The sequence below is a fragment of the Cryptomeria japonica genome, chromosome 6 (assembly GCF_030272615.1).
Source record: "Cryptomeria japonica chromosome 6, Sugi_1.0, whole genome shotgun sequence".
Taxonomy (NCBI): Eukaryota; Viridiplantae; Streptophyta; class Pinopsida; order Cupressales; family Cupressaceae; genus Cryptomeria; species Cryptomeria japonica.
Window position 1 is genome coordinate 658,437,429 of NC_081410.1, and position 72,089 is coordinate 658,509,517.

Here is a 72,089-nt window from a genome sequence, read left to right on the forward strand (position 1 = left end):
CAAGTTAAAAGTTTTTTTTTAAAACTTATTTTATTTAAATAAAGTTTATCCTTTCTTTAAATTCTTACCTATTTTAGTTTATTTTAATAAAATTTAAAATAAAGTTTAGTTTAATATTAAATTCTATTAAACTTTTGTTATTTCTTTAAAAAAGTTTTTTATAAATAGTTTTATTATAGTTATTAAAGATTGAAAGTTTTTTTAAATATAAAGTTTGTTTCACTACAATTTAAGTTAATTTTAAATTTAAATTTGTTATTTTTTTTTTAAATCAGAATTTTTGATAAATATATATTTAAAAGTTATTATTGCAATTTGATTCCATTTTAATCAAGGAAGTAATTTCTTTTTTTCAAAGGGGTGATTTTTTTTCCCTAATCATTATTTTGCTATCATGTCTACTTTAATTCCAGAAATTAAATTAAATAGCAGTAATTATCATTCATGGAAAACACATATCTCTTTTATTTTTCGTTTCAGACACCTTTTGGATGTTGCAACTGATAAAACCTTTGAGCCCGCTACAACTGCTCCTCAAGCTGACCAAGATAGATGGAAGGCTCAAAATGAGGAAGCACTTGGTTTAATTGGTATTTCAATGGTTCCTAATTTGTATGTTTTAATTGAAAATTGTACAAAAGCGTATGAAGCTTGGGAAATTTTAAAAACAACTTATGATAGTTCAAATGAATCCCGAAAAATTCAACTTCAAGATCAACTTCAAGATCTCAGGTATACAGATTTTAAAACCATGGATGAATTCTTATTAAAGTTTGATTCTGTTAATAGTCAATTAACTGGTTTAGGAGTTACTCTAGCTGATTTACGTTTAATTCATCTTATTCTTAAAAAATGTCTTCCTCGTCAATTTCAACAATTTATTATGAATATTCATGCTCAACTTGCTATTCCTAGTTTAGCCACTCAATTAACTTATGATATTTTTCGTAATTTATTACGTCAAGAGGAAGCTAAATTAATTCAATTTGGTACTCTTAAAAATAGTGAACATGTTTTTATGTCTAAAAACCAAAATCATAATAATAATTTTAGATCCAATAATAATAATCATAATCATAATAATAATCACAAATCTTCTAATTATCAATCTCATTCTAAATCCTATCATAACAATTCTCATAATAATAATCATAATAATTCGTATAATAATCCAAGGAATAATTCTCAAACAAGACCCCATTGCACATATTGTGGAAAAGATGGACATATTACTAATAATTGTTTTAAGAAACAAAATGGTAAAAAATCCATGAACCAAAATAATCAAAATAATCAACAACATAAACCTCATTATAAGAAAGGCCATAATAATGGCAATTCATCTCGTCATGCATTTACATGTACTTATAATGTTTCTCAACCACTTGAGTGGATTATTGATTCTGGTGCATCTCAACATGTTACTTCTCATAAAGAATGTTTTGAATCTTTGCATCCTGATACTTCTAATATTCCTGTTCAATTAGCTAATAATCATAGTTGCAAAGTTGAAGCTATTGGTGATGTGAATGTTCCTAATGAGAAATTATATGACGTTCTTTATGTTCCTGAATTAAAATCAAATTTGATTTCAGTTCCTAAACTTTGTCAAGATTATAAGATTAACTTTTATAGGGGCATATGTTATATCATTGATCCAAAAACTAATCATGTTATTGCTACTGCTAAAATGGATAGTGATAACTTATTCAAGTTCTATGAATTTGCTCCTCCAAAGTATTCTTTGCTTACTACTGTTGATTTTACTATATGGCATGAAAGACTTGGCCATCTCAATTCTGATTATATTTCATTGATGCAAAAAGCAAATATGGTTGATGGATTGCCTAGTATTGTTCCTTCTCAAATTGTTTGCAATGGTTGCATGAGTGGTAAGATGCATAGGGAACCCTTTCCTCATGGTCAATCTTGGAGGGCATAGACTAAATTGCATCTAGTTCATAGTGATCTCTTGGGTCCTATAGAGAATCCCTCCATCCAAGGTTCAAGGTATGCTCTTAACTTTGTTGATGATTTTTCAAGGAGAACATGGATATATTTCCTTCATAGTAAGGATCAAGTGCTTGATGTGTTTACTGAATTTCATATGTTGATAGAAAGACAATCTGGTTCTAAAATTAAGATTCTTCGTACTGACAATGGAAGAGAATATGTCAATAATGCATTTAATGCTTATTTGAAATCTTTTGGAATTAAACATGAACTTATTGTTCCTTATACACCACAACAAAATGGTGTGGCGGAACGGAAGCATAGGACAATTGTTGAAATGGCTAGATGTCTATTGCATGCAAAAAATATGGATTACAAGTTTTGGGCTGAAGCTATGGCTTCTGCAACTTATTTAATTAATAGAACACCTACCAAAGCCTTAAAGGATAAAACTCCTGAAGAAGTTTGGTCTGGTAGAAAGCCCAATTTGCAGAATTTAAGAATTTTTGGTTCCATAGCTTAAGTTCACAAACCTAAGGAGAAGAGAAAAAAAATAGATGCTAAATCTTCTCCTTTTATTTTTGTTGGTTATGATGAAAATACTAAAGGTTATAGAGTTTACAATCCTATTACTAACAAGGTAAAAGTTGCAAGAGATGTTTTTATTGTAGAAAAAGGCATTCATGATTGTTCTAAAGTGGAGGATGATGAACTTGCTCAAAGCAAAGTTGTTCTTGTGGAGGACCAACCTCCTTCTCTTAACCCTACTCCTAATGCATCTCTTTCTATTCCTTCTAGTGATAGTGATGATGATAATAATAACTCTACTCCTCATGACTCTTCTTCTAGTGATGAATCCATTACTTTTAAAAGAAGACCTAAATGGTTTAAATCTTTAATTCAAGATCGTGATGAATACTTAGCTATAATGGATAGAATTCAAGCTAGAAGAGTTAATTATTGTAATTATGCTTTAATGACTACTATTATGAATTCTAATGATCCTAAAACATTCGATCAAGCTAAAAATCAACCACATTGGCAAAAAGCAATGAAGGAAGAATATGACACTTTATCTACTAACCAAACTTGGGATTTAGTTCCCTTGTCTCATGGTAAAAATCTTGTTTCTTGCAAGTGGCTTTATAAAACCAAATTGAATGCTAATAATCAAGTTGGTAAATTTAAAGCTAGATTAGTTGCTAGAAGTTTTTCTCAAATTGAAGGCTTAGATTATACTGAAACTTTTGCTCATGTTGCTAAAATGCCTACAATTAAACGTGTACTTGCTTTAGCTTGTAGAATGAATTGGCCTATTCACCAAATGGATGTTAAAAGTGCTTTCTTAATGGTGATTTACATGAGGAAATTTATATGTCTCAACCTCCTGGTTTTATTAAAGAAGGTAATGCACACTTAGTTTGTAAATTAAAAAAATCAATTTACGGATTAAAGCAATCTCCTAGGGAGTGGTATTCAAAGATTAATGCATTCTTTCTTTCTCAAGGCTTTATTAGAAGTAAAAATGATCCTAACTTGTATATTAAACATAGTGAAGATGATATTATCATTATTATCTTGTATATAGATGATTTGATTCTTACTTCAAGTTCCAATACTTTGATTTCTGATATTAAGTTTAAACTTAATCAAAAATTTCAAATGACTGATTTAAGTCTTTTACATTATTTCTTAGGAATGCAAATTTGGCAAACCTCTAAAGGAATTTTCTAATCTCAAAGTAAATATGCTCAAGATCTCATAGATAAGTTTAAAATGAATGATGTTCACCATGTTTCAATTCCTATTGAATTAGGCACTAAGTTAATGCTTGATATGCAAACTCCTCTTGTTGATCCTACTTTGTATAAACAATTAGTTGGAAGTTTGAATTATTTAACTCTTACTAGGCCGGATATTGCTTATAGTGTTGGTTTGGTTTCAAGATTCATGTCTAAACCTCAACAAACACACTTTAAAGTTGCTAAAAGAATTTTAAGATATATTAAAGGAACAATTAATGTAGGTTTGTTTTATGATGCAAACTCTGATTTTACTTTAAAAGGTTTTACTGATTCCGATCTAGGTGGAGATACCAATGATGGGAAATCTACTTGTGGTTATTGTTTTTTTGTTGGTTTAGGAGCAATTTCTTGGAATAGTAAAAAGCAACAATCTACCTCTCTTGGATCTACTGAAGCTGAGTACAAAGGATGCACTAATGCTTCCAAAGAAGTCTTGTGGCTTAGAAGACTACTTGAAGATTTGGGTCTACCTCAACACGAACCAACTCAATTGCAATGTGACAACCAAAGTGCCATTGCATTGGCTAAAAATCCAGTTTTCCATGCAAAGACAAAACACATTTCTCTCCAACACCACTTTATTAGAGAACAAATTGAAGAGAAGAAAGTTTCACTCCTCTATTGCAAGGGGGAAGAACAAGTTGCAGATATTTTGACCAAGCCACTTTGTAAAGAAAAGTTCCAATTTCATTGTAAAAAACTTGGATTGCAACCCATTGAAGGGTTTGATGTAAACTCCCCAAGTAAAGCTTAAGGGGGGGTGTTAGAATATTTAATCTTTACTTGGCTTAGGTTTATTTGTATTTAGTTTAAGATATTCTTTTGGAATTCCTACATTTAATTTGTCCTCTAGTACATGTGTGAGGACAAGTCATTTCTTTTATTTTCCTTTATTAAGGAATATTATATTTCCTCCATAAGAGGATGTGGACACATGGCACACACATTTTATGAATGGTGGCATTCATAGATTTGGGAGTTACTTTGTAATTCCTCTCCTCATCTCTATTTAAGAGATGTCTCCTCTCTCATTTCTTCCTAATGACAATATTGTAAAGAGCCTCTCTCTCTCTCTCTCTCTCTCTCTCTCTCTCTCTCTCTCTCACATTTTAGGCATTGCCTCATTCATAATATCACAAGGAGTTTTTCTTTGTTTTTCCCCTTTCAAAAGTTCTCGTGCCTCCTCCTTCACATTTGGGTGATTGCTCCAAGGTTTTTGCATTTCTCTTGGTAACATTTACTTCATCAATAAACTTATTTGGATTTTATTATTATTTCCTTGTTTTTGTATTTCCTTTCATTATATATATACATCTTGACTATAAAGCTACTTGTGCATTAATGAAGAACTACAAGAAAGTCGTTGGCTCCTCATGCCCAATAGTTTAAAAAACTACCGTCTCAAAAGTCTCCAAGAGATGTGACTCTAGATCCATATGCTTGACTTGAGCATATTAAAATATTTGTAATTCCTTTATAATTTCATGTTGAATAACTGGGTATTTTTGTTAATGGAGGAAATTGGGGGCAATATTGCTCCTGCTTCAGCTAGTTTGATTTACCCCTCTTCAATGCAAAATTGTTACTCCCTTATGCCATTAATAATCAGGTCAAGGACCCTAAGACTGTTAGAGGAGTGAAAAGCTTTAAGTTGTTTTTTCAATCTTCGGTCACTGTTTTCTAAAATTCCTTACTGGTTTACAACTGAGTTCTCCACTAGGGTCAGTATAATTCTTACTTGGCATAATGCAAGTGGCATCCATAATTTTAATTTCCCGTTTTCCATGGCTTACACTTACTGTATTTCATAAGTATGGAATTCTGAAGCTAACTAAACGCATTTGATTTTTGCTCTCTTTGTGGAAAATTTAGGATCGTCGAGTAACTCGGTCAATATGATTAAACTATTATATTGCTTAAATAATGTTATATAATTCACCTGAGTTGAGGTCTTTTCAGTTGATTGAATCACTTTTGACATGTTTGATTGCTATGTTTGAGTTTTCAATATGACTTTTCATCTCCTTAAAGATATCAGATAGGTGCCTTGACTACAGAGACATGGTACCAAGTTCTGGAACTATGAACACAGGCAAATCATTGTGCTTGCAAATTAGTACACAAAATATAACAAAAGCTGAAGGGTTTTCCCAGCACTGATGAAGAAAGTTGTAGGGCTTAGTCAAGAACTTCGAAGCAATAACTGTCTTTTTTAGACTACTGAGCATATCATGACATTGATTTCTCAATTAATTGGTTAACCACAACGTGCCTGATGATAATACCCTCACTGCGATGGTGTTGCGCTGTAATGACCTACCTGACTATGAATTTTCCCCTCAAGTTTTCCATGAACTGAATCTAACATATACTTGTTGGAAGTCCACAAAGCAGATTGAAAGCATAATTTACTACCCCTTTAGAGAATGGAAAAAGTTGAAGAGCTTTTGCATGGTGATGTGATAAGATAACGTGCCAATTGAGTGTACCATACTGTGGCTTAACTTCTTAACAATGCAACCTCAAGTTGTGCCACCTCCATTCAAATTAAATATAACTTTATTCTCTTTCTCACTTTATAATTCAAGAAATTGAAAATAATTGAAACTAAATGAAGGCAAACAGTGCTAACTATCTACCTATTTTTGGACTTCATAATTCACAATTAGCCTTGGCCTTCCCTTGCCCTCTGCCCACTATGACTAAATAGTACAGGCCTAGTAGGTGAGAATACAAGAGTCACTAAAAAGATTCTTGGCATGTAGCATTTTAGGAGGGAATTGGAGTCCTATTCTTTTTCTTTGGTGTTTTTAATAGAGTTGAAGTCCTCTTGGAACTTGTTTCCGATCCAAACACACTGAGACAAGATTTCCTGGGGATTCTTTACTTATAAAATGCAAAACTTGGTTTTCTTACTTGGTCAAATAACCAATTTCATCATTATGGGCAAGCTACTTTTGAGGCCTTGCAGAATGGAACCAAAGAAGATTCCAAACCAGAAATGTTGTACAAAAAAGAGCTTCAAAGGAAATTTTCCTTTTCATCAAATAGTTATTGGAGAATAATGTAAACGATCTTGACCATCCTGTTTGGCACCTCTAAAAGAGGATGATAAAAATTATTTTCACGTCCATTGCTATAAAGCTTTTTTATTTACTTCCTAAGCTCGTTTCTTGCAATAAGGTTTTTAGAAATTTCAGGTAGTCTTCTTTCCAGGACATATTGCACTTGGCATATAGAGGAATAAATGATTAGACTTGCCCATGCACAAGAGGCTGATTATTTGTCTAGAAAAAAGAAATAGCTTATAGATGGTATAAAGGCAAGCACATTGTATTGGCATCATAAATCTCACCAAATTTGTTCCGTGTCTATCCTGATGAGAGTATAATTTTCCCTAGCAGCATGGCACAAACAAGTTTCCATATATGGATGAACCATTAAAGGTGAATCAAAAGACAGAGCGGGGAAGTGGGGTAAATAAAAAGAAAAAGAAAATCAAAAGACAATAAGGGCATTGAAACTTGGAGTAATGCGGAGTATGTTAAATATAGGAAGTTTTCACTAGAGAGGAATGTATTGAAGAGGAGAAAGGAAACAGAAAAGGGAAAGCAGATGCAATGTCAGATAAAGCATTGAAAATAAAGCAAACATATTATTTGATTGAAATATATAAAATTCTATGTTGGAATATGTTATATATGAAACCACAATGGACATGGTCAACATTAGTCGATAATTTTTAGCGGACTTGAAAAACCTGCAAAATTTTATTTTGTCAAATAGAATGATATGGAGATTTCAAACATTGAGGAGCATATTTGAAATTTGTAAAATCCATTTTTCCTCTAGCAATTTTAAAAGAAAGTCCCTTAAAAAGGAAACTAAAACTTATTTAGAAGATTAAAATATTTTTTCGAGCAACAAGTAGAAGATAAAAGAGTTTCAAATAAAGAAAATGAGGCACCAATTGTTCAAGTAACATAGAAAAGATGCCAAAATGGGCCACACAAAAATTGAAAGATGTTATACAGGATGAAATTGGAAAAACATGCAATAGACATGCATACAAAGCCAAAAAAGAATGAAAGCCCTTGGAAGATATTCAAGATAAGTTAACAAATCTTACCTTGAAAGGCATTAAAAAGGAGAAACCAATATTTCTTTTGATTTAAAACCAATTTTATTTGACCAAATTGAAAATATTGATTGATGCCCTTATTAGGAATTCAAGAAATGCAGCTTTTAATCTCAATTTCATTGTATATAAATCCTAAAATGGCCAGCAAAGGGTCTGATAATGTTCATGTTGGAATGTCCAAGGCTGAGCGCAAGTTGACTGTTGGATAATTACTTATAGGAAGAAGACCATAGAAAATAAATAAGGTTAACAAAGCGTCCACTTGAATGAATTAACAAGGTCTACTCTTTGCTAGGCAACAAAACATTCTAAACTCACTTTAACCTCTACTTGAATTTATCACATTATCATACTTAGGCACAACTACTGTCAATATATGTTTTTTTAAGCCCCTGCCCAAGCAAAAATGGAATCTGGTGAAGTTTTCAACTCTTTTCCAAAATCAAATATGCAAAATGTGTGAATCAAAACCCTGCCCTTCTAGGTGAAAAACTCACAAGCCTCCATATGTTATATTGTACGGCTACTCTACTGGTTTAATACCAAAACTAGGCATAACTCACAATCTTGGTTCACATAAAACGGTTCTGGAAACCAGTAAAACATTCAAAAGGCTACTCAACATTAATCAATGGTTTGGATGGCCAAAGCTTTTATTGCTTATCAAGCCAAATAATTAGGTATGTCCACACAAGAATTAAGGGTTCATTCAACATAACGATACAAATTGCCATAGATAAAAGCTACAATGTTTTCTCAACTTGTAGGATCACGGACTTCATGTAATCTCAACTGTCAAAACCTTCAGATTACATATTAATGCCTTAGAACAATGCTTTCTTAGCATGCAATTCAACAGAATGAATTAAGTTCAAAAAACATTCTTAACCTTTCTATTAAAAAAGCATTGTTGCAATAGTAGTTATAAGGAAAGAAGAGTAACTAAATTTGAGCATTTTCTGTGAATTTACAAAAGAAATTATTGACGAGAAAAAATGATTGACATGGATATATTCTAGCATATCGTGTTAAGTCCATTTTCTTGATCAATCGAAAGCAAAATATATTAAAGCCAAAGAAACAACAATGGTTTGACTTATACAGGCCATATTGCTTACAGATTTTACATAACATAATCCCACTAAAATGTAAAGTATTGAACTCTATAAAACGTAATCAATTTCTTGTTATCTATTCTAAAATTTGTTTACAAAATAATAATTTGAAAATATAAAGAAAACCGAACCAACAAAGTTGGATTCAAATGCAGGCTCAATTACAACTTACATAAGCATAAGGCCGGCCTCCGTCAAGTATACAAATACTTCCTACTCCAAAAACAAAGTTACGGAAATGACTTAAAAGTTAAAAATAAATTTCCAATGACAAAAATTAATTAAGCAAAATGTATGCCAGCCTTGTTAAAGAGGGATAAGAGATGCAAGAAATCATCTTGAGTAAGCTTTGAAGATCTTTTATCTTCAAAATTGCCTTCTTGCAAGATATTGAGTATTTTATCCTTAAATTGAGAAGCCCCTTCCTGCATATCAGCATCATCAACATCCATTTCTTGATCTTCCCCAGCATTAATTTCCATACTAGAGTCATTGGCTGGGTCACCCAAAATTGACACATCCCCAACTGTTGATTCATTAGGCTTTGAACATGCTTCTTGCAAAGCTTGAAATGTCTTATAGTTCTTCTCCAACAGTGTCAAGATATTTTTGGTTCTAAAGATTGCCCCCAAAGTTTTATTTTTGCGATTAAAACAGAGACGAACCATCCCATCCCACTCCTTGAAACTAATTGGAGGGAGAGGATTCCGGGGCTCAATTCGAACAACAGAGGAGTCAACTTTTGGTGGTGGCCTGAAATTATTTTTTCCGACTTTCAATAGATGTGAAACACGAGCCAGCAACTGAGTATTCACAGAAAGGCGGCAATACAAATTCTCTCCTGGTTTTGCAACAAGTCGCATGGCAAACTCTCTCTGGAACATGATAATGGCACATCTAAAAATTGGTCTGTGTGACAAGAGCTTGAATGTAAGAGGAGATGATATCTGATATGGGATATTTGCTACACACACATCAAAATAGGGTAGTTCAGTTTTGAGAACGTCTCCTTGAATGACCTGCCAATTTAAATTCAAGTAATCCACAACTTAGTGATAGCATTATGCAAGTTCAGATCAACATGATATGGGCAAATATCATTTTTATAATCACTAAATCCATAATACTACAACATATTGGCAATGATATTGAAATTCTTTTAGAAGATCATGTGATTTTGAATGCAAACCTGCAACCGAATGGCATTGCTAGTTCCCTGTACCCTGCGCTGCAATTCCAACACCATGCGAGGATCCAACTCCACTGCTATTACCTTTTTTGCTACATCCAGCAACTTCATTGTCAAGTTCCCAGTCCCTGGCCCTATTTCCAGCACAATATCTGTACTCTTAATGCCTGCCTTTTGCACAATGGTCTGTACTAGCATTGGATTCTTAAGGATGTGTTGACCTTTTGATTTGTAAAATTGAATTCCTCCCTGCTGACGCTGTGCTGCTGAGGGCTTGGTTTTGCGCTCTTTCCCACCTGCCATTTTTGTGCCTGGAGAATAATAAAACAGATCATAAGTATAATTCAGAAAACAATGTCATAATTATGAATTAATTTAGCAGCTTGTACTAAAAAGATGTTGATTTTGATTATGTTGGGTATAGAATATCAAACATCAGTAATAACCCAATTTATCAAACTGGAATCAGGTACAGGTACCAGTACAAGGAGATGCTATGCTGGTAGAGTGAAATAAAAACAGGGTGTTTGTACTGTCCCCAGTAGAGACTCCCTTTCTTGACTGATTAATGATAGATAAATTGTAATGTCCCCTAGTTAGCTATACCTTTAAAGTTAGCCCGATTTACCCAAGTCTAATTTAAGTTTAGGGGAGTACCTCTGTTTACTGTTTTCCTGCATAAAAACCAGAGAATATATATGTAATGATACTTATAAAACTGAAACACACACTAAAAAGTATGTCCAATGACGTATGTCTTAATGCATTAATTACCATTAGTATGAGATTTATTAAATAAATTCAAATTGTTATATCTGTCAGATACAGTCAGATTTGTTAGATAAAATCAGATTTATAGGCTAGGTACTTTTCTTAGCTATCCAATTCCTCATTACACTAGGGTAGGCTAGTTGGATAGGGTGTCCAAGGAATCCTCCCTCCTAGGCCCAAGAGCAGATACCATATCCCCCTTGGCTCCATATGGCAGGTATTAAGCATCCATCATGGAGTGGCATACCTAGCGAGGTATCCTATCACCGTTCCCCCTCATCACAACCACCCCCTCTCTTAAGCCCAAGAGCAGATGCTTCATCCCTCTTGGCTCCATGTGGCAGGGGTTAGGCATCCACTATAGAGTGGCGTACCTAAGAGAGGGTCCCTCATACGCAATGAACCAATTATGATATTCCCACTGAAATCATATTTGTTATTCAGCTCAACTAATTATGATAATCAATTGTATTTGACATAGTTATTATACTTCCATTATATCATATTGCTTAGTGTCTTATATCAGATTGTTAACAGTTCTTTCTGTTAGTATTACTTTAAATCAGAATTATTCATCAAGTGTCATTGATGCATCTTATATTATTAGCATTTTACAGTATTATAGCAATTTATTACAAACTGCATTTGATTGCCTTATTCCTTCTGAATTCATTAACAGATGTATATCTATATTTATTATGTTTAACAAACAGTACTGTTATGTATAATCATTTCAATATTGTTTGAATAATTATATATTATTTGCTTCTCAACTTAATATCATATAAATGCCACCCATTTGATTAAGATTACACACAGCAGTTATATATAATTACATACCAATATGATTTTAATATATATAAATTGCTGACTGGTTATATTCTAATATTAAATCAAAAGTCAGACTTATACATACCTGTCACTGTTGACTTTCCCTTATCCCTGTTGGCAACCCTGGAGATTCCTTTCTTTTATTTCCTTTCCAGCAGACCCCTGATTTTCCCTTCTTTCTCCTTTTTTGATTTGCACAGGGAGGAGGGGTATTTAACCTCTCCAACCATCGTGGTGGAAAGTCACGATACTTCTCTTGGTAGCTAGTATGAAGGGACACCACTTTTACCTAGCGGGGCCCTCCACAATCTGACGTGGGTAATACTTAGTCTTCCCACCGATTCACCAAAGGTTATCGGGTCTTAGGAAATAGAATTAGTAAGTTGCTTTCTATTGCTTATAATGTATTTTTGAACATTGCTAATTAAAATAATCATTAATCAATATAAAGTGTAAATTAATAATATGATATAATAATTTCATTATGAATTTACATATGTTATGGTAAAAATATATATCAATTATATTTTCTACAAATGTGGGGACATGACAGTCCTCCCTTCCCAAGATTGCTTGTCCTCGAGCAATTTCAAATTTGGATGATCAAATATCTCAGGTCCTTCCCAAGTCGCATCCTCCATCGGTAGACCTTTCCATTTGACTAGGTATTCTTCAATAGTTTTGTTTCTTAACCTCTTTTCTCGCACTTTGAGGATAGTTTCTGGTTCCAAGATCAACTTCCCTTCATCATCCAAGGGTGGCAATTCAGAGCATGGGATGGTGTGCTGCCCCAAAACCTTTTTGAGGCGGGATACATGAAATATATTGTGAATTCTGCTATTGGGAGGGAGTTCCAATTCATAAGCTACTTCTCCTATCTTCCTCAATACCTTGTATGGCCCATAAAATCGAGGTTTAAGTTTTTCAGCTCCACTAACCTTGATGGATGATTGCTTATATGGTTGTAATCTCAAAAAGACCATATCCCCAATCTCAAATGTGCGCTCAGTCCTCTTCCTATCAGCGTATACCTTCTGCTGATTTTGGGCGTGATGAAGGTTGTCTTTGAGTGAGTTCATGATGTCCACATTCTGCTGTATGAAGTCCTTGGCTCCCAGGGCACGACTCTCTATCCGAACCAAATCTCCAAAGGATGTGGCCTCATATCCATATAATGCTCGAAAGGGGCTCATCCCTATGGACATGTGGTGGGTAGTATTATAGCAATACTCTCCCAAGTGCAACCATTTAAGCCAACCATTCTGCTGCCTTGTGACATAATTCCTCAAATACCCCTCCAACCATTTGTTCACAATCTCCGTCTGCCCGTCTGTTTGGGGGTGATAACTAGTACTTGGGGTTAATTCTACCCCTACTAATTTGAACAATTCTTGCCAAAAATTGCTAAGGAAGCGGCTGTCCCGATCACTAACAATATTTCGAGGGAGACCAAGTAGCCTAAACACCTCCTTGAAGAATATCTCAGCCACCTAAGGAGCTCTAAAATTTGTCGATATGGCCATAAAGTGTGCATACTTAGTGAGACGGTCTACTACTACGTAAATGCAATCCTTACCCTACACCTTGGGCAATCCCGTGATAAAATCCATAGAGATGCTCTCCCATTTTTGATCTGGTATGGGCAAAGGTTGGAGTAGACCTGTTGGGAAAGTGTGCTCTTCTTTGTTCTTCTGACATACAAGACACTCATTAGTGTGTTTTAGCACATCTCCCTTGAGTCCTTTCCATGTGAATCTTTCCCTGATCTGCTTGTAAGTTTTAAAGTACCCCTGATGCCCAGATAATGGATTGTCATGGTAGATTTTCAAAATTTCCTGCTTTAATCGAGACCCTTGGGTGATGTAAATTCTTCCCTTGTAGAGGATGAGGCCTTCAACAATTTGATATTTATCATCCTGAATTTTCCCTTCTATCAAATCACTTGAGAATTGATCCTTGGCATATTCAGTGATCAGAGATGTTTTCCATTCTATGGATATTGCTGACATGGAACCAAGATGTGGTCTTCGTGATAATGCATCAGCTACTACATTGTTCTTGCCCTTCATGTATTCAATGTCGAAATCATACGCTTGCAACTTGCTCACCCACTTTTGTTGTTTGTCATTCAAATCCTTTTGACTTAAGAAAAATCTAAGGCTGTTGTGATCTGTCTTTACAATGAACCTCCCACAGATTAGATATTGCCTAAATTTTTCCAAAGCATGCATTATAGGCTTATAGCTAACATTTCCTTGTCATAGACTGAATATGTCCTTTCTACATCCTTGAGCTTCCTGCTTTCGAATGCTATGGGATGTCTATTTTGCATCAATACTGCTCCGATACCTTCTCCCGAGGCATCGCAATATAGTTCAAAGGGTGAGTTAAAATCAGGGATTGCCAATACAGGGCACGAGCTCATCACTTCCTTCAACCTTTCAAAGGCTGCTTGTGCCTTTTCATTCCAAGAGAAAGCTCCCTTTTTGGTTAGATCAGTGAGTGGTGAGGTCAGTTTTGAGAATCCCTTCACAAACCTCCTGTAATAGCTGCATAGTCCCAAGAATCCTCCAAGCTGAGTGAGGGTTTTGGGTTTTGGCCAACTTCGGATAGCCTCAATCTTCTCCTCATCAACTTTTACCCCTTGAGCATTGATCTTATGGCCTAAGTACAAAATTTCCTCCATGCCAAATTCGCACTTAGATTGCTTAGCAAATAAGGAATGCTGCTCTAGTATGTTTAGTATCTCATCTATATGCTTCAAGTGTTCTTCCCATGTCCTGCTGTAGATCAGTATATCATCAAAAAATACCAATAAGAATTTTCTCAACTTCCCTCTAAAAATGTGATTCATACAGGATTGGAAAGTAGCTGGGGCATTAGTTAGCCCGAAAGGTAAGACAAGGAACTCAAAATGTCCATAGTGACACCGGAAAGCTGTTTTTGGTATGTCCTCTTCTCTTAGCCTGATCTGATGGTAACCTGATCTTAGATCAATTTTGGAGAAGTAGACAGCCCCATGTAGTTCATCAATAAGTTCATCCACTTGAGGAATGGGATATCTATTCTTAATTGTTTTTTTATTTAATGCCCTGTAATCAATACACATCCTCATAGTGCCATCCTTCTTTTTTGAGAGTACAACTGATGATGCAAAGGGGCTAGAACTGGGTTGAATGTGCCCCATTCTTAACAGCTCTTTTATGGTTTTCAAAAATTTCTTCCTTATATCCACGGGGATGACGATAAGGAGTGGTAACAACTGGCTTTGTTCCTTCTTCTAGTTCAATGGAATGCTCAAAGCCCCTTTTTGGAGGGAGTCCGGGTGGGATATCACTGAAGACCTTTTTGTGTTTTCTTAATATTGGTTGTATGTCAATGTGAGCTGCTTTCCCCTTGGGAGTTGTTCTATCTAAAATCAGACACTGAGCTACCCATTCAATTTGATCATGTCTAAAGGCTTTCTCCATTTTTTTTGATGAAATTACTCTAGGTGATCCATCAGATATTCCATGTAAAGTAACCTTCTCTCCTTTATGTACAAAGCATATTTCTAATTTTGGGTGATCAAAAATAAAACGCCCCAAGGAATGTATCCATGGAGTTCCTAGTATTACATCTGTGTCACCCATATCTACAATGTAAAACTTGTCTTCAACCGAGTGCCTTCCTAGAGTAATCTTGAGTAGGGGAATCTTCTTCCTGCTAGAAATGGCGGATCCATCAGCCAATGTCACATTAAATCCCTTGAAAACTTCAGTTCCAAGACCCAATTTTGCAACTAAGTTTTGATCAATAAAATTACGAGTTGCCCCACTGTCGATTAAGGCCGTTGCCTTTTGTCCTTTAATCGTTCCTCGGATTCGAAAAGGATAGTGTTTGGATGCTTTTGAAATGCAAGCTTCCTTTTCATCATCGTCATCATCATTATCATCCCCCCTTGTCCTTTTGCATGGATTCACTCCTCCTCCCATTTCTTGGAGCATGGCCTCAATATTATGAACTTGACTTCTTTTCCCACACCTGTGCCCTGGTTCCCATTTTTCCTTGCATCTGAAGCATAGGTTTTTCTTCCTAAAATCCTTTTGGTTACAGACATGTCCTGGGCCCCATGATTCTTTACATTTGAAACATTTCTCCCTTTCCTGTCCTTTCTTCTGCTTACACAAATGACCTGGTTCCCACTTTTCTTTGCAGTCAAAACATAGTCCTTTCCTTCGTAGTTCCTCTCGATCTTTTATGGGAAGGTACTGCTTTTTGTGTTTGTCCTTCTCATGGAAGTGTTTGTTTTTTGTTGATGTTTTACTTGAGTAAGATTTTCCCTTTGCTTGGGCAACATCTAGGTGAGTGGCTTTTCGGATTGCCCCTTGTAGGGTAGAAGGATCAAAGGCACTAACTAAGCCACGAATGCTATCGGACAGCCCTTCTACGAAAAGGTAGGTAAGCCTCTCTTCGGATATTCCCGAAACCATGATTGCTAGATTTTGAAATTCAGAGATATATTCTTCAAGGGACCCTCGTTGCCTTATTTTGGCTAACTCCCTAAAGTGTTTTTGGGGGTGCGTTCAATCAAACCTCTCAATAAGTCTTTTTTTGAAGGACTCGTAGGTTTTTATGTTCTTATGATCTTGTGTGACCAACCCATGATGCCACCAATCATGGGCAATCCCATCTAAGTGCAATATGGCAAATGTTATAGCATCGTTTTCTGTCATGGGACTAAGGGTTAAATAGGTTTCCAATTTTTGGGTCCATGCATGTGCTGTAGTTTTTCCCGTCCCATCAAAATTTGGAATGCTCAATTTCCCTATCTTGTTTTGGATACTGCGGTTTGGGCGGTTGTCCCTATCTCTTTGGGATGTCTTCATTTTTGCCTCACAATAGGCTAGGAAGGGGATGCTCCTTTTGATTTCTGGTTCAAGCCTAGCATATTCCATGGCAAGTGCTTCTACATTTGGGTTATTAATCTCTTCATATCCTCTTGAGGATCTTTCCCCAGGTATGAAGGGTGGCAGTGTGGTTGCGGGACTGGTCCCACTGTCACTTACTGATTGGCTGAAATTTTCCTCCCTATTGTTTCCCTGGTTTGGTCTTAAGTCACACATGGTATTATTTATGTTTTGCAAGGCTAGGAGCATGGCTTGATTTGTCTGTTCATTTTTCTCCATAAATGTTCTTAATTCCTGCTCCATAATCCTCTTTCTTTCTCTTTCAAGAGCCCTTAAGTTTCTTTGACTTGGTTGCATCAACTATTGATCCCTAGGCTGGCAGGATGTTGGCTCTGATACCACTGTAATGTCCCCTAGTTAGCTATACCTTTAAAGTTAGCCCGATTTACCCAAGTCTAATTTAAGTTTAGGGGAGTACCTCTGTTTACTGTTTTCCTGCATAAAAACCAGAGAATATATATGTAATGATACTTATAAAACTGAAACACACACTAAAAAGTATGTCCAATGACGTATGTCTTAATGCATTAATTACCATTAGTATGAGATTTATTAAATAAATTCAGATTGTTATATCTGTCAGATACAGTCAGATTTGTTAGATAAAATCAGATTTATAGGCTAGGTACTTTTCTTAGCTATCCAATTCCTCATTACACTAGGGTAGGCTAGTTGGATAGGGTGTCCAAGGAATCCTCCCTCCTAAGCCCAAGAGCAGATACCATATCCCCCTTGGCTCCATATGGCAGGTATTAAGCATCCATCATGGAGTGGCATACCCAGCGAGGTATCCTATCGCCGTTCCCCCTCATCACAACCACCCCCTCTCTTAAGCCCAAGAGCAGATGCTTCATCCCTCTTGGCTCCATGTGGCAGGGGTTAGGCATCCACTATAGAGTGGCGTACCTAAGAGAGGGTCCCTCACACGCAATGAACCAATTATGATATTCCCACTAAAATCATATTTGTTATTCAGCTCAACTAATTATGATAATCAATTGTATTTGACATAGTTATTATACTTCCATTATATCATATTGCTTAGTGTCTTACATCAGATTGTTAACAGTTCTTTCTGTTAGTATTACTTTAAATCAGAATTATTCATTAAGTGTCATTGATGCATCTTATATTATTAGCATTTTACAGTATTATAGCAATTTATTACAAACTGCATTTGATTGCCTTATTCCTTCTGAATTCATTAACAGATGTATATCTATATGTATTATGTTTAACAAACAGTACTGTTATGTATAATCATTTCAATATTGTTTGAATAATTATATATTATTTGCTTCTCAACTTAATATCATATAAATGCCACCCATTTGATTAAGATTACACACAGCAGTTATATATAATTACATACCAATATGATTTTAATATATATAAATTGCTGACTGGTTATATTATAATATTAAATCAAAAGTCAGACTTATACATACCTGTCACTGTTGACTTTCCCTTATCCCTGTTGGCAACCCTGGAGATTCCTTTCTTTTATTTCCTTTCCAGCAGACCCCTGATTTTCCCTTCTTTCTCCTTTTTTGATTTGCACAGGGAGGAGGGGTATTTAACCTCTCCAACCATCGTGGTGGAAAGTCACGATACTTCTCTTGGTAGCTAGTATGAAGGGACACCACTTTTACCTAGCGGGGCCCTCCACAATCTGACATGGGTAATACTTAGTCTTCCCACCGATTCACCAAAGGTTATCGGGTCTTAGGAAATAGAATTAGTAAGTTGCTTTCTATTGCTTATAATGTATTTTTGAACATTGCTAATTAAAATAATCATTAATCAATATAAAGTGTAAATTAATAATATGATATAATAATTTCATTATGAATTTACATATGTTATGGTAAAAATATATATCAATTATATTTTCTACAAATGTGGGGACATGACATAAATAGAAGGAAAAGGTTCCAGAAATGAGCCAGTTATGGATTCTGGTATAAATTATTTATGTAAAGTCTAAGAATGAATATATCTCTGATATACAAAATAAGTATACAAATGAATAAGATAATTCTCTGATATATTACTGTTCTGAAACTGATCTTTGATTAAGGGTAATTAGCCCAGATGGGACTAGCCTTTTTCTGTGAGTGCTGGTCCTCAGTGTATCCTTATGTTTTGCCCCCTTGGATATGGACTGGATTTAAACTTCCCCCTCTGACGACGTATTTGATTATCTCCAACCTTTCAGCCATTACCTAATCTTCTAATAGTCATACTCTTTGAGAAGATCCCTTTTGGAAGAGACATGTCTTTCTATTAGCTAATCGTTGCCTTCTAGCACTAACATTTTAATCATGTTTTCTTACTCTTTAAATAGATTGCTAATATACCAATCGTACCTCTTGAAGAATATTTAATTAAATGCATCCCTTGATCGCACCTTTTTGCCAGGCAACTAATGCATCTTTATAATAGTATTTTCTTAATCAAAATTTCACCCTTTGGTAATTAGATATTTTCTAAAATAATTCTGTGTAATCGTTGCTAGTTTATTGTTGTTTATAACAAACTGATGCATCATCAATCGTTGCTAATTTAGATCGCTGCTAAGTCTTCATTAATCAATGTTTAACCTTCAATCGCTGCTTAAGATATGCTTGTTTCAACATTCTTCATTTGATTTGGTTATAGATCAACCAATAAAAAATAGAACTTGCACTGCTGATTATTTACCTGTAAAATACCAGACTAGAACGGATTATAGATAGATATGTAAATTGTAAAATACTTGTCAAACGCTGAGTGTTGGCAATGTGCCTTTCCAGTCTTGTATTGGTTTCAATAGTTTGTTAGTGATTTCCTTTTAATAATAAAGTCTTGCGGTTCAGAATTAACCATCTAGCTTATTGTCAATAGTGCAGACATTGTTCATATTCAATATTAAGTAACTGCATTAATTCAATATTTAATTCACTGCATTATTTGAACAGACACTTCAATCACATCATTTATTTAGGCTTTCCTGTGTGCAACTGTTAGTTCGCCCATCTGAGAAATGCCGGATTTGCGATGGTGTTTTCCCTGGACCTTCATCATCTCCTCACGATTGGTAGTATGAAACTCGAAAATCACGAACTCTGAGTTTAAACTATCCCCTTCGTGGCTCTGTCAATCGTTGATTATGCTCATGCGACGATCACGTGTTCCATTGTTGGAACTTCAGCCCGGCCGCACCAGTTAGGAATTTTACCACCACACGGCAAATGTGAAGCCAGGGACGTGAGACGCTTCTCTCGGTTTCCTTCTCGTCACAGCAATTAGGAAGTGCCAGAAGCGTGGGACTCTTTTCTCGGCTTCCTTACCATCACAGCAAATAGGAAATGCCGGAGCGTGGGATTCCCATCGGTATTTGCAACCTGACACTCCTCTTCGTGATTGAGCGGCTCCTATCTGTTCTCTGCAACTGGATATTTCCGTCTAGCCTTCACTTGTCCATGGTGATCGAAACAAACTTGCAGTGCTTCCGGATGTGTTACATTGATGTTGGACCTGCATGTGGGACTTGCTCGTGACTTCCTCCGATAGCCGAAACTTCCCTCACGATGGTGTGTTATAGAGATCTCGTCTCTGTAGTATTAAACTACGATTCCAATAGGCCAGAACAATACTGGCGAAAGGAATTCAATTTCCCACCGTTGATATCCCGTGGATCATCAACCTTCACTGAGTTCTTTTCATAATTCAAATCTGCCTTATTCTTTATTCGCCAAGCTTATTTATAAGATACAAACAGGTAAAAAGTCCCGTAAGGAACCAATTCCGTAGATTAAATCATTAAATAATAGTTAAGCAACCAATATTTAACATTAATCTTTATTAAAAAGAACTATTAAAATATATCATGCCAGAAAATGATATAATATTAAGGAAGTTCACTTTATTAAAATCAAACTAGGCTTAATTTGACGGTGACTTTGACGGGGACATTACATTACCTCTTAATTGCTGTCTATCACGATCTACATATTCTGATCCCAAGGACTACTCCGAAGAATCGCAATCACTTCTCAACTATCTGCTTATTCTTGTGCTGTATGCTCTATGTCTCCCCCGACTTAATAAGTTTGTGGTTCCACTGAGCATTCTAACAAGGATATAAATAAAATGAGAAATCATCCGATGATCCCCAATGGACTAGGGAAAGATCTTGCTTATATATCTCCAAACTGAAAGGATTGCACCTGTTGGTAATGATGAGACAACTCCCTTCATCAGGATTACAAATTACATTGATAACAAATGCTAACTGTTGTATACTAGTCACCATTTCATTAGTATGTTAATCGCTTAGTCTTCTTACTAAATCGATACCCTTAATTGATATTAGTAGTGCACATTTGGTATGATAATTTGATTGTTTATGGAGGGTATGCGGATCTCTATTAATCGATTCCTTCATTAACTCCATCCATTTATGGGATTGATAATTACCTTCGAACTTATCCTCTTTCTTTATATACCAGCCTCATTGGATCAATTGACAATGTATTATTGGCTTCTTATTGCTGATGATGAAGATATAACCTCCAGACAAGTTCCCTGTTATCAGCTGTTTAGTTGTAATGTCCTTAGAGTCTGCATTCAATCGCTTGATTTATTTCATACTTAAAATTTTTAACTCTTATATATAAGTCTATCATGTCTCATCTTAAGAATATGGATGATGGACTAGTAATGGTCTCAATGGTTCCTTGATATCATGCTTGTTCTTTTAATAATAAGTTTAAATCTTTGATTAAAACTTATTCAATCGTATATTGACTCTTATTAACCTTAGGTCTTGAATGGGGATATGACAGTGTTGGTAGTGGGGGGCGGGGGTAGAAAACACATAGAATCATAAATTTGTACATATTTTCAGCCTAAAACGATATTAATACCATATTAATATAAAAGTTTAAAACTATACTATATTAAATTTATTTTTTGAACATGTTAAATATCAATAATAAATCTTAAAATTATAAAGCAGAGATGTACAGATATGGCCAAAAATACAACATCAAATATGGATAAAAACATTTTTCCAAACCCTCTAATATAGATACCACTCATTGCATTATTCATTAACTTGGTAGAATCATGCAAAAGCAGTCTGCAATGGAATTCTTGCAAGTTTTATTTGTAAAATGCTGTCAAATGTCTATAACATCAGATGCCCTCTCTCCATTTTGTAACCCATTTCCCTTAAAAAGTAAATCCGACGGTGAGCTAGCAAGGAGAGTGCAAAATTGTGAATAATGTTTGTGATGATATGGAAACCATCATGGGTCCGACATAAACAAGATTTTCAATATCACGAGAATTTAATCGATGATATCTGCTAGTCTTGATGAATATCCAACAATGGCTATGAGAGCTTGTTGTGACATTTTCACACATCGCCCCAATGCAAATGGGGACGCTCACTTTTTTCTGCTTTCTAAGTTAGTTTTGAGTCTTTTAGCTATTAGCCTTGCATTTTAAGAAGTGTAGTATCCCAGATGGCTAAGATGTAATCAAGACAAGTCTCTCTCTTCAGGATGAAGTCAAGCACAACACTTCCTTTGCCCTCCAAGCTGCTGACCTACCTCTCCCAGCATTACCAATGGGTTCCCAAGCCCGATCGCTTCCCATCCATCTCCCCTTTTCATTCCACCTCACCTTCTCCTATTCTCCATCCATCCTATATTTCATACTTGCCTCTCCTTCATCTTCTCCCCCTTCCCTCATATCACCTTTACCACTTCCCTTTCCTACCCTTCTCTACCTTCACTTATCATTTTCATCTCACCTATCTCCACCATCTCGTCACATCCTAACTTATCATCAACCCCTTAACCTTCCCCTATTCTCTATCTACCACACCCCTACCCCTATCCAATCCAAATTAACCCTCCTTGCTAACCTATCATAACTTCTATCCTATCCTATCCTACTTTACACCTCTCACTTACCACTTATCCCCTTCATTGCCCTTTATCCTACCCATCCACTACCTATATTTCCTCACCACCTCCCAACTTCCATTTCCTATACCCTAACTCATACCTTACATTCTAAACATCCCTTTATTTCCTTCCTCACTAACCCCTACCCCTATCCTATCCTAACTCCCTTCGCTACCCTTCATACCTCCCAATCTCCGATCACCCACCTTACATCCTTACCTTTCCCTACTCCCATAACCCCGTAGCTCCTAACCTACCCCTCTTACCCCCTACTTTACCCCCCTCCCCCCCCCCCCCAAGCTTTCCCTTTACTTCCTTACCCCTCTTGATTCCCTTCCCTAACCCCTTATGCCTCCCACCGTAGCACTTATCCTACCCACCTTTCACCTTATCACCTTTGGTTCTCCCTTTCCACCCACGTGGCATGCTTGGGCCCACCATAAAATTTAAACAAGGAGATTTTTAAAGCTTTTTAAAAAAACACTATAATTTCCTTTGATTCCCTTCACAACGTGGCATTGCTGGCCCCACCCAATTTTAACATGGAAAAGTTAAAAAGTTTTTTTAGGAACTTTTTTTCCATGTGGTATGCTGCCCCCCCCAAAAAGCATAAGGAGGAAATTGAAAATGTTTTTAAGGCAGTATGTATGGTATTGTTTGGGCCCCACCAACTTCAAAATAGGGAGGAAAAATGTTTTTTAAGGCATTGATAATGCCACTTCAGCATAGAGTAAGGGTCAGTTTAAATCAAAAATATGAAAAGTGAAAAATTAAAAAATAAAAAAATAAAAAAACAAAAAATTTGGCTAGGGCATGGAAAAAGTTGAGGCATTCTAGCAAAGGCCCTCTTTCTTTGAACGAGACCCCCGTCCTTTGAACGTGAGCCTCGTCCTTTGAACGTGAACCTCGTCCTTTGAACATGAGCTCCATCCTTTGAACAAGAGCCCAATCCCATGAACAAGAAGCTTGTCCTTTGAACAAAAGCCCCGTCCTTTGATCAGATTCCTCGTCCTTTGACCAAACACCCCGTCCTTTGACCGCAATGATGTATGAGGGAGAGCAGTCAAGTCAAGTTCGATTGTGAAGAAAGGAGAACCATGCCTTGAAATTCAAATGATGTAAGTCATTTAATGAATGCAATGAACGATGAGCACTTGAGGATGCCACCTCAAGATTTGGAATTTCCACAATACGATCTCTTATCCTATTCAATGCAAACTGCTTACCTAGGAACGATGATTGCAAGGTGATTATGTTCGAAGACTTAAAGTGCAAGAATTCGAGGCCTTTTTGCTAATGATAAATGTGATGCTTTTAATAAAAGTCGTCTTAACTTTCAATGAGAGTTACCGAGGGCCTGTGATGGAGTACCAAGTCTCTTAAAAGGGCAATTAAACGAATATGTTGATCATTTCATTTGATCAACACTCAAAATCGATGCCCTCTACATACAGCGATTCATGTGCAAACGGATGTTGAAGCCTTCTCAATGCAATCTTTAGGAGTTATGTGACTAAAAGCGATCCTGATTTATCTTTATTTACCAGTGATTCAACTAATGTCACAGCGAATTTATCCATTGTTAGCTGTGATTTTGATCAGGACCAGGCATGATCGGATAAGCGAATTAACTCCAAGGCAGCAAGTTTAGAGGTAGTGCCAGTGCAATCATTGATACCATTGTATCCATAGACAGCGACTTAGGATGAGGGTGATTATATTGACACACAGCAGCAAAGCAATTCCAATTTCAATATTAGCGAACTCATTACTGACTTCAATCTGCATTCGATTGGGGTGACATCCAAACTCACAGTGAATTCATTATGAATTATCTCTAAGGTGGTGGCATTGTCTTATTATACCCAGCTACAGCGATCCACATTTGATTTAACAGAAAGGTGACTTCAAGAGCCTACGCGACTTTGTGAAAGCCAGCAAATTCACCTTTGGCAAAATTAAGTTCTCCCTTATACAATTTTGATGAGAAGGCAATTCAAATTTTGGACAACAATCTGAGTTTGAATGGGAGATACAGTGAACAATATCAAGTATGATCAGCAACTTCGTTTAAGGTGACAATGATTTTGGCTTCTCCCAAATCCCACGACGTGATCAAAAAAATCAAATTTGGAAGCAAAATTATTGTTTACCGAACTTGGAAAGAGACAATTTGATCCACTCATTTGGTTACCAATCTATTTTGAGACATTTGCAGGACTGAAGTAAGGTTCATTTTATCATTTTCATACGAATTCAACCTTATTTCAAGATTGATCCAACGCTTTTTATCTATTATCTTTATGGGACCTTTTAGAAAGCTCGAATGTTAGCATGTTAAGATTATTTTAAGCATTTGTAGAAACATAATTCATAAGTTTGATTGATCATATTCAGCTGAGGATCAGATTTACAAGCTAAGGGTTCCAAACTAGATACCTAGGGTTTTATGCAATATTGCAAGATTTTGATGAATTATCACTTTTAGTTAGTTCTTTGCCTAGGTGGTTGATTCTTACTTTGCAAAGCATTCGTTTATCTCAATTCCACAAGACTAATTTGAACAATTCTCACAGGTATAGATGGCTTGAACACACAAGGAGAAGTAGGATCAATGCACTTCACGGTACGATGAGGATCATGTAGAGGCAAGAAAAGACTACACCAAATGCAAGCAATCAAGTTTCTGAGAAAAAGGGAAAGAGATTGCTTAAAATTGAAACCTATCACTAATTTTGGTGACGCATCTAAATTGAAGACCTAAACTTGTCATTAACACTCATAGTAACTCAATAAAAACTCATTCTTGTATGCACAACCTATGATTTTGACATCACTCACATCAATATTCTATAAAAAAGGCATGTAACAACATTGTTTTAAAGGAAAATAAGAAGCTTTCCACAAAAAAATAGCCTTGAAAGCTCGACCACATCTTATAACCTACTTGTGATTGCCCTAAAAACATCTATGCACACTTGTGTAATCATATTTTAGAGGTTTTGAACTTAGAACACAACAAAATGTCTAAAAATCACCAAAACATAACATGAACAGCTATATGGAAAGCGAATGTTTGAAATTTATTGAAATAAGGACTCAGAACAATATAAATTTAGAAAATGATTATATATTTCTTTGAAATTTTGAATTACAATGCTACAAATGTCACTAAGTGACTAAAAATGAGTTACAAATTGATCTTTTTGCCTAGAAAGAACTAGCAACTACAATACTGAGTAAAAGAAAGCAAGAACTAAAACTTTAAATTCCCAGCAACAGAATATTTATAGATGACATTGATTAGTACATTTACAACATCTGGAATATGAGAACGTGACAAGTGTCCTTGCCTTGATGGTTGGAAAAGTCTTAAACAACCCCTATATTTCCTCTAGATACTTGGAAATGGCTGGAAAAGATCTTCAACTGCCCCTGTATTTCCTCTAGATACTTGGAAATGGCTGGAAAAGATCTTCAACTGCCCCTATATTTCCTCCATCATCTGGACAACACACCAACCTCTTCCTAGATATCATCTACCTAATGTACAACACATCAATCTGCTCCTAGATGCTCTCCACATGCTTGAACAACTATCCTTTTTGCTTTCAATTAGTTGGGATCGTATGCAACTGATTTTGGGTCATAAAGACCCCTCAAACTGCTCCAAACTTAGTAAAGTCTTAAAACTGCCTATTGAAAGTATATATATCACTTGGGCATCCTTTATACATGTCATAATGACTCCAAAGAGTCATAAATATGCTCTCTTATTCTGCATTTTGGAATACTTACTCTTTGTCACCTTCATTTCATTATGATAGTCCATAAGGTTTTGCACTAATATGGCTGGAACTGTTTCTTTTTATTTATAAACAGTGATTTCCCATCATTGACTTATGATATTATTGTTGCCTTGTTATGCTTTTCATTGTATTGTTATTCATAATAATCATCTTAGAACTCTGGCTGCCCTATATCTTCCTAAACACACCTCACATTTACACTTCATAGGACTGTCTTGAGCTTTGTGCGACCTTTGTCTCAGCATTGCTATCTAACCTTTGAACTATCCTTGTCTTTGACTATCCTCTTTGGGACTGTCACTATATCTTGCACTTCATAGATTTTTCATGTTCTTGGGTAGCACTATCTTCTAATATGTGTATGATTGTCTTCTTTCATAGACCATATCATGACAATGTTTTGGAAGGACATTATATTTATTTTAGTTTGCCACCTTATCATCACTATTTTGTGGTAACTATCAATTTTACATTCCTATGAGCTTCATTTGGGCTTTATCATAAATTGTCCAACTATTTTCATGATCTCTTTAAACAATGTCAAGCCAAAATTTATGTCTCGTGTCATTGTCACTTATCCCCTTTTTACCCATGCAGTGACTGTCATTCTTTTTTAATGCACGAGATAAAAATGTATTATTCACAGTCATATTGAATGCACTATCACTATTTGTTTCAACTTTTGTGCCCCCAAACTCTTCATATGACTATTGCATATCCTTATTTTTCCTTGTATCTCATAATGCTTTCTCTTTGGTTGTCAATATCCCATTAACTCTTGAACTGCTACCTTCACTTAAACATAAATACATTAGCCCCACCTTCATACTCACTTGCATGCGCCTTGACAAAATGACTTGCTCCTTTGTTATGTTTCCATCCTTTGTCCATGATATCTGCCCTTGAATGAATGTCTTTACTAACTGTTCATTGTCACCTTTATAGACCTGTACTTTCATTTCAATCTTAGCTACATTAAAAATTACTGTATATGATTGTATTCTCACCATTGCTCTGCCATTGTGATTTGAAGATCATTGTCATGCTATCTCCTTTGACATCACTTTCTTCTTACCTTTTGCATGATATCTTCAAACACATGAGGTCAATGTCATATCAATATAACTATTCTTTAACTTGCTGTCCTTGTATGGATGACTTCATGAACTTTTTGCTTGCTTATTTTTTGGCAAAACCTTCTTTTCCAGATGATTGTTGTGCCTTTAGATTTTCCATATACTCTACCATCTTTATTGTCTATTTTTTAATTGGTGTTGCTCTTCTTATGACTGATTTTGCTCACCATAGATCTACCCCTTGATGTCATTTCCTAGGAAAATTGTGACAGTCTTATTTAATCCCTTGCTTTGGATTAAATATTGACTATCATCGTGTAAAATCCCCCCCCCCGGTTCTAGTCTAATTCTTTGATTTCATATTCAACGGAATTATGTCAAACAGTTTGCATGCATGCTGTAATACATCTGTAATAGTCGGCCTGATTATAATTTTGTTTTGTTTCCTGGTTTGGCAAGTTATGGGAGTACCCCTGGTGCATTCTTGATGATTGAAAGTTACTTGGGTTAAATCACACAATAAGCACTCACAACAATTTTCTAGTCCTCTAACATTTCGTCAAACAGTTGGTGCACCATCTAACATTTCACAATTTCATGCATTCTTTGTAACATCTAAATGTATCAATAATTGAACCCAAATTGGTTATAACTTCTAGCTTAATCTCATTTTTGTTTAGTAATAGTGCAGCTATTCAATATATACTTTGGCAATCCACATACATTGTTCATACCCAAACAAGAACATTAACATTCAAGTAACCTGGTTAATAGCATGAGCTGCGAATACTCCAAGTGAAGCTACAGTAATAAGCGTCCAGCAATCACCATAATCCACGTCCTGCTATGCAAAAACTAGAACTCCATCAAGTTCAGTGCTGTGCGTCCCTGGAACCCAGCTGCTGTCACTCTTGCTATGACCATTGCCTCCTTCATTCACCACGACTAAACACTGTGTTATAACGCCTAGCCAACTATAAACTGTGCGTCTTTGGTGCACCACAACTGCATACAGCCTGCCCAATCACTGCGACTGTTCCAAAGTAGCGCCCAGCGTTATTGAATGTGACTGTATGTAATCTTGGCGTCCAGCTGGGAATTCGACCAGCAGACCCAATGCCTCAAATAATGATCTGACCTGCTCCTTCTGGGTTTTTTGCAGCTAACTCCAGGTTCAAACCCACGTCTTCTATAGCCAATCAAGCTGCGACTATCAATGAAGGTTGAAAAGAGACCTTGATGTCCAGAACGAGCTAAATGGTTTTTTTCTAACTTCAGTGCTGATAATTATTGTTTCCTCAACACAAACTAAAGTCTGTGACTCTTCCTGAGACTGCCATATTAACTGGAACAGCTACGCCCCTTTAGTTTTCAACCATACCCTCTTTCTAAGGCATTATCCAATCTGAAACGACATTCTGCAGTGACGGCAGCATGAATAAATACCTGTCTAATCATAGTTTGACTCAGCTATAAAGCTTCACCAATGCGATTCTTCAGACTTCAGCACCCTTAGCAGAACTACGGCTTCTCCCTGGCATACTTCAACCTACAAATTAATGAATCTCAATCTCTGCAATTAATTTTTGAGAAATCTCCCGGATTTGGTCTTTCACAAACATGGGAAATGTTGCCAATGAGGGCATACCTCCCCAAAAGCCAAGAAAATTTCCAGATTTTCTCCAGAAACTCAGTTTTACAATTTCCAAGACTCAATTCCCCAAATGTCTTTTCCAGCATTAAATGCCCTTACTTATGACCTCACTTGAGCTCAAATCCCAATGCACCAAGAATGTGGGATAAATAACTTCCTTTTAAAAATAACACTTCTCACTTAAGTGAATAAAATGTATCTTTCAAAAATAAAGTGACTTTATAACAAAATGTACTTAAATTTAATAGTCACTTTATTAATTTAAATTCCTTTTTTCGTCTAAAAATGACCCTTTCAATAATATAATAATATTTTGACACGTAAGGTCACTGTTTTATGCGCCCAAGATTTAAAACTTTTCGCTTCAATTCCAACGAGCTATAACACTAAGGTTGGAATTAAATATTTTTATTAAATTTAAGCAACCTGAGTAAAATAATTAAAATAACTCATTAATGCACCAAATTTGCGAAACCTTGTCAAAACACATCGGAATCAAATTCCGATCGCACCAGAGTGATCCTGATGATGAATAATAGCAAACAAGGCTGATCGAGCGATTTACTAAAAATAGATGGCTTCTCCAAGATTCTTGGAGACCAATCCAGAGGCCAGAAATCACTTCGGAAAGTGGCGTATAACTCCAATAAACCAACTGAGCTCATTGGAAACATCAGATTACTCATCTGAACAAGCTGACGTGAACCCAGAGTATCAGCTACTAAAGCTTGCTAGAGAACCTGAAAATTGGGGACATTACACATCGATAACCCTTGTCATTTGCCCTTCCATATTGTCTTCAACAATAATAACATTTTAATCCAAACTCCTTTGAACTATCCTTATAACCACAATGTCAATACTTACTGGTTCTCATGAATTGTAGCTTAGCCTTCTACTGAAAACATTAAGCCTACTACCTTCTCAAAGGTTGTCCTTTCTTTTGCCCATGACTTCTTAGACTTGATATTAGAGCCTTCATACCCCTTCACTGTTGCAAAATGTGTCCACTGAAAGCTTCTTTATGACTATCTTCACCTGTCTGTAAGTAGTTCTTGTGATACGATGCTCTTTTGACTTTGCAATCTACAACTATTATTCAAAAATGACCTCTTCCTTAAACTCACTGTCACTATAATGCCTTTGTTAAGACAGTCCCTGTATACCTTTAACTCACTATCACTTGATCCATTCATCATCACTATTTGTTGTTGCACTGTAATGACCGTTGCTTATGATGATTTCCCACCTTCATTAATGAACAACTACTTCTATGACCTTATCTTGAGAATTTAACGTGGCAAACTATTGACTATCCTTTTTAACTATCAAACTAAATTTGACTGTTGTTTTGAGTCTTGACTATGACCTCTATTTAAAGAGCCTCTTTGCTGCAATCTTTATGACTAGATTAGAATGTTGTCTCTATATTTTGTGCATACGATTGAAAAGATGAATAAAGGCATGAAAATATAATATGCTCTATGGTGAACAATTCCCCCCATGAATACATTGGAAGCTACAACCAAGTAATGTTCTTGAAAATAACACAATAATGCCTTGATTTTGAGGAGTAAAACAGAGAAATAAATGATAATGAAGAGGCGGCCATATAAAATCAATTTTTTTTCATTTCTCTCTATTTATCTCACACACAAATCTCAGTGTGGTTGTTATACATGTGTTTTGCATTATAAGCACGAGATAGAGGGCATAACAAAACTTACAGCTTTAAGTCTAATAACTTCTACGTGCACAAGGTATTACTCGTTGGGAGAACATGTCCCTGTGACTTCTTCAACCTTCTCCGATGAAAATGCATCTCAAACTATCCTCTATCATTATGGTTCCCATTATAGTTGAGAGAGATGTTGAAAAGATGAGCAAGAGAAAACTAGGGTTTTCTCTTTTGCGTGGGAGCTCAAGTTGGGCAAATAACTCTAACTCTACATAGTTAGCCTCCCAAACAAACCCGATTTCCTCTAGCTTGGTCAAAGCAAAATAAAATTCAAAGCACATCACAAAATCCTTGCAAAGACTAATGTGCTCATGAAACTTTAAGATAGGAGGATGTGGCAATGACTTGCTCTTGTCACTTGACTATTCTAACCAAACATCCATGTGGAAGCAAGGTTATCTTTAAATATCAAATGGACATGAGTATAAATTATATACCTTTAAGAAAGATTTTAATGTCCATACATGCCATTAGAGAAGAAAAGAAGAGAAAAATACCCATTATGACAGCCAAGGCAAATAATGGTATCAGTAATTTGATAGGAGACGAGATTTCTCTTGATATTCATGGTTATGTGGATTCAGATTGGGCATGTGATATTGATAGCAAAAGATCTACCAATGCTTATGTGTTCACTTTATTTGGCAGTGCAATCAGCTAGATGAGCAAGCAATAGGTTATGGTTACTTTATCTGCTATTGAAGTATAGACTATATGGCAGCTACTCATGCTTGTAAAGAATCCATTTGGCTTAAGAGACTATATTTAAGTATTGGAATAAAACAAGGTGCAACGACAGTTTATTCTTACAATCAGTGTGTGATCTACCTAGCAAATAACCCTGCATTCCATGCCCGACCCAAACATATTAATGTTCAGTATCATTTTGTCAAAGATATGATCGAGGATGGCAGGCTAAACTTAGTTAAGGTAGAGACTTTGATGAATGTTGTAGCTTATTTGGCTAGGGTTGTGAGCACAAATAAATTTAGATGTTGTTCAAAGCCTATGGGCCTCATGATCCCTAGCAATTAAATTATTGTGTAGATACTCCCATTTCTCTTGCAAGGTGTTCGATAAGTGGGAGAATGTAAGGAATATGGTGTCTCAACCTTTCATACACATAAGGTTACTATTTTTAGTAAGTTTTCATTTGAGCACGAATTGGCACAAAATTTTCCCTGAAGCTTCGAATTGGCTAGATAAGAATGTTGATGGATTTTTGTAGCAAGATCATGTCTAGATTTGAAGATATTAAACTTTTTGGTTTTTGAAAAATGTGAACGAAAATTTTGAAGTCAATTTTGAGGGACTTAGATGCTCTTAAATGGCCCAAAAGTTTCTATAATTGGCGTAGTAGGTTATAGCTTGATAAATCATGTTGTGAGATTTATGGAACTTCAAACAATTCGTCAATCAATCACCCGATTCAAAAGTTATGGCCTCTAGAAGTTGAGTCTCCTAAATAAGAAATATAAAAATGTGTCAAAGACATAAATGAGTTGTAAAAGGGAGTTACACGTGTTGGTGTGTGTATTGACACATCATAGGTCATCTTGTATTGGAGATAAGATGGGTGCCACTCTTGAGTTGTTTTAGCCCATGGTTTTGCAATATCATTTGACTGTTTCATGCATTCTATATACTATGTATTAGGTGTGTGTTCTGGATATTTGTCGGTGATACTACTATGACAATCTTGATCTACAAGTATATTGTCATCTGCTAATTTCTGAATAATATATAATTGGGCAGCTTTTGGAGTGTGGAGTTTTTCTCCCAAAAGGGGTTTTCCCATGTAAATCATTGTGTTGTGGTATGCATGCTATTCATGTTCATTTCTATTAAGTTTCTATATTTTTTGTTCCATAACTCTCCTCTCATGTCATTGAAAATAAAGCAAACAACCCAAGCTATAGAAAACTTTGGAGGGTTATTATGGATCAGGAGTTGAAAAATTCAACATAAAGACTTCTATATCTCTCCAGCATGATTAATTAAACAAGGAACCAATCGTGGTAGACAGCTAACCATCAACCTCAAAAATGTATGCACCTACATGTTAGTTTTAGGATTGGACTGTAATATATAGATAGCAAAATCAAAAAACCAAAAATAAATGCACATAAAGAACACCAGAATACCCTGAGAAAACCTCCCACGTGGAGGTGAAAAACCCAGCTATAATCTCAAATCGTATTATGACAAATCAGTATGAGTCTTTACAAATCTGCTTCAACACTTGAAGCAATTAGAACTGCGGAATGTGAACAGTAGTATGGAGTACTCAAACTAGGACATACACAGTAATAAAATAACTTATCTGCAATACAATTGAATGCTGATCCAAGACACCATTTGCAGATCAATTCACTGCCTCAAGAAGGTTCGCTGCCCTTTGTATCTAGCTTGTTGTCCTCTAAATAAGGTTCGCTGAGTATAAAAGATGATTCGCTGCTGATAAGAATGTATTCGCTAATGACTGCATGGATTCGCTGATTGTCGCTGAAGGAGATCACTGTGTGGAATAAGTGTGTAATAAGCATGAAAGATGCTTTGTATATATATGTAACATAGCCTCCCAATTTACCTAGGTCGGCTTTATTGTTTTGGTGCCAAGAATAGGATCAAACCTATAGATTACAAGTTACATTCATATAGGTCTTGTCCAATACAATTGCAAGTAACATATAGGTCTTGCTTAATTACAAGTTACATTCGATAGGCCTTGTCCTATCCACAATTTACATTATATAGGTCTTGCCCTATCCATAGCAAGGTATAATTACATGTAATCCAAACTTAGCTATAATTTCAACACTCCCTCTTAGCTAGGGAGGATTCTAGGCAAATAACAAGTCATCATGGACCTTTCCATGATATCCATCTTGCATTGCCCACAAAGAATGGATTCAAAACTTTATTATGCACGCCTGCAAGAATTGAATACACAAAAATATATAAATACACATCATGAACTTCTTTCATGATATCCATCTTGCATTGCCCGCAAAGGATGGATCCACCTTGCATTGCCCGCATAGGGTGAAAAGAGGTCTTACACCTCAAAACTTCTCTTCTGAGAAGAATAACTTGCCACCTTGCTTTCCGTAGAGGGTGGTTCCACCTTGCATTGCCTGCAGAGGGTGGAGGAGGTCTTTCACCTCAACTTTCTCCCAGAGAAGGATCCAATGTCACCTTGCATTGCCCGTAGAGGGTGGAGGAGGTCTTTCACCTCAACCTTCTCTCAGAGAAGGATCCAATGTCACCTTGCATTACCCGCAGAGGGTGACTCCACCTTGCATTGCACGCAGAGGGTGGAAGATGCAACTTAATGCATCACTAGGACTGAGACTCCCTCTCAGCCAAAGCTGTGTTCTCCACAACTCCAAGTCTCTCCCTGAAGTACACAAACTTCACTCAAGCAAAAAGCTTGGTGAGGACAGCTGCGATGGTGCTGACATCTTTCAACTAAATTGCATTTTTTTGAATCATATCACAAATGTAGTGATAATGAGATTCCACATGTTTTGACCTGTCATAAAACACAAGATTAACAAACATCTTAATACAATTCTGATTGTCACATTTAATGACTCTGGGTTCCCAAGGTTGCCCAAACAACCTAGCAAGAAGCTTTGTGAAGCCACATTGCTTCACACTTGATGCAATGTACTCAGCTTTCGTTGTACTCAATGCAATTGAGAATTGATACCTACTGACACAAGAGATCACGGCTGAACCCAACCTAAAACAGATTCTAAAGTGTCCTTCCTGTCAATAATACATTCTTCCCAAACAAAATCAAATAAGTCTTTCAAGGAAATGACAATGTTGATTGAATATTTCAGCCCGTAGCCAACTGTTTCTCGCAAATATCTCAGGATATCCTTGGTTGTAACAAGATGAACAAGCTTAGGTTTGTTCATGAACTGCCTGAAGGGCACTCGCTGCATAACAAATATTATGTCTAGTGTTAACTAGATGCATTGCATTGAGGATCGAATCAACTACATGTACTCCGATGAATCTGCAAAATCAGAGTTAGCTGCAGATAAACTCAATTTCTATAGGAGTAGACATAGGTTTACAATCCATCGTATCAATGGCATATTTTTCTTGACTAAGGATAAGATCTTTGCCATACTTCTAGTCCTAGACAATAATGCATTAAGCCTAGATTCTTCATTCCAAATTCAGTGGCTAATTCTTTCTTACATCTAATAATTAGACTATCTCCAACAATTAGAAATAAATCATCCACATCTATATAAGAAACAAAATTAGCAATTCACTATTGAATACTTTTAAAGTAAAGGTTAGAATCAACATCATTCTTGCAAGATCCTAAACTAATCAAATGCTTCACAATCTTCGCATACCAAGCTTAAGAAGCTTGCTTGAGGTCGTAAAGAGCTTTTCTTTAATCTACACACATAAAATTCTCTATCTTGATTCTCATAACCTTCTAGTTATTCAATATAGACAACATTAAGAAAATAGTCTTTATATCTAACTTCTAGCCTGCAGCATTAGCAATAATGGTTTTAATATTAGTATATCTAGCAAATGTTTCCTTCTAACTATGAGCTACACATCTAACTTCATATTTTCTCAAAAACTTCCATATGGAACTCCCTCTTGATTCTTAATGTAAAATTGTGGTAACCAAGTCTCATGAAGATTGCATAATACAAGAATCAATCAAGGAAGGCAGCCAACATAAGTTACCAAAAAATCAAAGATGAGAAATGTCAATCTTTTCCTTACTTCACTTTTATGAAATGGACCCATAGTACAATCATTATGATCATGGCATACCTTCAAGTGAAGAAACCAAGCTCCCTCTTAAGGCATGGTAATTCAAGAATATCTTGGAGAGAAGCATCAACATGATTAAATATCCCAATAGAATGAATTAACATGTAAAATAACTTATCACTTTATTGACTAGACTTCCACCATTGACAACATATGCCAAGATTGCTCAAAAGGATATTGTCAGTCTATGATCAACTTTAATCATAGTGTAAAGCTACACAATGTAAAATTGTTTTCCATAGTTGAATAACAGGGAGTTAGCTGTGCCTGATCATATCAGAAAATTAAGGCAAGTGTATGACTTCAGAAAACCTTAACATTTTATAAAAATCCATAAGCAAGGTATATAAGCCAAATTGTCTTTCCAACCAATGCGAAAAATCAAATATGAGTATCAACAACTCAAAAGGATACACATTGTAGTTGAGCACAAACGTATGATCAAAATACAACTTCAATAAGTTAGATATCTCATTCATCTTAGGTTTCGTCATCAAGAGAATACTTACTTCAAAAATGTAATAGGCAGTATGCTCAAATTGAAGAGATAATATCACAATGAATATTATGTGAGGATAGTGAAAGCCATGACAGAAAATGCATTAGTGCTAAAAACAATCCTCTAAACAAGAGGAGCGGAGCAAGGTTATAATAAAAGTATAACAAAGATCATGAGAGCTTTACAAAGAGCTGATGAGAACCAAGAGTTGCACAGTCACAACCCTACATGACAACCTTATCCAAACATAAAACACTCATAGAACAAAAAATACAGTCCATACGATGTTAAAAGATTTTATGCAAATCAAGAGACACACCATAAGAGTATATAATTCCAGAGCAGCAAGACTATTGAGCATTTCAAGTTTTAGATAGAATACAGTGCATCAGAACTATGCAGCAAGTATCAGAAAGGATCAGATCATAATATGAAGATAGTAAGGCCATCATTAGGCATAGCTACTGAATAGGATGACTAAGGCATCTTACCTTTACATGTTTATCACACCAAAGATTAAAGAACACTATTCATTATATGTTTTCAACTAATGTTCCATATTTCTAAATGTCCTATAAATTTCATTCATCTTTCCATCTTCTTATATATGTTTGCTGGTATATTCGTCAGGATACTCCTAGTTTTATATCTGCAACAAATGTCAATAATATTGTGTCAAGGATGATATATTCAGATCAATGCATCAATTTGGATCATTGCATATTCATAGCAAATCACATCAGGAAGCATGAGAGATAAACATACTCAAAATAGAGAGTAAGACAATCTGAATACCAACTTCAACAATCCAAACTAAGGATTAGAACAAAGTCTTAAAGTAAGAACAAAGCTCGAACTAGGGTGATAGTTACAAACCTTAAGATGACAATCATACAACCCTTAAAAGAATAAAAGAAATACTTAAGATCTGAAGCCAGAAGTAAACAACTGCACAAACCAACATATGAAGGCACTCTCTGATGAAATAGTTAACAAGTAAGAGAACCATGTGCACTAGATAAGATCCCAAACTAGGGTTGTAGGAAAGAACTAATACCAATAACAACAAGGCATGCAGATACAAGTCTCCAAAACTTTTTTAATGGAGGTAAGCAAATGAGGGTAGAGAAGTAAGAACAACTGTATACAAGAATAAGATTTCAGGTGTTCTCATTCCTCTATTCTCAATTGTAGGGTCCACTTGGTTTGGAGATTTGCATCTGATTGCCTTATTGTTATTGGTGTCGTATCTAGTGCACAAAGTTCTCTTGCTTGTTAACTACTTCATCTGAGGGTGCTTTCATATGTCGGTTTGTGCACTTGTTTTCAGATCTTAGTATTCCTTTAAGGGTTGCATAACTATCTTCCTAGGGTTTGTACCAATCATCCTAGTTCGAGTTTTGTTCTTATGTTAAGAATTTGTTCTAATCCAGCTTGAATTATTGAAGTTAGTATTTGGTTATGCCCTACTCTCTATTTTGAGTATGTTTATCTCTCAACCTATTTGATGTGGTTTGCTATGAATATGTAATGATCCAAATCATGCATTGATCTAAATACATCCTTGGCACTTAAGATTTCAGCATGTGCATTCAGATATAAAACTAGGAGTATTATGATAGATATAACAGCAAACACAAATAGGAAGATTGAAAGCTGAATAAAATTATAGGAGATTCAGAAACATGGAACCTTAGTTGAAAACATATAGTGTCCTCTAATCATTGGTGTGGTAGGCATGTAAAGGTAAGATGTCTTAGTCATCCTATTTAGTATCTATGCCCAATGATGACCTTACTATCTTCTTCTGATGATACTTGTTGCATAGTTCAGATGCATCATATTCTATCTAAATTTTGAAATGCTTAATAGTCTTGCTAGTATGTCTCCTAACATCATACGGACTGTATTCTCTGTTCTATAATAAGGTTGGCAAGTAGGACTAGGACTGTGTAACACTTGGTTCTCTTCAGCTCTTCATAAAAGGCTCTCATGTTCTTTGTTATACATTTATTATAACCTTGCTCTACTCTTCTTGTGTAGAGGATTGCCTTTAAGCTCTAATGCATTTTCTGTCATAGCTTTCACTATCCTCACATAATATTCATTGTGATATTATCTCTTCAATTTGAGCATACTACCTATTACATTTTTGAAGTAAGTATTCTCTTGATGATGAAACCTAAGATGAATGAGGTATCTAGCTTATTGAAGTTGTCTTTTGATCATATGCTTGTGCTCAACTACAATCTGTATCCTTTTGAGTGGTTGACACTCATATCTGATTTTACGCATTGACTGGAAAGAAAATTTAGCTTATATACCTTGCTTATGGATTTTGTAAAATGTTAGATTGTCAAAATTTTCTGAAGTCATACACTTGCCTTAGTTTTCTGATGTGATCAGGCACAGCTAACTCTTTGTTATTCAACTATGGAAAACAATTTTACATTTAAAGAATGTTGTGTAGCTTTAAACTATGATTGAAGTTGATCATAGACTGGCAATATTCTTTTGAGCAATCTTGGCATATGCTGTCAATGGTGGAAGTCTAGTCAATAAAGAGATATTTAATCATGTTGATGCTTCTCTTCAAGATATTCTTGAATTACCATGCCTTCAAGCTTAAGAGGGACCTTGGTTTCTTCACTTGAAGGTATGCCGTGACCATAATGATTGTGCTATGGGTCCATTTCGTAAAACTGAAGTAAAGAAAAGATTGGCATTTCTCATCTTTGATTTGTGGTAACTTAAGTTGGTTGTCTTCCTTGATTGATTTTTATATTATGCAATCTTCATGAGACTTGGTTACCACAATTTTATATTAAGAATCAAGAGGGAGTTCCATATGGAAGTTTTTGAGAAAATATGAAGCTGGATGTGTAGCTCATAGCTAGAAGGAAACATTTGCTCTTGCTGCTAGATATACTAATATTAGAACCATTATAACTAATGTTGCAGGCTGGAAGTTGGATATAAAGACTGTTTTCTTAATGTTGTCTATATTGAATAACTAGAAGGTTATGAGAATCAAGAGGGAGTTCCATATGGAAGTTTTTGAAAAAATATGAAGCTAGATGTGTAGCTCATAGTTAGAAGGAAACATTTGCTCTTGCTGCTAGATATACTAATATTAGAACCATTATAGCTAATGTTGCAGGCTGGAAGTTGGATATAAAGAATGTTTTCTTAATGTTGTCTATATTGAATAACTAGAAGGTTATGAGAATCGAAATAGAGAATCTCATGTGTGCAGATTAGAGAAAAGCTCTTTACGGCTTCAAGCAAGCTTCTTGACCTTGGTATGAGAAGATTAACAAGTATTTGATTAGTTTAGGATCTTGCAAGAATGATGATGATTCTAACCTTTACTTTAAAAGTATTCAATAGTGAACTGTTAATTTTGGTTCTTATATATATGTGGATGATTTATTTCTAACTGTTGGAAATAGTCTCATCATTAGATGTAAGAAAGAATTAGCCATTGAATTTGGAATGAAGGATCTAGGCCTAATGCATTACTGTCTAAGACTAGAAGTATGGCAAAAATCTTGTCCTTAGTCAAAAAAAATATGCCATTGATATGATGGATTGTAAACCTATGAGTTTATCTGCAGCTAACTCTCATTTTGCAGATCCATCGAAGTACAGGTAGTTGATTGGATCCTCAATGCATCTAGTTAACACCAGACATAATATTTGTTATGCAGTGAGTGCCCTTCAGGCAGTTCATGAACAAACCTAAGCATGTTCATCTTGTTGCAACCAAGGATATCCTGAGATATTTGTGAGAAACAGTTGGCTACGGGCTTAAGTATCCAATCAACAATGTCATCACCCTAGAAGGCTACTCAGATTCTGATTGGGCAGGAAGTGTTAGAACACTTAAGGAATTTGCTTCAACTTGAGTTCTGCTCTAATCTCTTGGGTCAGCAGGAATAAGTCCTAAGTTGCATTGAGCACTGCTGAAGCTGAGTACATTGTGAAGCAGTGTGGCTTCACAAAGCTTCTTACTAAGTTGTTTGGGCAACCTTGGAAACCCTCAGTCATTAATTGTAACAATCAGAATTGTATTGAGATGTTTGTTAATCCTATGTTTCATGACAGGCCAAAACATGTGAAAACTCATTATCACTATGTTCATGATATGGTACAGAAAGGTGCCATTCAGCTGAATATGTCAACACCGATGAGCAGATTGCAGTTGTTATCGCCAAGCCTTGTGTTAGAGTGAAGTTGTGTGCTTCAGAAAGAGACTTGGAAATTGTGGAGAACACAGCCTTGGCTGAGAGGGAGTCTCGGTCCTAGTGATGTTAATTTTAGGATCAAACTGATAAATTAGGATCACACAGATGACAGCAATGACATAAAATCAAAATAATGAACACTAGGAACACCAAACTACCCTGGGAAAACCTCCCTCTTGGAGGTGAAAAACCCAGCTATAAATCTCAGATCTTATTATGCAATAATTAGTCAGTATCTTTACAATGAGCTTCAACACTTGAAGCAATCAGCAAGCTATGCACAGTAGTATAATGTCTTCAACCTAGGGCAAATATACAAAGATGAACTTATCTGCAATAGATATGATATTCGTTGTCACAAGAAGGGTTGTAGACTCTGAGATGAAGTTCGCTCTACCTTCAATGATATATCACGGCCTTAGGATGATGTTTGTTGCCTATAAGAACAGTTTGCAGTCACAAAAGTATGATTTGCTACCTTCAAGATCAATTCGCTACCTGTAAGTACAATTCGCAGTCACAAAAGTAAGATTCGCTGCCTTCAAGATCAGTTCGCTGACTTAGGATGATTCGTTGTCTTCCAAAAGATAGTTCGCTGATCACTGCTGTTGATTATAGAATATATTCGTTGTGTGTATATTGTTCGCTGAATTGTGTGTTAATACAATGATTCACACTTTGTATATATATGAGACTTAGCCTCCCAATTCATCATAAGTCGGCTTCCAACAAGGAGCAATATAATGCTTTAGATTAGGCGCCCAATATAGGGTCAGCCCTACACACTACAAGTTACCTCAATACAAGTTACATTCAATATAGGACTTGACCTATCCACAAGTTACATTACGCCCAATTTTTATATTTGCAAGTTACATACACCGCCCAAATAGGGCTAGACCTAAACAAGAATTTATGTAACAAAATGTGATAGCAAACATGGCTAAGGCCGACAGGGCCATACACATGCTAAGTGTGCTAGGACGGCCCTAGAAAGGATCCGACCTAGCTACAAATATCAACATCCTTAATGGTTACAAGTTACATAGTGCGTTTGGGTCCAGCCCAATACAAGTAATACTTATATTTGATCCGAACTAGCTATTATTTCAACACTCCCTCTTAACTAGGGAGGATTCTAGCCAAATAACAAATCATCATGGACCTATTTTGTTAACAAGCAAGAGAACCTTCTATCTTCCTAGGGTTTGTAACAATCACCCTAGTTCGAGCTTTGTTCTTGTGTTAAGAATTTGTTTTGATCCAGTTCGAATTATTGAAGTTAATATTTGGTTATGCTCTATTCTCTATTTTGAGTATGTTTATCTCTCAACCTATTTGATGTGGCTTGCTATGAATATGTAATGATCCGAATTGATGTATTGATCTAAATTCTATTAATGCATTAGTAGCTTCTGCAAGATAAGACTTCTCTAACCCGTTAATCTCCTTTATTCTGTTATGGTTTATTCATCTATGCTATTAGATTATCTGATTTATGCTTTCCGAACTGAATATGTTTATCAGATTGTGACATTGATCATGATTATGATATTGGCATTGGATAAAGATGGATTAGATCGACGACTTGCTTAACATAGTTAAGCGTCGATCTAAATGCTATCGGGCTAATAACACAATAGCATATTAATGTCGATTCATTTATGAATCGGCATTAATATGCTATCGGGGTATTAACTCGATAGCATATGTAATGCTATTTGTTATCGGGTTTAGTTCATACCAATAAACATTTATAATCGGGCCATTAACAAAGCATCATAACTAACACTGTTTCAACCGAGTGTTTAAGTATTAAATGTTAGTTACCAAACATAACCGAAATCGGGATGTGCAATATGGAAAGACACCGATCAATAGGTGCCTTGATCGGTCATGTCTAAAAGACATGACCGGTCAAGACATCTATTGATCGGTCTTCTAAAACATATAAAGCCCGACATGAATCATTTGGAGAAGACATAAAAAATATTAATGATCTCTCTCCTTCAGCCTGCAACAAAACAATCAGATTATTAGACAATATAATCATATAAAATTCTCACATATATAATTTGTTCTTTTATTGCAATTGAATAAAACTTTACAAATTCATCCTTGCCACTTAAGATTTCAGCATGTGTATTCGGATATAAAACTAGGAGTATTATGATGGATATAACAACAAGCACAAATAGGAAGATTGAAAGATGAATAAATTTATAGGAGATTCAGAAATAGGGAACTTTAATTGAAAACATATAGTGCCCTCTAATCATTGGTGTGGTAGGCATGTAAAGGTAAGATGCCTTAGTCATCCTATTTAGTATCTATGCCAAATGATGACCTTACTATCTTCTTCTAATGATACTTGCTGCATAGTTTTGATACATCATATTCTATCTAAATCTTGAAATGCTTAATAGTCTTGCTACTCTGGCAGATTAAAGAAAGCTCTTTACGACCTCAAGCAAGCTTCTTGAACTTGGTATGACAAGATTGACAAGTATTTGATTAGTTTAGGATCTTGCAAGAATGATGTTGATTCTACCCTTTACTTTAAAAGTATTTTTGGTGAAATGTCTAATTCTGGATTATTTATTTCTAACTGGTGAAAATAGTCTCATCTCTACATGAAGAAAGAATTAGCTTCAGAGTTTGAAATGAAGGACTTAGGCTTAATGCATTACTTTCCAAGGTTAGAAGTATGGCAAGATCTAATGAAATTATTCTAAGTCAAGGAAGTATACTGAATAGATTTGGGATGATGGATTGCGAACCTATATCTACTCCTATGGATTCTAACTTGAAGAAATTGAGTTCATTTTTGTAGGTCCATCAAAGTACAGACAGTTGATTGGTTCCTTGATGCATTTGTTATCAACCAATTTATGAACAAACCAAAGCATGTTCATCTTGCTGCAGCCAAACATATTCTGAGATATTTGCCAGGAACAGTTGGCTACAGGCCGAAGTATCCAATCAACACTGTCATCACCCTAGAAGGCTACTCAGATTCTGATTGGGCAGAAAGTGTTAGAACACTTTAGGAATTTGCTTCAACTTGAGCTTTGCCCTGATCTCTTGGGTCAGCAAGAATCAGTCCTCAATTGCATTAAGCACTACTAAAGCTAAGTACATTGTGAGGCAATGTGGCTTCACAAAGCTTCTTGTTAGGTTGTTTGGGAAACCTTGGGAACCCTCAGTCATTAATTGTAACAATCAGAATTGTATTGAGATGTTTGTTAATCATGTGTTTCATGACAGGCCAAAACATGTGAAAACTCATTATCACTATGTTTATGATATGTTACAGAAAGGTGTCATTCAGTTGAATATGTTAGCACCAATGAGCAGATTGCAATTGTTCTCGCCAAGCCTCGTGTTCGAGTGAAGTTTGTGTGCTTCAGAAAGAGATTTGGAATTATGGAGAACACAGCCTTGGCTGAGAGGGAGTATCAGTCCTAGTGATGCATTAAGTTGCATCTTCCACCCTCTGCAGGCAATGCAAGGTGACATTAGATCCTTCTCTGGGAGAAGGTTGAGGTGAAAGACCTCCTCCACCCTCTACGACCAATGCAAGGTGGAGTCACCCTCTGTGGGCAATGCAAGGTGACATTAGATCCTTCTCTGGGAGAGGGTTGAGGTGAAAGACCTCCTCCACCCTCTGCGGCAATGCAAGGGGGAACCACCCTCTACGAAAAGCAAGGTGGCAGGTTATTCTTCTCAGTAGAGAAGTTTTGAGGTGTAAGACCTCCTCTCACCCTCTGCAGGTAATGCAAAGTAGATCCATCCTTTGCAAGCAATGCAAGATGGATTTTATGAACGAAGTTCATGATGTATATTTGCATATTCTTCTTGCGGGTGTGCACTCATCCTCTGCAGGCAATGTAAGAAGAATTTCATGGAAAAGTCCATGATGCATGATTACACTACAACTTGGATAGTTGGTTGAATCCTCCCTAGCTAAGAGGGAGTATTGAAATTACAGCTAGCTCGGTTTATGTTTCAAATTTAAATGTTGCATAAATGCAATTCAAATTTGGTGTATAACTTGTGCGATTAAATTACTATTGGGCTGGCCCAAAATCACACAATGTAACTTGTGATTAAGATGAATGTAAGGGAGACTCATAATGTAACTTGTAATTGAGTCCAGCCCCAAATGAAACGTGTGACATGCAATTATTTATATAACTTGTAATCAAATTATTGGGTTGGACCCAATTGGAAAATGTAACTTGATTTGGGCACCAAACTTGTCAAAAGGAAAATAATATGAAGAAGTCGACCTAACGAGGCTAGGCCGACCTATGTAAGAGGATATAACAAGACTCAATCATGGCAATCAGATATATACATTCAATCAATCATTCCTAACAATAAAATATTCTGCCCTAGAGAATATCCTCTCTGCTCTTCTTCAGCAAATTGGTCTTCACAAAATCAACGAACTATCTTCAAGATTCTAAGAGGATTGATTCTTGTATATTAAATAGAGTCAGACCTCAGAATAGCAAACACCGCCCAAATAGGGCCAGACCTAAACAAGAATTTATGTAACAAAATGTGATAGCAAACATGGCTAAGGCCGACAGGGCCATACACATGCTAAGTGTGCTAGGTCGGCCCTAGAAGGGATCCGAGCTAGCTACAAATATCAACATCCTTAATGGTTACAAGTTACATAATGCGTTTGGGTCCAGCCCAATACAAGTAATACTTATATTTGATTTGAACTAGCTATTATTTCAACACTCCCTCTTAGCTAGGGAGGATTCTAGCCAAATAACAAATCATCATGGACTTTTCCATGATATCCATCTTGCATTGCCCACAAAGGATGGATCCAAAAACTTTATTATGCACACCTGCAAGAAATGAATACACACAAATATATAAATACACATCATGAACTTCTTTCATGATATATCCATCTTGCATTGCCCACAGAGGATGGATTCACCTTGCATTGCTCGCAGAGGGTCAGAAGAGGTCTTACACCTCAAAACTTCTCTACTGAAAAGAAAACCTGCCACCTTGCTTTCCGCAGAGGGTGGTTCCACCTTGCATTGCCCGTAGAGGGTGGAGGAGGTCTTTCACCTCAATCTTCTCCCAGTGAAGGATCCAATGTCACCTTGCAATGCCCGCAAAGGGTGACTCCACTTTACATTGCCCACAGAGGGTGGAAGATGCAACTTAATGCATCACTAGGGCTGAGACTCCCTCTCGGCCAAAGCTTTGTTCTCCACAACTCCATGTCTCTCTCTAAAGTACACAAACTTCACTCGAGCAAGAAGCTTGGTGAGAACAGCTGCAATAGTGTTGACATATTTCAACTGAATTGCACTTTTCTGTAACATATCACAAATGTAGTGATAATGAGATTCCACATGTTTTGACCTATCATAAAATACAGGATTGACAAACATCTTAATACAATTTTGATTGTCATAATTAATGATTGTGCGTTCCCAAGGTTGCCCAAACAACCTAGCAAGAAGCTTTGTGAAGCCACATTACTTCACACTTGATGCAATGTACTCAACTTCCGCTGTACTAAATGTAATTGAGGACTGATACCTGTTGGCACAAGAGATCACGGTTGAACCCAACCTGAAACATATTCCTAAAGTGTCTTTCATGTTAGTGATACATTCTTCCCAATCAGAGTCAAAGTAGTCTTCCAAGGAAATGATAGTGTTGATTGGATACTTCAGCTTGTAGCCAACAGTTTCTTGCAAATATCTCAGGATATCTTTGGTTGCAACAAGATGAACATGCTTGGTTTGTTCATAAACTAGTTGATAACAAATGTATCAAGGATCCAATCAACTGTCTGTACTCTGATGAATCTAAAAAAATTAACTCAATTTCTTCAAGTTAGTTTCCATAGGAGTAGACATAGGTTCGCAATCCATCATTCCAAATCTATTCAGTATACTTCCTTGACTTACAATAATTTCATTAGATCTTGCCATACTTCTAACCCTGGAAAGTAATGCATTAAGCCTAAGTCCTTCATTTCAAACTCTGAAGCTAATTTTTTCTTCATGTAGAGATGAAACTATTTTCACCAGTCACCAGTTAGAAATAAATCATCCAGAATTAGCATTTCACCAAAAAATACTTTTAAAGTAAAGGTTAGAATCAGCATCATTCTTGCAAGATCCTAAACTAATTAAATACTTGTCAATCTTCTCATACCAAACTCAAAAAGCTTGCTTGAGGCCGTAAAGAGTTTTTCTTTAATCTGCACACATGAGATTCTCTATCTTGATTCTCATAACCTTCTAGTTATTCAATATAGACAACATTAAGAAAAACAATCTTTATATCCAACTTCCTTCCACCCTGTAGCATTAGCTATCATGGTTCTAATATTAGTATATCTAGCAGCGAGAGCAAATGTTTCCTTCTAACTATGAGTTAGACATCTAGCTTCATATTTTCTCAAAAAACTTCTATATGGAACTCCCTCTTGATTCTTAATATAGAATTGTGATAATCAAGTCTCATGAAGATTGCATAATATAAGAATCAATAAAGGAAGGCAGCCAACATAAATTACCATAAATCAAAGATGAGAAATGTCAATCTTTTCCTTACTTCTCTTTTACGAAATGGACCCATAGCACAATCATTATGATCATGCCATACCTTCAAGTGAAGAAACCAAGCTCCCTCTTAAGTTTGAAGGCATGGTAATTCAAGAATCTCTTGAAGAGAAGCATCAACATGATTAAATATCCCAATAGAATGAATTAACATGCAAAATAACTTATCTCTTTATTGACTAGACTTTCACCATTGACAACATATGCCAAGATTGCTCAAAAGGATATTGTCAGTCTATGATCAACTTCAATCATAGTGTAAAGCTACACATCATTCTTTAAATGTAAAATTGTTTTCCATGGTTGAATAATAGAGAGTAAGTTGTGCCTGATCAGAAAACTAAGACAAGTGTATGACTTCAGAAAACATTTTACAAAATCCATAAGCAAGGTATATGAGCCAAATTGTCTTTCCAGCCAATGCGTAAAGTCAGATATGAGTATCAACCACTCAAAAGGATACACATTGTAGTTGAGCACAAGCGTATAATCAAAAGACAACTTCAATAAGTTAGATACGTCATTCATCTTAGGTTTCATCATCCAGAGAGTACTTACTTCAGAAAATGTAATAGGCAATATGCTCAAATTGAAGAGATAATATCACAATGAATATTATATGTGAGGATAGTGAAAGCCATGACAGAAAATGCATTAGAGCTAAAGGCAATCCTCTACAAGAGGAGCAAAGCAAGGTTGTTCAGACTGACTATCAATCATTGTATGATACAACACACTCAAGCAAATTACTTCTCTAATCTGCAAGTCATCTAAGTATTCAGCGAATCCTTCTAAGAGATCAGCGATTTCTTCTTGAAGACAACAACCATCATCTAGAATATAGCGAACACCACTGAGTGACTGCAAATTGGTTTCAAGTGGCAGCAGTCATCATTTGAAGATCAGCGATCTATTCTTGAAGGTTGTGAACACCATTCTAGGATCAGCAAACTTCATCCTTGGGACAACAACTTTTGTATTGCAGACAAACTCATCATTTCAGCATGCCCTAGGTTAGAAGTATAACTGTGATTAGGTTGTTGTTAAAGAGTGAAGCTCATTGTAAATTAAATTGGTGTTGTCCAATAAAGATCTGAGATTAGTGGCTGGGTTTTTCAACTCCAAGAGGGAGGTTTTCCCAGGGTATCTGTGTGTTTTGTGTTTGTTCTTCATTGCATTCTAATTTCTGTTGTTTATTGGTTAATCAAGGCAATCCTCTACAAGAGGAGCAGAGCAAGGTTGTTATCACCCGATTCAAAAGATATGGCCTCTAGAAGTTGAGTCTCCTAAATAGGAAATATAAAAATGTGTCGGAGACACAAATGAGTTGTAAAAGGGAGTTACACGTTTTGGTGTGTGTATTGACACATCATAGGTCCTGCTGTATTGGAGATAAGATGGGCGCCACTCTTGAGTTGTTTTAGCCCATGGTTTTGTGATATCATTTGACGGTTTCATGCATTCTATATCCTATGTATTAGGTGTGTGAGATGGAGTTTGTGTGTTCTGGATTTTTGTCGGTGATACTAGTATGAGAATCTTGATCTGCAAGTATATTGTAATCTGCTAATTTCTGAATGATATATATTTGGGCAGCTTTTGGAGTCTGGAGTTTTTCTCCCAAAAGGGGTTTTCCCATGTAAATCACAGTGTTGTGGTATGCATGCTATTCATGTTCATTTCTATTGAGTTTCTATATTTTTTGTTCCATAACTCTCCTCTCATGTGATTGAAAATTAAGCAAACAACCCAAGCTATAGAAAACTTAATTCAACATAAAGACTTCTATATCTCTCCAGCATGATTAATTAAACAAGGAACCAATCATGGTAGACAGCTAACCATCAACATCAAAAATGTATGCACCTACAAACTATGAAAAGCAGGATAAGGAATAAATAGTATTGAAGATGACGATATAGGGTCATCAGCACTTCCATGTGAGCAAATTAGAGACTTGACGCACACAATGGTGGGCAAGTATAAAGACCATTAAGGAGTGTTCTTGTAAGAACCCTACTTATTCCACCCTTCAAATTTCAGCTTAACCCAAGGGCATTTTGTCAAAAAGTTTGTGTGCAAGGTTTAACTTTGAATTTTCTAAGTTCTTGTATGAAGTTTGAATGCTGGTTTAATAGACACAGTTAGCAATATAACATGAAGAAATGCAATAACCATGAAGCATAATCATGGACAACTATATAACACGATAAATGACCATTGTCTTCCATGAAACCAAGTCTGAAACGAACTAGTAACAGCCATAATTACAGTTGGAAATCGGACTGAGCCAATTTCAGCAAATATGATATTACATAGTTTAAACATAACCTCACATACCTGATTATTAGCCAAACTTATGCAAACTGAAGGTGCTGTCCAATTAGGCTGGAAATGGACAGAATGGGGTCTGAGACTGCATTGATAAAGTCTGGGAAGACTATACAAAATCTGGAAACTGGCCCTCTTATACTCCCACAATATTGTCTTCTAGGTATCCGATAATGACCAGGAATTAAGCCAAAAATCCCTACACTGTAGCCTCACCTATGCAAGGCCCAAAATGTCCCAAAGCGCATTCTTTCTCTCACACCTACCACAACGCTTAGTGCTGGCCGCAGCTTCCCCTAAGGTCGTCTTGCTTCTACCTTGAAATGAAGCTGATAATATATGTGCCCAGCTGCATTCAACCCTATCTTCTGCGATTTCTCTGTCAAAACATTACCATGGCTGTAATTTCAACCTGACGTCAACGGATTCCTCAATGTGATAGACTGGAGATTTCGTCCCAAACTCCCAAGTCCAGGGGTTTCGTCCTGAATCGCTTCCCTGTAGAGTTCGAAGCTCACAACGGAAGAGAAAAAAAATGACATAAGAAGTCGTGAATAATCCCCAAATTCATGTTTTTGCATTTTATGAGCTCCCTTCCTTCTTGCTCTCCGCGCTTCAAGAATTATATCGCATATTTATTTATTTTTTCCCCTCTTAACATTACACCTACTTCCTACTCTAAGATTATTGGTTAAAAAAATTATTCATTTAAAGGTGCATGGAGCATCAAACTCTTCTAGGGCTAGTGCCTTATATTGGGCCACATAGTCACAAATGAATCAAAAGATATAATACATAGAAATGAAAATAGAGATATGATATCAATAATCGGATATGCTTAATCATCCCTCTCCAAAATCTAAAAATTGATGTATAATAAGGAAAATAAAACTACAAATATTTTTTGCGACGTATTAAAGAATTACAACATTTATCAAATTATTATTATATCCATATAAAAAAAAATGTTATCTTGAAAAAACACTAAGCTAGGAAGAAATTATCACACTTTCATGCTTGAATGTTTTTCTAATGATCTATAAATGGCCAAGCATATATATCATTGCAATTTTTTTCTACAAATAGTTGTCTCTTTGTGACTTATAAAATGTGCTACTCAAACAACGATTGAACATGTAAGATTTGGTACCTTAGAAGATGTTAAACTTTCTAGTTGCATACAAGTGTAGAAATGATTGACCATTTGAATATAGAATGAAACAACATTTATAGAATTTGGTTTGGCCAATGAATCCTTATGAAAAATTGATTGAGAACCAAATCTCATTAATGCTATGTGTAAAAAAGTTGAAATCTCGTTGAATTCACTGTAATGGTAGCTTTGAGATGGTTTGGAGATGAATTACATCAAATAATTCAATCACGACATTCACGGTGACATGGTGTTCTTCATCATCCACTATTATTTTAACCTTTATATTTTTATCCTTAGGATGAACAATGCTTTTTTTGAAGGGAAAGACTAGTTTGGTATTTGCAAGAGTGATATGAGGCATTAATAGTTCATTTTGGGTAGAGGAGTTGATAAAGTGAATTAGAAAAAATACAAAAGTTAGATGAGGAACTATACGAGATAAAAAAAAAACACATCATTTTAATATATGAATATGATATAGCTCTAGATGCACTTTTGAACTTTGTAACAGGGATAAAGAGAATGAAGGGACCATTATAAAGAAATGTGGGTAAAATAAATGGGACTATACATCAAGACAACGTGTCCAAATAAAAGAAAGATTATTCATAATTTAGATTGAAATTCACATAAGGAAAAAATGAAGGGCGAGAGGTAATTAAAGATTTTGTGAAAAATTGATGTGTAAGTGGATGGGGAAAGTGGACATTCATTTAGAGATCCAAATGCATAGATATCTAAGAAAATTATAGAAATAAGGAGGTAGGGAAACCTTGTGGAACAAGACATAGGAAGTGGATGAGCTGGTTGGAGAAAACATTTAGATGCACTATAAAGTTTGCAAATAATCGAGATAAAATATTGTGGAGGATGAGAGAAAGTTTGCATGTAGGGACTAGGAAATGTGTAAACTAAGTTATTGGGATTCAACAAAAGGAGGGAATAGAGAAAAATGAGAGAAAAAAGTGGTGCAAAGAGCCTTGCTAAGAAACCTCACAATAATGAAAGTAAAAAAATACTAAGTTCATGTTAGAAATATATGATGGTGCAAGTAAAGTTCCCGATTCTATGGATAGAAAAAGGACAAAATGACTCCTAAAATTAGAATTTTCTTAGGATTTTACAACTTTTGACATATGGGAGGCATGTGGGGGATGATGGAGAGCATTACTTGGGAAAATTTGACAAACGGGGACCCTTTTAAAGATAACTTAATTGATAATGTATGATAGAAAAAATGAGGCCCAAATGTACAAAGGAGTTAGGACTCAAGAAAATTTTGTAATGTCAAATTGAGTCCCAACATAGAGTAAATGAGAAACACCAATAGGGAAAAACCCTTTATAAAAGATATAAAACGTGAAACAAATACAAACAAGTAATGAAAGAAGGCCTCAATGTGATACCCAAGGACTACAACCATCATGATTATATAAGTAATAGCACCCCCATAAGAGAGAAAGAGTGAGACTATATATCTCCCCAACAAAGTAGTAGCTCATGCGTGCTAATGGTGATTAAAGATAAATTTTAAATGTTATCCAAAATTGGCAAATAACATTTCTTCTCTTGGGAAGAAAGAAATCCAATGGCGTATGTAAAAGAAAATCCCTCTTTGAGAAGAGAGATAAGGGAAGGAGTTTCTTGATGCGTGGCTCTAAAATCTAGTCAAGTTTCCACATGTCAGAATCAAAGGATGTTATAATGCAATCAAGTGAAACTAATTCAAAAACTTGTCAGGACTCACAAAGGACAATCTCTAAATATAAATTTGATGAGATAGCAACTGTGTTGTAACTACCATCAAAGAGGAAATGAATACCCTAGTGTGTGCTCTAAATTCATAAGGTGGAACTTAAAATAAATCTATATTACCTTTCAAAATTTCATCCCTTAAAGTTAAATATGAACTACTAGAATATTTTGTTGAGCTAAATTACTAAAGATAAAATAACATGCCAAATTCTAAAGAAACAAGAACAAAGGGAGTCTTACTCAATAATTGAGCACTAAAAATCAGTGAAAACGAAGGGTCAACAAGTGTATTTGTTGGAGGAGAAGGACAATTAGAAGAAACCTCATCACTTTCCTCACCTTCATCATCTAAACATGCAAGAATTTCCAAAGAAATAATATCCTTATTTGTATTATAGTCATATAGTATATTGTCTAAATCATCAAAAGGTATAAGAAATATTAAAATAAGATCATGTAAGAATGAATAAATATTAAATCTCCATGGATCTCTCAAACTTTAGTCTGAAGAGAACGAGGATACTCAATGTGTTCAGTGGCATTCCAAGTGTTATCATCAATGTGTAGACGAATCAATCATATGACATTATCATTTTTAAATTATAAACATATTAAAAAATACTTGGTTGAGGAACAAGCCCATATAGATGTGGTAGAATATGAAGTCAACTTAAGTTCTTCAAGATACCATCTCTCATTGTTTATTGTTCTCACTTTGCAAGACGATTAAAAAAAGTGAAATGAAAAACCAATCATGAACTAAGATAGATCTCTAAATTATATAGACATGAAATCATCAAAGCTTCCCAATATGAATCAATAGTGAAATTGAAGCCTCTCAAGTACAAATCAACTACCGATTTTAATAATCCTCCAAGAAATGAGCCAAAGTAGTCAAAATCACTTCAACTAAAATTTTATTTCTAAGAGTTGTTTTAGAAAAATGACATGAATGAATGTGTAGAGCTTGAAAATATCTTTCCAACTTCTATAAGAATTCCAAATAAGATTTAGTGGACATAAGATATGTCTTATCAAAAATTACAAATAAATTTTGGTTTCACTAAAATTAAATTAGGCACTTGCAACAAAATTTTTAAAAATACCTACGTCAATGTGAAGTGCTTGGAGCTAGCTTTTTGATACCTATAAGAATCTAAAAAATAGATACCCTAGTGAAAAGTTGTATCTCCTAGAAAAATAGCTTCCTTAAGACAAATAAAAATGAGCTCAACAATGAGATATGTAATTATTAATAATATCAAAAAGCAAAACTGGAAGGATGGCGTGAACTGCCAAAAAATTGAAGTGACAACATCCTTTGAGGGTGCAATAGGGAGCAAGCGATGTGGAGCTTGGCACTGGATTTGGAGCGAGGCAGGGCGGCGCTGGCATCTGGGCGATGGAAGCAGAGGCTGCTATGGAGACAATAGGGAACTGGTGGCCAAGGAGAAATGGAAATCGACGAATTTCGATAGACCCCAAGACCCCCTAGCACCAGAGGAAGGATTACAAATAGGGGTATATCGGCCCCAATGGGTCTTTGAAAGGGGTAGATGGGTCAACAAATGCCATCCTTTATTCTAAAATCAACATTTGAAAGGGCCATCCCGAAGAAGGGAGCAAAGTGTGAGGTAACCGGAAAAATTAGGGCCCTCATGGTCAAGACAGAGGCCATTCAAGCAACGGAATCGAAGATATTAGGGTAACAATCTGACCGATAGCGTGGTTGAGCATCTCCAAAAATAGGGGTTTAAGAAAGGCAGGTGTGGGTGGTTCAGGCAAACAGATATTCCAATAGCAAATGAAGTGGATAATTGGAGATCTAAGAATGTAGGTATCCCTACCCGAACCAGCGAAGCATGGGGAAAAAAGAGAGATCCTAAAGACATTGGTGAATGCTCCCGGAAGAAAAAGGAAGTGCAAAACCAGGTGAGTGATTCCTCCATTTTGACTATCCCTTGGAATGATTGTAGAATTAACGAAATTAGGGAAGATCTCTGAAAGAGATGTTTCTATGCCAAATGGGGTGGGGGACATTGGAGCACGAGCAACTTTGCCACCTGGTGTAGAGATCAATGGGGGAAGGATTAAGGTCATGTTGCTTCCCAATGATTATTTTTTGGTTGAATGTTTGTATGGCAATAAGATGTGGAATACCCTTAACAATGACCCTTATAAGTTGGATGCCATTGGTATTCATTTAGTAGATTGGCAACCGAACTTCAACCCCAGGACTTTTTTAAGTTGCCTAAATGTCCAATTTGGGTGAGGCTATACAATCTTTCATCAGAATATTGACATTCCGAGGCTCTGATGAGTATTGGCAACTGCCTCGGATCCCTTATGTCAGCAGATGAAATTCTGGAAGACATCATTTGGGGAAGTTTTGCAAGGATTTGTGTTAACATCGATCAAATATCATGCATGCCCGATAAGATTAGGATCACGAACGACGAAGAGGGGAGGACACAAAGAGTTGACAGAGAAGACCAAATGTTTATCTATCCCAAATGATTCTTGAGGGAGCATATTGGAGTGGATTATGTTGTGACAGCAAGAATATCCAGGGCATACTCATGCACCCAAATGCTTGAGTTGCCACAGGTGGACAACAGGGTCAATGATTAGAGTAAGGTCCCCTCCCCTGCTTCTAAACCATCTGAGAGGATAAAAGTTGCTATGGACATTGATGTGCCCCAAAGTAATCTGTTGGATGAAGGAATCTTAGGAGCCTTTGAGATCCCTGTCATTCCTTCGTAGGGAACTCATTTGGGTTGTATGCATCAGAGTGACTTAGGCCAAGCCAATGTTGACACAACAGTAAGATGCAATGCGACTGAATTGTAGTCACTTCTCTAAGAGGCAAAATCCCTCCAAGATGATATATAATCATAGATGCAATCCCTTTCAACTCCACATGGAGAGGAATTGCACATACTTCCCAATGGGGACAAGGAAGAGGAGACCGCCATGGCTAGATTTGAATCTAGATGTCAGTTTCTGTAGTAGGTAAGAAGCATGCACACAGAGCTAATTGTAGATGACAGGAAGGATGCCCCAGATGCTCAAGATGTGGAGTTTCAACAGATTAAGATTGGAGATGTGGAGTCCGACTCGGAATGGGAAGAGGAAGTTGATGGAGAGGTTGATGAATTGGGGGATTTCAACAAGAAAGGCTTTGAAGCTTATGTTTCCAAAACCAGTAAGCCTAACATCAAGCCTGGGGGCAAGAGAGGTCGCAAATCAAACAAAACAATGTTGAAGATTGCAGCAATGGCTGTCGAGCAAACCAAACTCTTATCGGGGAAGGGTGCTCCCCTTCCCTAGGAGCAATGAGGATCATGACTTGGAATGTCAAGGGCTTAAATGCCCTTGACAAGTGGCGCTTGATCAAGCGTCAAATTGATGAGGCAAAAGGAGACATTTGGGTGATACGAGAAACAAAGTGGAACAGATTAGAGATTGATATGCGAATGCAAGTGTGGAGACAATGAATTGGGAAATTTGTAGAAGTTGATGGGGCCTTGGGAGGTATTGGCATCATTTGAAATCCACTGGTGGTCAAAGGAGAAGTAGTGGATGAGGGGAAACATTGGCAGCAATGCAAAAAAACTCTACTAAAGAACAATGAATCCTTTTTTATCTACAATATCTATGGGTCCACTACCACCCCAGAAAAACGGGAGCTATGAAATCTCATATCAAGCAAACTTGATGGATGTAATAAGACCAAAAGCATCATTGTTGGGGACTTTAATGCGATCCTCGATATCATGAGAAGGTGGGTGGTATTCAGAGATCCAATGTTATGCAGAGAGACTTCCAAAATTTTATTGATCGTAATTTACTTATGGACGTTGTCCCTACGAATGGTGTCTTCACTTGGACAAATAGAAGGGCGAGCTTCTCCAATATTGCAAAAAGATTGGATAGATTTTTGCTTTGTAGGGATTGGACATCACATAATCATATGATTTAAGCCTTTATCTATCCTATCTTAGGCTCTTACTGTGTATGGTGAAAATGGATAACAATAATAACAATATTGAAAGGCTAAATGAATTCAACCACCAAACCCTAGCCTAACAATCAACAAAGATCCACCATAACATATGAAGATTACCTAAGACAATGCAAATCAAATGAAATCACAAAGATTATACCATCACATGTCCAATAGGGTTTGGATCTCCATTCTTCCTATCTCCATTGATCTTGCTTGATATATATTTGCTCTCAGATTTTTATATGCACAAGAGCTCAACAAAGAACGGAATGTGGTTGCAAGTAGGATCGTAGTGTAGTCGAGTCCTCCAAATTGTCGATTAGGCTGAGTGATTAGGGTGAGTGATTAGTCATTAGGGTTTGACAATGAAGAAAGCATCTCCTTAAATAGAAGACACAATAAGAAATGGAGGGTTAAGATTGAGAGGTGTAAAAAGAGAGGTCGGCTAGGATTAGAGGGTAGGTAAAAGAAATACCAAAATAATGAAAGAGGTAGGTAGTGTATGAATTAAGAGATGAATGACATGTGTCATGAGTAGAAAAAACTAATGAATTAATTAAATAAATAAAAATTTATTTAATAAATAGAAGAAGTAGGATAATTAAATAAATAAAAATATTTATTTAATTTAGGAAAAGGATAATTTAAATAAATAAATGTATTTATTTAAATGAGAAATAAGGCTAGAAGAGGATAAATGAATTAATTAAATAAATAAAGATTTATTTAATTAATAGAAGAATTATGCTTAGATAATTAAATAAATAAAATATTTATTTAATTAGACATGACAATTTTAGGTGTCTACATTTTGCCCCTCTTTGAGACAATGCGGCTTGTCGCGTTGTTTCAAAGAAAATAAGATGAACTGATACAGAGTTGCCCCAGAATGGGAATGATATGCCCCCTCGAGAGATTGGATGAAAATGTCTGAAAAGATTGCAGACAATCTCTCGATAAGAAAGAGAGGCTAGAATGGACTGACCGGATAAAGTGACAAAGTCACGGGATAAAGAAGACTGACTCGGGAAACGAAGGCTAGGGGTAGTCTATAAGATAGACCACGAGGGAAAATACATCCTCATTGTCATCTACACATCCACGAGAGCAGAGTGCAGAGCGAAAATAGAGCAGCAACAATCAGCAGCGATGGCTTTGGTTCATAGATTTGACCGTGTTCGCCGATTCCAGAGGCCAGTAGAGGTAGGAGAGCCAGTGAGTACCACAAAACCTCCTCGTACTTTGATGCATTTATTGTTGTCATTAATGCATACTAGGTAATGTAATAAATGCACGTTTATGTTAGGAAAGCGCGTTTGCATTTGAAAAGTATGAATTTGCATCTTCTAGGTCAAATCGGCAGTTCTATGATGAACATATGCTGTCGATTGGATAAGCTGCTGAGAGGATACACTCAAGCAGGTCCTCTAGGAAGACTAGGATAGATCAAGGCACTTTGTGATGAACAGTGAGTACCAAGATAGAGTACTTTGTGATGAACAGGGAGTACTGAAATATGAGCAGCACTTTGTGATGAACAGGGAGTGCAAATGTGAGTAACACTTTGTGATGAACAGGGAGTGTCACACACGTAGTACTTTGTGATGAATAGTGAGTACCACTAGGATAAATAGCAACACTTTGTGATGAACAGTGAGTGTCACTAGGATAGATAACCATCTGCATTTAGATAGCAAGTAGCATTTTGTGATAAACAATGAATGCCATGATAACTGACATGATTGATTGGTTGACTGCAGGAGTATCTGCCTATGCTGGAGTCACGGGAGAGATTCCCGTCTACACAGAGATTGCGACCAGAGTTGTCGATTCAGGACAAGATTGCTATTGAGGAGATGGGCCTCAGACATGTGCTATATGTGCCCGAGTTTCGGGCAAACATGGGTTTGCTGACTGCACTAGCTAAGAGATGGCACTCAGAGACGTGCACGTTTCATCTGTCGATGGGTGAGATGACAGTCACCCTGGAGGATGTATATAGGATTATGTGGATACCGATTGATGGGGAGCTGATTCCGTACGATCGAGACGGAGACAGGGATGCCCTTAGACGAGTGTTCTAGGATCCAAGACTGGAGATGAGGGTGGGACACGTGGCATGGGATACCATGACATGGATAGGATTAGCACTACCAATAGTGTTGGCAGGAGTGATCAGTGAGTTCCTCTGTATCAGTTTTGTACCATTTTGTATAATGATGTAGACACCTGCGGGTGATTGTAGCCATATGATTTTTGACATCATTGTATCATGACACTTTATATATATATATGAGAGATGATTCATTTTTGCGGCAGCTATATGCATGTGTACCTATGTGATGAGATGTTCTTATGTGATGCTTATGATATGGATGCAAATATGTATATGATGCAATGCAATATATTTTGTTCTTTTATGTTATATATGTGATGCATGATGCAAATGTGAATGTATGTAATGCAAATGAATATGATAATGCAAATGATTATTTACATGATAAAAATGTAAAATGTGCTAATAGGTGTTGTGTGCAGAATGTGATGCAGTTGTGATATCTATATGTATGTATGAAATGCTTATATGTGGTAATGCAGGTGCAACTACATGAAATGCAAATGTTTTTGGTGTGTCATTATACTCAGTCATGTGATAGCGGGCTACGCGGACTCAAGAAGGACGATGGAAGTCAATCAAGAAAGGGGGATGAAAGATAGAAGATATGAAAGTGAAAGAGCTTCTTGTGCATTATCATCATTGAGCTTTATTATGGCAGGTAGGTTATGACACTCGAGGCATATGTTTGACCCAGAAAGTCATTGTACCTGTTTGCATGGAGATAAGACAGTCACAAACAAGGAATGCCCCAGTTCACACTAGACTCACATTGTCCTCATATCCTTGGACAAGTCATAGCATTACTAAGAAATAATCCACAGACAGCAAATACAAATAGGTGACGATACCCCATCCTCGCCTTTCTAGTCAAAGACATCCTGGAGATAGAATCTCTAATCAGAGACATCCCGGAAAAGCTAAAAGACATTTCACCAAAAGATAAAATCAAAAGAAAACCAAGACTCGACACCAACATCCACTGTAGTCCTCAAGTTTAGTGTCTCTTGTCACTTGTATAAGTCTTATTTGATTGTGGTCACAATGTTTACTTTCACAAAAAGGATAGATAGCACTGAACCATATGTTGTCTGAGTCTGTTGAAATATTTGATTTGTTGAAGCCCATTGTTGTTGCTGTGTCTCATCTGAAACTGACTGAATCCATGAAACTGATACTTTATTGCGAAGAAGATGAAACTTTATTGCGGATCTGCGATGCAAATGTTGCTTTATTGCGGATTGTGCGCGAATAGACTGAAGAAAGCTGGAAGAAACTATACTCCTCAAAACATGTGATGTTCTCAGTTCCACACCCATCACTAGACGTAGGATTTTGCCTTAGCCACAGATAGGGTCTGATTTGTTATGGATGGAAAGGGATGCGAAAAGGGAGGTTTATTATGAATGGCTAACCAATCTTGGGTAGATCAATAAAAAGCCATGATGGGAATGGGTAAGTTTATTATGAACGAACAGGTTGTGAGTGTGTGCAAAGTGAAAGGATGAAAGTGAATCCTGAAGGAGGGAGGAGCAATGTCTCTACACATGGCGCTGGTGACCCAGTTTTTACCATGGTACTTGCCCAAGGCGCCACCGAAGTGGTTTTCACCGTTGGACGAAATTATTTCTCTTTACTTTTTTTCGATTTTTCAATGTTTTTTGTGTCACAAGGTGCCTGTTTGCCAGGTTTTCACCAAGTAACGATTTTTTTGTTTTATAATTTTTTTTGTATTTTTTTTTTTTTTTGATTTTTTTTGTATTTTTGAATTTTTTGGATATTCTGAAGAGCTATGTGTAGAACCTGTGAAGGTGCATGCTATTGATAGGATCCTCCAAAGGTTCACCTTCTGTAGTTGAGAGCTGATATGCCCCAGAGCCATATACTGCTGTGATGATGTAAGGACCCAGCCAGTTTGGTTCGAACTTGCCCTTCTTCTCTTTGTCTTGCTGATGTTTGGGATTTTCTTTGAGAACCAAGTCACCTACCTCAAATGTGCGAGGCTTGACCTTGTGATTGTAGCTGCATTGTTCCTTGATTGAATGATGTGTAGCTTGAGTGAATGTCTTCCTCGATGAAGGAACTGAGATAGAATTACTAGTGTGTGGACTACACAGGCCCATATGCGTGTCACCTAAAGAAGTTTGGGCATCACTGATAGCAAAGTCCTTTGAGGAAGCTCCATTAAAGGTCCATGATGTATCACTAGAAGGGGATGGATGTGTGGAACAAGTGAATGAGTTATGAAGGCTTATGATTGTGAAAAGAAATGAAAGTAGGATAGCATGATGGAGACTTAGGATCAACAAGTATTCTTTTTGACTTAAAATTGTAGAACTTTTGCCCCCAGTTATTTTGGTATTAGGGGAGATCATCTCTTGTTCTTTTTTCTTCATGGGATTTTTATCCTTGACTTTGATTTTTGCAGAGTCCAATAGCTTTTGATTTTGATTTGTACTAAAGGACTTATCTTTAGTTTTGACTTTTAGTTTTTTCTTTCTGAAGCTTGATTTTTTATCCCCAATGAGTAAGGGCTTTTGTAATTCTTGTTGATCCAAGTCTGGAAGTGGAGTGGAAATGGAATGAGTGGATGATATGGTAAAGCTATGTGAGTCCTCAAGAGGGTTGGCGATTCGCTCAATAGATTCTTTGTTGGAACCATTGTTAGGACTATTGATATCAAGAGATGCTTGCACCACTAGAGGAGATTTGCATTCAGACTTAGTAGCCACAACACTAGGTGGTTCACACCCAATTCCTTGATATTGCAAATTGTTTGTAGATTGTTCATGTTGACTGAATGTGTTAGGAGATAGTGGGAGGTGATCAACATGGAAGATATATTCACCACATCCCATGTCTTTAACCTTGAATTTTTCTTTGAGCTCTGTTTGTTTTGATGTAGAAGCTTTCAATGATTTTGGATCCACATATGCTGATGAAGGAATAGCTTCTCGATTGGCTGGTATTGTTATTTCGGATCTAGGTTGTAGATTGTTGCAATATGTGAATGGATTTGGATCTGCTTTGACAGTCACTTCAACTCCATTGTGTGGAAACTTGATACATCGATGATATGTAGATGGGACTGCCCTCATTTCATGAATCCAAGGACGTCCTAGCAATATGTTGTATGTGAGATCCAGATCAAGTACTTGAAAAACCACATCCTTTGTAACTGGCCCAACTCTGAGAGGTAAGGTGACTGTGCCCTTGGATGAACGCTCTTCATCGTCATATGCCTTGATGGTGATTTTGTTTGTAGAATTCACAGCTTTATCAGAATATCCCAATTGTTTAATTGTGCTCAATGTACAAATGTTTAGACCTGCTCCTCCATCTATCAGGACTCGCTTTATTCGATGTTTGTGTATGAAGGCTTCAATGTGTAATGGTGCATTATGTAGCTGACTTACGGAGGTGTCATCGGCTTCTGTGAATGTAAGGGAGTGTGGAATGGAAAGGTATCCCACCATGGCTTGAAACTGGTCCACGTTCAGATCGGTAGGAACGGCGGTGTCTCTCAAAATTTTGTCAAGAATAGCTTTATGTGCGGGAGATATGCGTAATAGCTCAAGGATGGAGATGAGCGCGGGTGTCTTCCCTAACTGTTCTACAAGGTCATACTCTGGTTTGGTTGATGAAGAAGCGGCATTTTTAGTGGAAGCACCTGGCAAAGTAATCTTACCTCGACGGGTTGTAACATGACATTCAGAGGTAGACTCGGGCGAAGATCCAACACCTTTTAGGACAATCCTGGGTCTCTGAGTAGAATTCCCAGATGCTTTGTCCTTGATGATAATAGTAGAGACGTAATTGTCCATCGAGATATTATTGATAGTTGAATCATAGTTGTAAGGTGCTCTAGTATAGTTGGCTTGGTCATCTGTGACTTTGGCTTTTCCTTTGTCATGCTTTGGGAATGGTTCCTTAAACATCTCATGTTCTTGGTTAGATGAATGTCCCTCAATCTCAATGTCACCTCTATCAATGAGATCCTATATGATGTTCTTCAGTCGATGACAATTTCCTATCTTATGACCCTTGCTCTTATGAAATTCACAATACTCATCATCATTCCACCAATTCGGCTTAACCTTTGGTTCATATGGAGGAAAATCTGGAACTGTGATTACCTTGTTTGCCACAAGCTTCTTGAAAACTGACTCAAGTGGTTCTCCCAATGGAGTGTACTTCCTTCGTGATCTGGAAGTTGTTTGAGTATTTACTTGATTGTTTGTAGAACTTGATCTCGAAAAGATGAATTTAGGTCGCATTGTGTTGGCATCAACAACACCATCATTGACTGTGTTCTTGTTTTTATTCCAAAATCTTGGCTTGTCTTTTCCTTTAAAGTCATCTTTGTTTTCCTTAAATATCTTAATGACTCCTTGTTCAATTAGGACCTTTTCTGTTGCTAAGCCTTTTTCGATAACGTCCTTGAAGGTAGACAAACAAGCTTTCCTTAAGTCATAACCAATCTCTTTGTTAACATTTTGGGTGAACATCTCTACCATTTGTTTTTGTGGAATCTCACAAGAGCATCTGCTGGCTAGATTTCTCCATCTTTGTAAAAATGATGCAAAAGATTCTCCCTCTTTTTGCTTGGTGTTGCACAAAGTAGTGACTGATATGTCTGTCTCTATATTGTAGGAGAAATGTTGAATAAATGCTTCTACTAGGTCACCCCATGACTTAATACCAGGTGGAAGTTGGGAGAACCATTCCATAGCTTGATCACCTAAGCTTTGTGGGAATAATCTCATCAAATATGTCTCTTCTGCTGCTACCTCAATGCAAGCTGTGAAAAATTGTCTTATGTGTGCCTTAGGATCCCCTTTTCCTCTATACTTATCAAATTTAGGCGTCACAAAGTGTGTAGGAAAAGGAGGCATTGGAATGCTCTTGTCAAATGGATAAGGACATATGTCTCTCATTGTGTATGTTGGCTTTGGTGTATTTATGTCCTCCATTTTCTTTTGTAAGTCCCTGATTTGTTGCTCCAAATTGCTCTTAGGTGGAGATCGACTTCTTGAACCATACCCCATGTTTGAGACACCAATTTGAGGAGGAGCTTGTTGCATATATGGATGATATTGATCATACACATGTTCATATGGAGGAGGTCTATATTGATGCGGCATATATGGAGCACTTGGTATAGATTCATGTTGAGGAACACCATATCTATTTTGTGCATGTATACCATATTCTACAGGCATGTCATGTTCCATTGTGTTGCCCCCAAATTTGACATGAGGTTTCCTTGTGTCCAAATTTTGAGCATGCCTTTGAACATCCCATTGTTTTGGTGGTTCATCCTTAGCATTAGTATGTGATTGAGCATATCTGTCTGCATAAGACTTCCATAATGGTCTGTGAAGGTGAGTATCATATGCTTGACCATGTGTATGTGGGACCTCTGGTTTTTGAAACAATGATGATGGTGATTCAGGCACAAGATGTGGTCCTCTATTTCCTCCACTATTAGGCCTCCTTTGATCCATGTTGGAGTGAGTTTGTTGCAAAGGTCGATTTTTCATTATTTGAGACATGTCAAAATCATGAGGTATCTTGGCTTCACTTTGTGCCATCATTTGTAAGAAGTATTGTCTATCTCTCCTCATTATTTCCTCAATCAATCGATTGAAGCGAGGGTCCATAATGGATTCTTCCACATCTACTGAATGTACTGAAAAGTTGTCCATATTGTCATTGTGTGTATCATTGTTGTTTGTAGTGTCCATGTTCTCAACATTTGGAATGTTTCTATAGGCATCCATGTCAGGTAATGTGTTATGATCAGTATTGAAAAAGACATCATTGTCATACTCATAAGAACTCATGTTTGCGGACTCTTGAGCCTCTTTAGCTTCTCTCCTAGATTTTTGAAGACGGGTTTCAACCATGAACTAGGTATTAACCGAGATGTGTGAGACTAGATGAAAATGGAAAAAGTATGGAAGAGCAAGAGTTGAATGGAATGCAAATGAGTCTGAAGTGTACTTGCAATGTCCAAAGTGTAAGACCAAGTATGTATGTAGTAGAGTAGGTGTGACTTCCAAAGAGAGGATAGTTTCTCTTGATGAGGTAAGTTGACCTTGACTCTAAGTAAAACCAAATGAGACCCAAAGGTAAGAAACCTTGATGAGGGACCACTTAGCAAAGTGTTGTTGTATGTAGTGTGTTGACAAAGTATGATGAGGACAAGCAAGTGACCTTTTGACTCAAGTTTAGACAAATGTGAATGTAATGTAAGGTGTAAAGCAATGATGGATTTTGTGAGACCCAAAGACAAGTTGAATGCTAGATGAAAACCTGGAGAAACAACCTAGGAAGCTCAAGAATTCCGAAACTGATTGTTCTTGTTTGCTTGACTGTAAAATTTTTCGAATTTGTGAAGTTGTGACCAAATCTGAATGTTTGACTGTTTTTCGTGACAAGAGGACTCAATGTTTGCAAGTGTTTAGACTCTCCAAGAAAAGTGTGTTGTTTGATGTAAAAATGTTTTGCATACACTTGAAAACACAAAAGACACAATGTTTTGTTGTTTGGTCTTGAATGTTTTGAATGTTTAAAATAAGTCAAGCACAATTCTTATGGCTGGTCAAGACAATAGTTGTTGATCCCACATGGGGTTTTACCCCCGAGGCTACGCTATTCAGAGCGGATACTTAGATGCTTGACCTCACTGGCTCCACCCTCGGCACTCACTTCTCGGGTCAGCCAAGCATCAGTCCCCATGAAAACTCCCCATGGCGAACTTTGTATCTCTACTAAGAACCGTATGTGTGTGGGCCGCTACCAGAGGTCCGACCTCCTGCCCCAACAACTAGAAGGATTTGGGCCTCTAAAACAAAATGGTGCTAGTAAGGGCATCCGCTCGTGTGGCCATACATGCAGCACTTTCAGCTCTGTAAATACAGAAGGCTCCCAGCCGGTAGGGGTTACGCCCTACAAATGATCAAATAAATTTGATCAAACGGGTTTATGGGGAGACATAGTGTCGGTATGAACTAATCAGCACACGTTATCCATAGTTTTCACCATGAATACATTTGATTATAGTGGTTCGGAAGAGGTGGGTTTTCCTCGCTACCACTTGGGTCGTTCTCTTCTCACTAGTAGTCCTAATGACCACACGGGAAGACGGACCCTCTAAAGATTGAACAAAAAGAGCCTATTGCTCAAGACACAAAAGACAATGATTCAATTTTAGTGCACCAATTGAAGTGTTTGCTAGTCTATGAAAACAAGGCACACAATAAAAATCCAAAAACCCTTGCTAAGGATCTGCAACAAAGATTTATTAGTAGTTTGGATTGTTTGAAATAATCACCCCTTCCTGCAAGCACACAAGTTAGGTAAATTTTAGATCCAAAAGACTTTGTGAAATAGGGGCCTTCAATAATGCGTTTTGTTGACCAATTCAAAGATATGATTCATCATAAAAAAGGATCACCTGTAAAATTTCAAGAGATTTCCAGAAATGTAAGAAAATCCAAAAAATTTGCTAATTTGCTCCAAAAATTAATTTTTTATGAAAAATTATAAAAAATTCATATAAAATGAAAAATCGATCCAAAAAATCTGAAATTTTTACTGGAGAGTCTTGATGGTCTTCCAAACTTGCACAAAAAATTTTCTGCAACAAATCCAAGCAGTTTGTGAGATAGGAGTAAAATAATGCAAAACCCTAATTTTCAAAGATATGATTTTTGAGGAATGATTTTGCATAAAATTTAAAATAACAAAGAACAGATCCTGTGTATAATTATGAGAGATTTCAAAAAATGTAAGAAAATCCGAAAAATTCGCTAATTTTCTCACAAAATTAATTTTTTATGAAAAATCATAAAAAATTCATACAAAATGCAAAATAGATCCAAAAAATCTGAAATTTTTACTGAATCTTTATGATATGTTTTCTGACCTGCGCAAAAAAATTTATGTCAAAATTCAAAACGGTTTGTGAGATCTAATCAAAATAAGGAAAAACCCTAATTTTTAAAGATCCGATTTTTAGGGAAATATTTTACATCAAAATTAAAATCACAAAGAACAGATCCTATGTATAATTATGAGAGATTTTCAAAAATATAAGAAAATCCAAAAAATTCTCTCATTTGCTCTCAAAATTAATTTTTTATGAAAAATCATAAAAAATTCATAGAAAATGAAAATGTGCTCCAAAAATTCTGAATTTTGGCTTGAGAGCTCCTAATACTTTCTTCAACCTGCAAAAAAAATTTGGTGCAAATTTTCCTAGCCGTTTGTGAGATATGATCGAATCTCTCCAAGATCTTGATTTTGTGTCCAAAACCCTAGCTGCACAAGGTTATTCTCCAAATTGTTTTACAAAATAGCAATATAGGGTTAGAAAAATCTGCAAAAAAAACATAGATCTAAGAAAAATCCATGTCCCACGGGGCGTGCCAAAATGTGTATGGTGAAAATGGATAACAATAATAACAATATTGAAAGGCTAAATGAATTCAACCACCAAACCCTAGCCTAACAATCAACAAAGATCCACCATAACATATGAAGATTACCTAAGACAATGCAAATCAAATGAAATCACAAAGATTATACCATCACATGTCCAATAGGGTTTGGATCTCCATTCTTCCTATCTCCATTGATCTTGCTTGATATATATTTGCTCTCAGATTTTTATATGCACAAGAGCTCAACAAAGAACGGAATGTGGTTGCAAGTAGGATCGTAGTGTAGTCGAGTCCTCCAAATTGTCGATTAGGCTGAGTGATTAGGGTGAGTGATTAGTCATTAGGGTTTGACAATGAAGAAAGCATCTCCTTAAATAGAAGACACAATAAGAAATGGAGGGTTAAGATTGAGAGGTGTAAAAAGAGAGGTCGGCTAGGATTAGAGGGTAGGTAAAAGAAATACCAAAATAATGAAAGAGGTAGGTAGTGTATGAATTAAGAGATGAATGACATGTGTCATGGGTAGAAAAAACTAATGAATTAATTAAATAAATAAAGATTTATTTAATAAATAGAAGAAGTAGGATAATTAAATAAATAAAAATATTTATTTAATTTAGGCAAAGGATAATTTAAATAAATAAATGTATTTATTTAAATGAGAAATAAGGCTAGAAGAGGATAAATGAATTAATTAAATAAATAAAGATTTATTTAATTAATAGAAGAATTATGCTTAGATAATTAAATAAATAAAATATTTATTTAATTAGACATGACAATTTTAGGTGTCTACACTTACCACTACCCTATTCAATTGGATATCTCCTTATGTCACCCTGGTGGCGGCATCCCCTTCAAATTTAAAAAGATGTGGTGTAGGGACCCCAACCTACATGATCTTATCTCAGTCTGGTGGAATGAGATTGATGTTGGCTATAACTCACACTTGTATAAATTCAGTAAAAAGTTAAAGTACATTAAAATGAGGATCGAATAATGAAATTAAGATCACTTTAAAAATATATTTGCGGAAAAAAAGAAGGATGGTGGAGGAACTTGAAAGAATCAATGATGTTGTCATTAGCAACGACATGAGCAAGGATGAGTATCTACAAGAAAAAAATGCTTAAGGATGAGCTCAATGAGATTTTGAAAAGAAAAGAAATTCACTGGAGGCAGAAATCAAGAGAGTTATGGCTCAGAGAAGGTGATAGAAACACAAAATATTTTCATAGAACAACAATTGCTAATAGAAACATGAACAAGATTTCACAAATCAAAAAAGTAGATGGTAGCATGGCTCAGAATATGGAGGAAGTCAATCTTGAAGCAGTAAGTTTTTTGAATCCATTTTAAATAGGGGTAAACAAGTGGATAGAGCGGCTAAGGATAGGATTTTATCCTACATCCCAATGATAGTATCTGAAGACCAAAATAAAAAATTATACAAGAGCATTGATGAGGAGGAAGTGAAGAAAGCAAAATTTCAGCTTAACCTGGATAAGACATCTAGTCCTAATGGCTTCCCGACATCGGGCTATGGAAGAATCAAGAAAAAAGATGACCGTGCTAGGAGCCATTAATCACACCTTCCTTGCTCTCATCCCTAAAAAGAGCTGCCCCTTGGAGATGGAGGACTTCAAGTCTATTGCACTATGCAATATCATATACAAGATAGTGTTGGCATTACATTAAGTTTGTTGGTATGATGATATTGAGAAGGTTGTTGGAGATTGATGATATAATTGATAAAGGATGATTATTGTCTCAATAATATTATTTTGTCATTGATGTCAAGCAATTGATTTTCCGATTCAGTATGATGTTGCCATATCTTAAAGAGTATGTTTTGATAAGTATAAATATGTCGGTAAGTGACACAGAAAGAATGTGAAAATGAAGGGGAGTAATAAGTTATTCAATGGGCAACTATTACCAAGTTAGACAGTGATGAGATTATGTTATTTTGATTGTTTTTATATCCTATATATGTGTATTCGAAGACTGAATAAGAAGGAGAAAATATTTCATGCAACACAATGAGTAAAGGTTTGATATTATTCTATTTTACCGAGCAAGCAGCCAGTCGGTAAATTCCAAGGTTATCAGTGTCGGTTAAAGAAGGAAGAAGTCACCGAGCGTCATCAGCAAGCAAAGCTACCGAGACAATGACCGAGACAAATTCAGAATGTCTACCGAGTAAAGTTCAAAATTAACTGAGCGTCAACCGAGTAGTAACAAAATGCATTGGATGAATAAATACATTATTAAATGAAGGATGCCAATGAGCTGGAGATTTATAGAAGATTGGAATGTCGTGCAAGAAGTTTGTTAAGGATCAACGACAATGAAAATTCAAGAGTTAGATCTACAACATAAATTGAACGGTTATGACCGAGCACAAGTACCAAGGATAAAACGTTTTTTAGTTCGAAGGATTCAATGAACCTAGTCAAGTTTGAAGATCTGATGGCTAAGATTAATCATGGGAAATGTGATTAAGGAGATTAAGCGGTTAGGAATTGCTTATAAATAAGGAAAAGTTGATGAACAAAGTATGCGGGCAAATAGAAGAATAGTGATGCTACAGAAGTGATTACAGGGTACAAAAGATTGAAGATCTGTTTGAAGAACATAATGAGAAGCCCAACAAGGAGGAAGATAAGTCTTATGACAAGATGATTTTGAGCACATAGAGTCTGCTATAATATTTCAGATGTGAAGTTGCAGATATATTATATTACTGTTATTTATTTTTGTGACAGGAAATCTCTTAACTGAGTGGACCTGACAGTGTTATTTGTAAATCCTCTAGCAAGGTAACATTCTAATTGAGTGTTTGAAATCCTTTGACAAGGTCACTTCTAACAAAGTGCAAGATTCTGATAGATCTAAGGGAAATCCCTTGATCGGGTGTCACATCTAGCAGTGTGTTTATGTAATCTTTAACAGGATTGGCTTTTAACTGAGCATACTCTAGAAAAGTATATTTTCTTCGTGGGTCCGAAATCCCATAGTGGTTTTTCCCTATTTGGGTTTCCACGTTAAATCTGGTGTTAAACGTGTTTTGATGTTTCAAGTTTATCAGTTTATGAGTTTGAATGATTTACAGTCATAGTTGCATATCAAGTAAGTTCTATCGAGGTTGAATCTAAATATGAGTAGGAATTGTGAGTTTATCTGATTCACCCCCCTATCATTAAACTAACAGATAGTATCTAAGATCATTGCTAATAGGTTGAAGCGAATTCTCAACCTCATTATATCTGATGAGCAAAGTGGCTTCGCTCCAGGTAGGTCGATCATGGAAGGCATCATTACGGCTCATGAAACATTACATTCTACTAGGAAGTCCAAGGATGATTGCATGATTTTGAAGTTGGACATTCTGAAAGCATATGATTTGGTGAATAGAGAATTCATCTTCGAGGTCTTGGACAAGTTTGGCTTTGGGGATAGTTGGATCAAATGGGTTAAAAGTTGCTTAACTACCCCTAAGTTCTTTGTGCTAATTAATGGGTCTACTCGTGGTTTTTCTCCTCCACCCGAGGGATTAGGTAGGGAGATCCTCTCTTCCCTTTCCTTTTCATCATAATGGTAGAGGCCTTGGGAAGATCTATCTGTGACTTGTATCAAGAGGGGCGTTGGGTGGGGGTGAATGCTGCAAATGGAGTGGAGCATACTACTCATCTCCAATTTGCATATGACACAATCCTGTTTGGTGCTTCAAGCAGGGGTGAGGCTAGAGTCATCAAATCATGCTTGGATGAGTATTGCAAAGCATCTGGATAGAGCATCGACTGGAACAAGTCATAAGTCTTTTTGGTTAATACACAACCAAGGCTACAAAGATCTCTGTCAAGAATTCTAAATTTGAGGGTTGCAAACTTCCCTAGAAGATTTTTGGGTACCCCTCTTTTCACAGAACTAAACAAGATTAGTTATTGGGAAGCGCTGAGTGTGAAGTGTAAGGCTAAATTGGATAATTGGAAAGGCAAGTGGCTCTCATCGGCTGTAAGACTCACAATGATCAAATCAATACTACCTGCAATCCATGTCTTCTCGATGTGATGTTTAAAAATCCCTGCAGTTGTGGAAGACGACCTCGTCTGAATCATGAGAAAGTTCATGTGGAACAAGGTTGGTGATCACGATAAGCTTCCCTTGGTAGCATGGTAGAAAATTAGTCAACCTATGAAATCCAAGGGTGTTGGGATTTGTCAACTATCCTTAATGAACCTGGCCATGGGTGCAAAGCTAGTATGGGCTATGTGTTGTGGGAGTGAGAAAAAGTGGGTTAGAATCCTTAAGAGCAAGTACCTAGACTCAATTGAGCTAGAAAGAATTCTGACAACTCTCAGTCCTCCCCAAGGCTCGACTATTTGGAGCTATATTCTTGAATGCAAAGACATCATTAGGGATCATGTTTCCCAGGAAATTGGAAATGGTAAGAAAGAATCCTTCTGGAATGACTCATGGGGAGGAGGAGATATATTGAGCTCATTCCCTGATCCGAATGACATCAAGGAGGAGTCAATTCGACTATGGGGAAATAAGGTCTGTGACTTTGGAGAAACAATGTTGCAAGATGGTATAATGAAATGGCAATGGAAGGCCCTTGACAATTTGAATATGGATTAGTGACAAAAAGACTTCTTGGAAAATATCTTGAAGAGTTGCTCAATCATTCCATCAAGGAAGGATGACATCATTCCCTGGTGTGGCTCCAGGGATGGAAACTACAAGGTCATCCTGGGCTACAAAATCAAAGAAGCTGCTAGAGCTAATCATGGATAGCCATTAAATTTATTATGGAACAAGCATTGCTTGACGAAGGTTGGGGTTTTCGCCTGGTTGGCTATCCAAAAGAGAATACTCACTTGTGTGACAAGCTCATGAAATTCAGAGTGTAGGGTCCCAATAGATGTGTTTTGTGTGGGAGAAATTCGAAATCTGTTGACCATCTATTGTTGTTATGTGAATATTCGTGTAAGTGTTGGTGGCATTTCATGCAAAAATTAAACCTTTATTGCCCGTTCTCAGCAGGGATTCACGAGTAGTTTAAAATATGGCCATAAAAACCCTCGAAGGCTA

The 72,089-nt window shown here is 36.3% G+C and overlaps 1 protein-coding gene across 1 annotated transcript; it reads right to left on the reverse strand.

The window, feature by feature from the left end:
* Positions 1–9,065: 9,065 nt before the first annotated feature.
* On the reverse strand, positions 9,066–50,125 carry LOC131033166 (ribosomal RNA small subunit methyltransferase). Its single transcript, XM_059207550.1, has 3 exons — positions 49,516–50,125; positions 10,204–10,514; positions 9,066–10,033 (listed from the first exon to the last, which is right to left on the reverse strand). The coding sequence occupies exons 2-3, from the start codon at positions 10,504–10,506 to the stop codon at positions 9,296–9,298; spliced, it is 1,041 nt and encodes a 346-aa protein (XP_059063533.1). The 5' UTR covers positions 10,507–10,514; positions 49,516–50,125; the 3' UTR covers positions 9,066–9,295.
* Between the last annotated feature and the right edge of the window lie 21,964 nt (positions 50,126–72,089).

What these genes read in the sequence shown, in the direction of transcription:
- LOC131033166 (XM_059207550.1), bottom strand. Translation starts at nt 10,506, where the DNA reads ATGGCAGGTGGGAAAGAGCGCAAAACCAAGCCCTCAGCAGCACAGCGT. An exon ending in GCAATGCCATTCGGTTGCAG is followed by an intron (nt 10,034 to 10,203) that starts GTTTGCATTCAA and finishes TTAAATTGGCAG; the next exon opens with GTCATTCAAGGAGACGTTCT.